We start from the raw sequence: 72,089 nt of genomic DNA, 5'->3' as shown, positions 1-72,089 counted from the left end.
GAATTCAGAAACGTACAGGTCGCTGGATTTGCGCAGATCCATGCGTGCGCGTGAATTCACGCGTGCGCGTCACTTATCTTCAGGGAAACTATGACAAATTATATATCATTTCGAAGCCCCAGATGTTAGCTTTCCAATGCAACTAAAACCGCCTCATTTGGATCTCTGTAGATCAATTTATGGTCAGTTAAGTACGAAGAGGTCAGGCTAGACAGCTTAGCAATTTCTTCAACTTCTTGTATTTCTTCCACTTTTGCATGTTTCCTTTCCATCCTCTAAGCCATTCCTGCCTTATAAATCCTGAAATCACTTAACACACATATCAAGGCATTGAATGGTAATAAGAGAGGATTAAAATTAGCAATTTAAAGGCCCAGGAAACATGTTTTCAATCATAGCACAAGATTAGGAAGAAAAATGTAAATCCATGCAATTAGTATGAATAAGTGTGCAAAGACTTGATAAAAACCACTCAATTGAGCACAAGATAAACCATAAAATAGTGGATTATCAACCTCCCCACACTTAAACATTAGCATGTCCTCATGCTAAGTTCAAGAGAAGCTATAAAGGAGTGAAGAGGAATGGTAGAATGTATGAAATGCAAGCTATCTATATGAATGCAACTATATGCTAAGATGTTTCTGCTTACTTGGTTAAAAGTAAACAAGTTCTCCAAGAAAAACATAAATCCGATTTCACTAATTCAAATCATACAATCAAAGACAAGTAAACTTGTAAGAAGCTAGCTCATGAAAGCAGGGAACATAGAATCGAGCATTGAACCCTCACTGATGGTGTATATGCATTCTAGTCACTCAAGTGTATAGGGTAATTACTCTACTCTTCTCTAGTCATGCTTTCTAAACTTTTTTCTTCACCTAACCAATCAACAAATATTTAATGTACCAATAAAAACATCATGAGGTCTTTTCAAGGTTGTAATGGGGCTAAGGTAAAGGTGAGGGTATATATATGGCTAAGTGAGCTATAAATTGAATTCTTGACTAACCTAAACTCTCACCTATACATACTCTATATTCTTCTTAAATCATGCCTAGCTACCCAAAATTTCCATTTTTGCATCTCATACTCATGCATCAACTTTTCTTTAATTTTATCACATATGCATTGATTTTTTCATTAACTTAACAGTGGGGTAATTTTGTCTCCTTATTTATTTATTTAATTTATTTATTTATATTGTATATATATAATTTTTTTTCTTTTTCCTTTTTTTTTTCCTTTTTTTTGTATTTTTTTATTGAAAATATAAAAGTAAACATAACATATCAATGCACATGAGTTTTTTATTTTTTTCTGGTCTCATATGAGTATGCACCCAAATTCCCAATACTTTTGTCACTAAACACAACACACTTTCATCAACCCAAGTTCTCACGGTTCCCCACACTTAGTTGATACACAATCTCTATCTTAAGCTAACCAAAGATTCAATTTGGGATATTTAATTGTTTTTCTGCTTAAGGCTAGTGATGTGGTAAAATATAGAATAATTGGGGATAAAAAGGCTTAAGGTGGCTAACAAAGGTGATTAAAAGGGTAGGCTATTTTGGATAAGTGAGCTAATAACAATTAATGATGGCCTCAATCATATGCATACATATAAATACACTAAACATTGGACATATAGAATGAAACAAAGCAAAGATTGCAGCCATAGAGAAGAAAACACACAAGAATAAAATATTCTGGTTAAATAATGTAACCATATAATTAAGCTCAAATTCTCACAAGTGTGTTCTTAGCTATAACCCATGTTCCAAATACAACTTCCAACAAGTTTAACAAAAAATTTTCAATTTAAATTAGTGAAATACTAAAAAAAAGGGTCTTGAAAAGAAGCTCATTACTTTAACCAAGCAAAACATACATGCAAGCAATTATTAACATGCAATCTATCCTAACTAACAAAAGAAAAACTAAAAATGTTGGTGTTAAAAGCTAGAGAAGTTACCTCCGGAAGTCAGGTACTGACCGACCTCCCCACACTTAAAGCTTGGCACCGTCCTCGGTGCCTGATAAACCACTATTTTATGGTTTATATTGTGTTTAATTGTGTGGTTTTATCAAATCTTTACCCACTTATTCATTAAATAAGAATGCATTTATAATTCCTTCCTAAAAATACTTTATGGTTGAAAACTTGCTTCCTAGAGACTTTTAATTTTGTATTTTAATTCTCCTTTATTCCATTCGATGCCGTGATCTGTGTGTTAAGTGTTCCAGGCTTTATAGGGCATGAATGACTTGGAGATTAGAAAGGAAGCTTGCAAAAATGGAAGGAACACAAGAAATTAAGGAGATGACCAACGAGAAGTGACGCGGGCGCATGACTCGCGACCACGCGATATAGCGGAAATTGCAGTGACGCGGACGCATGGCTCACGCGACCGCGCGGATTGAAAACTGCACCAGTGACGCGAAGGCGTGGACGACGTGCATGCGTGGCAAGACAAAACACTGGATGACGCGAACGTCTGGATGACGCGATTGCGTGACATGCGCGATCTGCAGAATTCGCTGGGGACGATTTTGGGCCCTGTTTTGACCCAATTTTCGGCCCAGAAAAGCATATTAGAGCCAGGGAACATGCAGAGACCAGAGAACAACATTCATTCCACATAATTTTAGTTTTAGATCTGATTTTACTCCTCCTCTATGTTTTCTCTCTACACATTCATAGTTCTTAGGATTTTGATTTATGGCTTTTTGGATTGGGATATTGAGAAGAGTTATTACCTCCGCTAAGATTTCGTCATTCTAGTTTGTTTCCTTACTTGTCTCTTACTCTTCCATGTCTTCAATTTACTCAGAATTACTATTGGATTATTTTTAGAATTCATTAATACAGGAACTATTTTTATTTTTAATTGATCTTTTAATTATTATTTATCATGTCTTTCTTTATTTCCCTTTCTTATGTTATGAAGTTTACATTCATAATGAGCGAGTAGTTCCATAACTTGATTGGGAGATGATTGAAAGGAAACCTTGAGTTGGATTACTCAAGAGAAAAATTGTAATTGGGTTTATTGTTGCATCGCCCTCTAGTCATTGACACTAGTCCTTCCCAAGAGAGAGGATTAAGACTTGTGACTAGAAATAGCTTTCCAACTTGCTTGACTTTCCTCTACCTAGTAAGGGATAACTAAGCAGAACAACCTTCAATCATCAATTAATCTTGAGAGTACTCCAGCAAGAATAGGGCTTCCAACTAATCTACTCCCAGTCAAGGTTTTTATTTAAATTGCATAAATTCTCTAACTTAATTTCCCGTTTATCAACTCAAACCATTTTAGAAAACATCTGATTAATAAAATAGCACACCTTTCTGCAACTCGTTGGGAGACGACCTGGGATTTATACTCCCAGTATTTTAATTCTACTTTTTGTGACAACCCCTTCTAAATTGATACACGGAATTTCGGTTGGTTAAGAACTGTACTTGCAACGTATCTCTTATAATAATTTCTTAACTCGCCAATTTCTGCCACGTCAATTTTTGGCGCCATTGCCGGGGAGTTGCAATAGAGTGCTAAGTTATTGATTGGAATTTATTTATTTGCATTTTATTTTATTTTTGCTACTATGAGCTGCATATTTCTTTTGTTAAATGACGCATTCACTTCCTGATCCAAGCTTGCCAGTATTTGATCCTGAGATTGAAAGAACTATCTCACGAATAAGGCAAGCTCGGCGTCGGTTAGTCCTCTCTGAGGGCAAATCTGAAATGTCACTTGAGGAAGAAACAAGCTCCCTTTCTGCTGATTCGGTTGATTTACGTGTAGGTGACATGGCAGCACCTAGGAGAATTACTATCCAGGAGGCTAGAGCCCCTGATTTTACAATGCAACCGTTTCAAGCGCATCACTCAGCAGTGGCTACAGACTTTGAAATAAAGACTGCACTGCTCAACTTGATGCCTAAGTTTTATGGCTTACCTGCTCAAGAGCCTATCAAGCACCTGAGAGATTTCCAAGCAGCCTATTCTACTGTCAGGCATGATGGTGCAGATGAAACTTCTATTCTGTTAAAAGCTTTCCCGTTCTCTCTTGAGGGAAAGGCGAGAGAGTGGTACTACACTCAACCTGCAGCAACTGTTTCTGACTGGGATACGCTCAAAAGAGAATTTTTGGAAAAATTCTTCCCAGCTGAAGTTACTGACAAACTAAGGAAAGACATTTCCATGATTGTTCAGGACGAATCCGAGACTCTCTATGAATACTGGGAGTGCTTCAACAACCTTCTGGAAGCATGCCCCCACCATATGATTGACAAGATAGTGTTGCTCGGCTACGTCACACAGGGCATGAGGCCCCAAGATAAGACCACATTGGAAAGTGCTAGCAATGGGTCTATGAAAAATTACAAGACCACTGATGAGGCATGGCAATTGATCAGCGACTTAGCTGAATCTACTCGGAATCACAGGGAGAAACAAGGCCATTCAAAAGCTGTTGCAGAAGTATCCTCTAGCAGAGAGACTGCTGTTCTAACTCAGAGTATCTGTGAAATGACCAACTTACTGAAGCAGATGCAATTGAATCAACAACAAGTTTAGCAAGCTCAACCTTCTCCCCCACAACAAAGCCAACAGTTAATCCCATAGAGAGTGTGCAGAATCTGTGCTGATTATAGCCATTATACTGATGAATGTCCGCAGTTCCAGCAAGAAGACAACACTGTGGCAGTGATGAGCGGATAATTTATACGCTTTTTGACATTGTTTTTAGTATGTTTTTAGTAGGATCTAGTTACTTTTAGGGATGTTTTCATTAGCTTTTATGTTAAATTCACATTTCTGGACTTTACTATGAGTTTGTGTATTTTTCTATGATTTCAGGTATTTTCTGGCTGAAATTGAGGGACTTGAGCAAAAATCAGATTCAGAGGTTGAAGAAGGACTCCTGATGCTGTTGGATTCTGACCTCCCTGCACTTAAAGTAGATTTTCTGGAGCTACAAAACTCGAAATGGCGCGCTTCCAATTGCGTTGGAAAGTAGACATCCAGGGCTTTCCCGCAATGTATAATAGTCCATACTTTTTCAAAGTTTAGAGGACGCAAACTGGCGTTCGACGCCAGCTCTCTGCCCAATTCTGGCGTCCAGCGCCAGAAACAAGTTGCAAAGTGGAGTTCAACGCCCAAAATGGCACAAAAGCTGGCGTTCAACTCCAGAAAGAGCCTCTGCATGTGTAACATTCAAGCTCAGCCCAAGCACACACCAAGTGGGCCCCGGAAGTGGATTTATGCATCAATTACTTACTTTTGTAAACCCTAGTGGCTAGTTTATTATAAATAGGACTTTTTACTATTGTATTAGATCATCTTTGGACGCCTGGTTCTTAGATCAGAGGGGCTGGCCATTCGGCCATGTTTGGACCTTTCACTTATGTATTTTTAACGGTAGAGTTTTTACACTCCATAGATTAAGGTGTGGAGCTCTGCTGTTCCTCAAAGATTAATGCAAAGTACTACTGTTTTCTATTCAATTCACTTGTTCCGCTTCTAAGATATTCATTCGCACCTCAACCTGAACGTGATGAACGTGACAATCATCATCATTCCCTATGAATGCATGCCTGACAACCACTTCCGTTCTACATTAGATTGAATGAGTATCTCTTAGATCTCTTAATCAGAATCTTCGTGGTATAAGCTAGATTGATGGCGGCATTCATGAGGGTCCGGAAAGTCTAAACCTTTTCTGTGGTATTCCGAGTAGGACTTTGGGATTGAATGACTGTGACGAACTCCAAACTCGTGAGTGCTGGGCGTAGTGACAGACGCAAAAGGATAGTAAATCCTATTCCAGTATGATCGAGAACCTCCAAGATGATTAGCCATGCAGTGACAGCGCATCGGACCATTTTCAGAGAGAGGAATAGGATGCAACCAATGACAAGGGTGATGCCTCCAGACGATTAGTCGTGCTGTGACAGAGCATTTAGACCATTTTCCCGAGAGAGATCGAAAGTAGCCATTGGCACCGGTGACATCCTTACATAAAGCCAGCCATAGAAAGGAGTAAGATTGATTGGATGAAGACAGCAGGAAAGCAGAGGTTCAGAGGAACGAATGCATCTCCATACGCTTATTTGAAATTCTCACCAATGAGTTACATAAGTATTTCTATCCTTATTTTATTAATTAATTTCAAAAACCCCATTACTATTTTATATCCGCCTGACTGAGATTTACAAGGTGACCATAGCTTCCTTCATACCAACAATCTCCGTGGGATTCGACCCTTACTCACGTAAGGTATTACTTGGACGACCCAGTGCACTTGCTGGTTAGTTGTGCAAAGTTGTGAACCATGGTATTGGCATCGCGTTTTTGGTGCCATTGCCAGGGAAAGAAAGAGCAATGAATTTTATATAATCAAAGTGTAATCACAATTTCTGCGCACCAAGTTTTTGGCGCCGTTGCCGGGGATTGTTCGAGTTTGGACAACTGACGGTTCATCTTGTTGCTCAGATTGGGTAACTTTCTTTTTGTTTTGTTTTCAAAAATTTTTCAAAAATCTTTCAAAAATTTCTCCTTTGTTTTCAAAAAAAAAATTTAGTAAAAAAAATATTTTCAAAAATATGTTTTTCTTCAGAATTTTTAAGAATGAATTCTAGTGTTTCATAAAGCATGTCTGGCTATAAAGCCATGACTGTAGGGCATGTTAGATGTGTCATGTCTGAGTTACATACTAAAGCTTGGCTGGCTATTAAGCCATGCCTGACCCTTTTGATTGGAGCTTTAGAGCATAAGATTCCTGGAATTCATATTAAAAATTTTGAATCCTTATTTTTCTTTTTCAAAATGACTTTCGAAAAAATTTAAAAGAAAATACAAAAAAAATTCATAAAATCATAAAAATAAAAAATATTTCATGTTTCTTGTTTGAGTCTTGAGTCATGTTATAAGTTTGGTGTCAATTGCATGTGCATCTTGCATTTTTCGAAAATATTCATGCATTCATAGTGTTCTTTATGATCTTCAAGTTGTTCTTGGTAAGTCTTCTTGTTTGATCTTTGTATTTGCATGTTTTGTGTCTTTTCTTGTTTTTCATATGCATTCTTGAATTCTTAGTGTCTAAGCATTAAAGAATTCTAAGTTTGGTGTCTTGCATGTTTTCTTTGCATTAAAAAATTTTTCAAAAAATATGTTCTTGGTGTTCATCATGATCTTCATAGTGTTCTTGGTGTTCATCTTGACATTCATAGCATTCTTGCATGCATCACATGTTTTGATCTAAAATTCTCATGCATTGCATCATTTTTCTTGTTTTCTCTCTCATCATAAAAATTCCAAAAATCAAAAAAATATCTTTCCCTTTTTCTCTCTTAAAATTTCGAAAATTAGATTTGACTGTTTCAAAAATTTTTAAAATCTAGTTGTTTTCATGAGTCAAGTCAAATTTTCAATTTAAAAATCTTATCTTTTTCAAAATCTTTTTCAAAAATCAAATCTTTTTCATTTTTCTTAGTTATTTTCGAAAATTCCAAAAATATTTTTCAAAAATCTTTTTCTTATTTTTTTATATCAAATTTTCGAAAATAACAATAACAATTAATGTTTTGATTCAAAAATTTCAAGTTTGTTACTTACTTGTTAAGAAAGATTCAAACTTTGAGTTCTAAAATCATATCTTGTGATTTCTTGTGAATCAAGTCATTAATTGTGATTTTAAAAATCAAATCTTTTTCAAAAACTTGATTTCAAAATATCTTCTCTAACTTCCTAACTCCTTATCTTTTCAAAATTTGTTTCAACTAACTAACTAACTTTTTGTTTGTTTCTTATCTTTTTCAAAACCACCTAACTAACTCTCTATCTCTAATTTTCGAAAATATCTCCCTCTTTTTCAAAATTTCCTTTTAATTAACTAATTATTTCAAATTTTAAATCTTAATTTTCGAAAATTACTAATATTTTTCAAAAACTATTTTCGAAAATCACTAACACTTTTTCAAAAATAAATTTCGAAAATTCACCTTCTTCCTCATCTCCTTCTATTTATTTATTCATCTACTAACACTTCTCTTCATCTCACATCTCTGCTATCCTTACCCTTGTGTTTGGATTCTTCATTTTTCTTCACCCCTATTCCTTTTCTTCTTCTACTAACAATAAGGAACCTCTTTACTGTGACATAGAGGATTCCTCTTCTTTTCTTTTTCTCTTCTCTTTCTTATGAGCAGGGACAGAGAAAAAGGCATTCTTGTTGAAGCTGATCTAGAACCTGAAAGGACTCTGAAGAGAAAACTAAGAGAAGCTAAATTACAACAATCCAGAGACAACCTTATTGAAAATTTCGAACAAGTAAAGGAGATGGCAGCCGAACCCAACAACAATAATGCAAGGAGAATGCTTGGTGACTTTACTGCACCTAATTCCAATTTACATGGAAGAAGCATCTCCATTCCTACCATTGGAGCAAACAATTTTGAGCTGAAACCTCAGCTAGTTTCTCTGATGCAGCAGAACTGCAAGTTTCATGGACTTCCATCTGAAGATCCTTTTCAGTTCTTAACTGAATTCTTGCAGATCTGTGATACTGTTAAGACTAATGGAGTAGATCCTGAAGTCTACAGGCTCATGCTTTTCCCTTTTGCTGTAAGAGACAGAGCTAGAGTGTGGTTGGACTCTCAACCCAAAGATAGCCTGAACTCTTGGGATAAGCTGGTCACGGCTTTCTTAGCCAAGTTCTTTCCTCCTCAAAAGCTGAGCAAGCTTAGAGCTGATGTTCAAACCTTCAGATAGAAAGAAGGTGAATCCCTCTATGAAGCTTGGAAAAGATACAAGCAGTTGACCAAAAAGTGTCCTTCTGACATGCTTTTAGAATGGACCATCCTGGATATATTCTATGATGGTTTATCTGAGCTATCAAAGATGTCATTGGATACTTCTACAGGTGGATCCATTCACCTAAAGAAAACCTCTGCAGAAGCTCAAGAACTCATTGACATGGTTGCTAATAACCAGTTCATGTACACTTCTGAGAGGAATCCTGTGAGTAATGGGACGCCTATGAAGAAGGGAGTTCTTGAAGTTGATACTCTGAATGCCATATTGGCTCAGAACAAAATATTGACTCAGCAAGTCAATATGATTTCTCAGAGTCTAAATGGAATGCAAGCTACATCCAACAGTACTCAAGAGGCTTCTTATGGAGAAGAAGCTTATGATCCTGAAAACCCTGCAATAGCAGAGGTGAATTACTTAGGTGAACCTTATGGAAACACCTATAACCCATCATGGAGAAATCATCCAAATCTCTCATGGAAGGATCAAAGGCTTCAACAAGGCTTTAATAATGGTGGAAGAAACAGGTTAAACAATAATAAACCTTTTCCATCATCCACTCAGCAACAGACAGAGAACTCTGAACAAAATACTTCTAATTTAGCAAACTTAGTTTCTGATCTATCCAAGGCCACTATAAGTTTCATGAATGAAACAAGGTCTTCCATTAGAAATTTGGAAGTACAAGTGGGCCAGCTGAGTAAAAGGATCACTGAAATCCCTCCTAGTACTCTCCCAAGCAATACAGAAGAGAATCCAAAAGAAGAGTGCAAGGCCATTGACATAAGCACCATGGCCGAACCTGTAAGGGAAGGAGAGGACGTGAATCCCAAGGGGGAAGACCTCCTAGGACGTCCAGTGATCAATAAGGAGTTTTCCTCTGAGGAACCAAAGGAATATGAGACTCATCTAGAGACCATAGAGATTCCATTGAACCTCCTTATGCCATTCATGAGCTCTGATGAGTATTCCTCTTCTGAAGAGAATGAGGATGTCACTGAAGAGCAAACCGCCAAGTTTCTTGGTGCAATCATGAAGCTGAATGCCAAATTATTTGGTATTGAAACTTGGGAAGATGAACGTCCCTTGTTCACCAATGAACTAAGTGATCTGGATCAACTGACATTGCCTCAGAAGAGACAGGATCCTGGAAAGTTCATAATACCTTGTACCATAGGCACCATGATCTTTAAGGCTCTGTGTGACCTTGGTTCAGGAATAAACCTCATGCCCCTCTCTGTAATAGAGAAACTGGGAATCTTTGGGGTGCAAGCTGCTAGAATCTCATTAGAGATGGCAGATAATTCAAGAAAACAAGCTTATGGACAAGTAGAGGACGTGTTAGTAAAGATTGAAGGCCTTTACATCCCTGCTGATTTCATAGTCCTGGATACTGGAAAGGAAGAGGATGAATCCATCATCCTAGGAAGACCTTTCCTAGCCACAGCAAGAGCTGTGATTGATGTGGACAGAGGAGAATTGATCCTTCAATTAAATAAGGACAACCTTGTGTTTACAACTCAAGGATCTCTCTCTGCATCCATGGAGAGGAAGCAGAAAAAGCTTCTCTCAAAGCAGAGTCAACCAAAGCCCCCACAGTCAGACTCTAAGTTTGGTGTTGGGAGGCCACAACCAAACTCTAAGTTTGGTGTTGAACTCCCATGTCCAAACTCTAAGTTTTGTGTTGGGGGAGTCTCAACAATGCTCTGAACATCTGTGAGGCTCCATGAGAGCCCACTGTCAAGCTATTGACATTAAAGAAGCGCTTGTTGGGAGGCAACCCAATTTCTATTTATCTAACTATATTTTTCTTAGTTATATGTCTTTATAGGTTCATGATCATGAGAAGTCACAAAATAAATATAAAAATTGAAAACGGAATCAAAAACAGCAGAAGAAAAATCACACCCTGGAGGAAGCATCTGCCTGGCGTTAAACGCCAGAACAGAGCATGGTTCTGGCGCTGAACGCCCAAAATGGGCAGTATCTGGGCGCTGAACGCCCAAAATGGGCATCATCTGGGCGCTGAATGCCAGAATTGCACCCTGGAGAGGAGCTGGCACTGAACGCTCAGAACAAGCATGGTTCTGGCGTTCAACGCCAGAAATGGGCAACAAATGGGCGTTGAACGCCCAAAATGGGCACCAATCTGGCGCTGAACGCCCAGAGTTGTGTGCAAGGTCATTTTACATGCCTAATTTGGTGCAAGGTTGTAAATCCTTGAACACCTCAGGATCTGTGGACCCCATAGGATCATCTCAGGATCTGTGGACCCATAGGATCACCTCAGGATCTGTGGACCCCACAGATTCCCACCTACCTCCACTCACTTCTTCTCACCCCTCACCACTCTCTTTCACAAAATCCCATAAACACTCTTCCCCAAAACCCTTCACCAATCACCTCAATCTCTCTTCCTCATCACCTCCTCACCACTCACATCCATCCACTCATCCCCATAAACCTACCTCATAAACTCCACCTACCTTCAAAATTCAAAATCAATTTCCCACCCAAACCCACCCTAAATGGTCGAAACTCCACCCCCTCCCATCCCTATATATAACCCTCCATTCTTCCTCATTTTCACACAACACTACCCTCTCTTCTCTTCTTGGCCGAAACAAAACCCCTTCTCCCTCTCCTCCATTTCTTCTTTTTCTTCATCTATTCTTTCTTCTCTTGCTCGAGGGCGAGCAAAATTCTAAGTTTGGTGTGGTAAAAGCATAAGCTTTTTGTTTTTCCATTACCATTGATGGCACCTAAGACCGGAGAATCCTCTAGAAAAGGAAAAGGGAAGACAAAAGCTTCCACCTCCGAGTCATGGGAGATGGAAAGGTTCATCTCCAAAGCCCATCAAGACCACTTCTATGATGTTGTGGCCAAGAAGAAGGTGATCCCCGAGGTCCCTTTCAAACTCAAAAGAAATGAGTATCTGGAGATCCGACATGAAATTCAAAGAAGAGGTTAGGAAGTTCTAACAAATCCCATCCAACAAGTCGGCATCCTAATGGTTCAAGAGTTCTATGCCAATGCATGGATCACCAAGAACCATGATCAAAGTAAGAACCCGGATCCAAAGAACTATGTTACAATGGTTCGGGGGAAATACTTAGATTTTGGTTCGGAAAATGTGAGGTTGGCGTTCAACTTTCCAAACATGGAAGAGAACGCACGCCCCTATACAAGGAGAGTCAACTTTGATCAAAGGTTGGACCAAGTCCTTATGGACATATGTGTAGAAGGAGCTAAATGGAAAATTGACTCAAAAGGCAAACCGGTTCAACTAAGAAGACGGGACCTTAAGCCTGTAGCTAGAGGATGGTTGGAGTTCATTCAATGCTCAATCATTCCCACTAGCAACCGGTCTGAAGTTACTATAGACCGAGCCATCATGATCCATAGCATCATGATTGGAGAAGAGGTGGAAGTTCATGAGATTATACCTCAAGAACTCTACAAGGTGGCTGACAAGTCCTTCACTATGGCAAGGTTAGCCTTTCCTCACCTCATTTGCCACCTATGCAATTCGGCTGGGGTTGACATAGAGGGAGATATCCTCATTAAAGAGGACAAGCCCATCACTAAGAAAAAAGATGGAGTAAGCAAGAGAACCCATTCATGGAGCTCAAGAGGCGTATGAAGCTCATCACCATGAGATCCCGGAGATGCCTCAAATGCATTTTCCTCCACAAAACTATTGGGAGCAAATCAACACCTCCCTAGGAGAATTGAGTTCCAATATGGGACAACTAAGGGTGGAACATCAAGAGCACTCCATCATCCTTCATGAAATAAGAGAAGATCAAAAAGCAATGAGGGAGGAGCAACAAAGACAAGGAAGAGACATAGAAGAGCTCAAAGACATCATTGGTTCCTCAAGAAGGAAACGCCACCATCACTAAGGTGGATTCATTCCTTGTTCTTATTTCTTCTGTTTTTCGTTTTCTATGTTATGTGGTTATCTATGTTTGTGTCTTCACTACATGATCATTAGTAGTTAGTAACTTTGTCTTAAAGTTATGAATGTTCTATGAATCCATCACCTCTCTTAAATGAAAAATGTTTTAATTCAAAAGAACAAGAAGTACATGAGTTTCGAATTTATCCTTGAACTTAGTTTAATTATATTGATGTGGTGACAATGCTTCTTGTTTTCTGAATGAATGCTTGAACAGTGCATATGTCTTTTGAAGTTGTTGTTTATGAATGTTAAATATGTTGGCTCTTGAAAGAATGATGACAAGGAGACATGTTATTTGATAATCTGAAAAATCATAAAAATGATTCTTGAAGCAAGAAAAAGCAGCAAAGAACAAAGCTTGCAGAAAAAAAAAGAAAAAAAAATAGGCGAAAAAAAAATAATAGAAAGAAAAAGCAAGCAGAAAAAGCCAAAAACTCTTAAAACCAAGAGGCAAGAGCAAAAAGCCAATAACCCTTAAAACCAAAAGGCAAGAGCAAATAAAAAAGATCCCAAGGCTTTGAGCATCAGTGGATAGGAGGGCCTAAAGGAATAAAATCCTGGTCTAAGCGACTAAACCAAGCTGTCCCTAACCATGTGCTTGTGGCGTGTAGGTGTCAAGTGAAAACTTGAGACTGAGCGGTTAAAGTCAAAGTCCAAAGCAAAAAAAGAGTGTGCTTAAGAACCCTGGACACCTCTAATTGGGGACTTTAGCAAAGCTGAGTCACAATCTGAAAAGGTTCACCCAATTATGTGTCTGTGGCATTTATGTATCCGGTGGTAATATTGGAAAACAAAGTGCTTAGGGCCACGGCCAAGACTCATAAAATAGTTGTGTTCAAAAATCATCATACTGAACTAGGAGAATCAATAACACTATCTGAACTCTGAGTTCCTATAGATGCCAATCATTCTGAACTTCAATGGATAAAGTGAGATGCCAAAACTATTCAAGAGGCAAAAAGCTATAAGTCCCGCTCATTTAATTGGAGCTATGTTTCATTGATAGTTTGGAATTTATAGTATATTCTCTTCTTTTTATCCTATTTGATTTTCAGTTGCTTGGGGACAAGCAACAATTTAAGTTTGGTGTTGTGATGAGCGGATAATTTATACACTTTTTGACATTGTTTTTAGTATGTTTTTAGTAGGATCTAGTTACTTTTAGGGATGTTTTCATTAGTTTTTATGTTAAATTCACATTTCTAGACTTTACTATGAGTTTGTGTGTTTTTCTGTGATTTCAGGTATTTTCTGGCTGAAATTGAGGGACTTGAGCAAAAATCAGATTCAGAGGTTGAAGAAGGACTGCTGATGCTGTTGGATTCTGATCTCCCTGCACTCAAAGTCGATTTTCTAGAGCTACAGAACTCGAAATGGCGCGCTTCTAATTGCGTTGGAAATTAGACATCCAGGGCTTTCCAGCAATGTATAATAGTCCATACTTTGCCCAAGTTTAGACAACGCAAACTGGCGTTCAACGCCAGCTCTCTGCCCAATTCTGGCGTCCAGCGCCAGAAACAAGTTGCAAAGTGGAGTTCAATGCCCAAAATGGCACAAAAGCTGGCGTTCAACTCCAGAAAAAGCCTCTGCACGTGTAACATTCAAGCTCAGCCCAAGAACACACCAAGTGGGCTCCGGAAGTGGATTTATGCATCAATGACTTACTTTTGTAAACCCTAGTGGCTAGTTTATTATAAATAGGACTTTTTACTATTGTATTAGATCATCTTTGGACGCCTGGTTCTTAGATCAGAGGGGCTGGCCATTCGGCCATGCCTGGACCTTTCACTTATGTATTTTTAATGGTAGAGTTTCTACACTCCATAGATTAAGGTGTGGAGCTCTGCTGTTCCTCAAAGATTAATGCAAAGTACTACTGTTTTCTATTCAATTCACTTGTTCCGCTTCTAAGATATTCATTCGCACCTCAACCTGAACGTGATGAACGTGACAATCATCATCATTCCCTATGAACGCGTGCCTGACAACCACTTCTGTTCTACATTAGATTGAATGAGTATCTCTTAGATCTCTTAATCAGAATCTTCGTGGTATAAGCTAGATTGATGGCGGCATTCATGAGGGTCCGGAAAGTCTAAACCTTGTCTGTGGTATTTCGAGTAGGACTCTGGGATTGAATGACTGTGACGAACTCCAAACTCGCGAGTGCTGGGCGTAGTGACAGACGCAAAAGGATAGTAAATCCTATTCCAATATGATCGAGAACCTCCAAGATGATTAGCCATGCAGTGACAGCGCATCGAACCATTTTCACAGAGAGGAATAGGATGCAACCAATGACAAGGGTGATGCCTCCAGACGATTAGCCGTGCTGTGACAGAGCATTTGGACCATTTTCTCGAGAGAGATCGAAAGTAGCCATTGGCACCGGTGACATCCTTACATAAAGCCAGCCATAGAAAGGAGTAAGATTGATTGGATGAAGACAGCAGGAAAGCAGAGGTTCAGAGGAACGAATGCATCTCCATACGCTTATCTGAAATTCTCACCAATGAGTTACATAAGTATTTCTATCCTTATTTTATTAATTAATTTCGAAAACCCCATTACTATTTTATATCCGCCTGACTGAGATTTACAAGGTGACCATAGCTTACTTCATACCAACAATCTCCGTGGGATTCGACCCTTACTCACGTAAGGTATTACTTGGACAACCCAGTGCACTTGCTGGTTAGTTATGTGAAGTTGTGAACCATGGTATTGGCATCGCGTTTTTGGTGCCATTGCCAGGGAAAGAAAGAGCAATGAATTTTACATAATCAAAGTGTAATCACAATTTCTGCGCACCAGGCAGCCACTCATAACTTCTATGACCGTCCCAATCAAGGATACAATCAAGGTTGCAACTACAACCATGGATGGCAGGACAATTCAAACCAAGGTTGGAGAGATAATTCTAACCAGAGCTGGAGGGACAACAATAACAGAGGAGGCAGAGACAATCAGGGAAATCAGAGGTGGAATAATAACAACAACAGGCAGCAGAACCAGAACCAACCTTACAGAGCACCTCACCTGAGGCAATTCCAAGGATCACATCATAACCAACAACAGACCTCTCAGATCACTTGTCCTTCTTCATCTTCTAATGATGAGTTACTACAATATATTGATCGGAGACAACAGGCCATGGAAAACAACCTTACTTCTACTTTAAATGGTCTGAACTCTACCTTGCAAGCTCTTGTCTCACAGATTGGATCAATGAATAACTCCAATAACCAGCCTTTGAGCTCCAGTGGAATCCCCTCTCAACCATTACCCAATCCAAAGGGTGGCATTAATGCCATCACCCTAAGGTCCGGAACCACATTGCAAGAGAGAAATCAGGAGGAGCTAAGCCCACCAGAACACGCCTCAGCTGAGGAGGTAGTGGAAATAGAAGATGTTGAGGAGGAAGAGGATATACAGGACATGGCTGAAGAAGAAGAAGCTCAATCACAGGAAGAACCACCAAAGGGCGCAGACACTGCAGAAAATGCCATTCCTATTCCATTTCCACAACTTGCAAGGAAGCCCAGGAAGCAGTTGGAACCTGATCCCAAAATGGTAGAAATATTCAAAAAGGTTGAGGTAGCTGTTCCCTTTTTTGATGTTATTCAACAGGTACCTAAATACGCAAAGTTTTTAAAAGATTTATGTATACATAAAGACAAAATTAATGAATTAGAAACTATTCCTTTAGGTAGTTCTATATCTGCTTTAATGGGAGGTATACCTGAAAAGTGTAGTGATCCAGGTCCATGTATGGTTAATTGTACTATTGGTGGTGTGGTGTTTTCTGACTACATGTGTGATTTAGGAGCATGTGTGAGTATAATGCCTTTGTCTATATATGATATTTTGAGGCTCCCTCCCTTAAAAAGGTCGGCAGCTCATTTTGTGTTAGCAGATAAAAGCATTATTACAGTGGTTGGAGTTGCTGAAGATGTATTAGTGGGCATTAAGGGGCTCACATTCCCCATTGATTTTTATATCCTGGAGATGCCCCAAAATGACTCAGAGAAGCCATCATCAATTCTACTCGGAAGACCATTCCTGAAGACCTCAAAGTTCAAATTGGATACTTTTTCAGGAACATACTCTTTTGAAATAGACGGCCGAGTAGTAAGCTTCAATCTGAATGGAGTTATGAAGCACCCTCCAGAAGATTATTCTATCCTCCAGTGTGACATCATAGATGAAACCGTAGTTGAAATTCACCAGCAGGAGTTAGAAGAGAAGTACATAGGACAAGGTCCGAGTGTGGAGACACTTTCTGAGGACAATGAAAGTACTTTACCATTGTCACCAGTTCCAGATAATCCAGAGCCTGACCATGAGCAGAAGCTAGAATTAAAACCCCTCCCTCCACACCTCAAATATGCTTATCTTGAGGACAAGCAGAAGTTTCCAGTTATCATTGCACGGAAACTCACTTCTCAACAAGAAGAGCAGTTACTTAGTGTGCTGAGGAGGCACAAGAAGGCAATTGGGTGGAGTTTGGCAGACATAGTAGGCATCAACCCTCAAGTTTGTGAGCACAGAATATTTTTAGAAGAGGGAGCTAGGCCTGTTCGTCAACCCCAGAGAAGATTGAATCTCACTATCTTAGAGGTTGTCAAAAAGGAAGTGACCAGACTACTAGAGGCAGATATCATCTACCCCATCTCAGACAGTGAATGGGTAAGCCCAGTACAAGTGGTGCCCAAGAAGTATGGAGTCACTACAGTGAAGAATGAGTATGGAGAGCTCATAGCAACCAGAGTACAGAACGCCTGGAGGGTCTGCATTGATTACAGGCGCCTAAACCAGGCCACCCGTAAGGATCACTATCCTCTTCCATTCATTGATCAAATGCTGGATCGCCTGTCAGGTAAATCGCATTATTGCTTTTTAGATGGTTACACAAGTTATTTCCAGATTCATATAGCACTTGAAGATCAGGAAAAGACTACTTTTACATGTCCTTTTGGGACTTATGCTTATAAGAGAATGCCCTTTGCCTTGTGCAATGCACCAGCTACTTTCCAAAGGTGCATGATGAGTCTTTTCTCTAACCTCATTGAGGACTGTATGGAGGTTTTTATGGATGATTTTAGTGTTTATGGTGATTCTTTTAGCCTTTGCTTAGATAGTTTATCTAGAGTATTAGATAGATGTGTCAGTACAAACCTTGTATTGAATTTTAAAAAATGTCACTTTATGGTTAAACAAGGTATTGTACTCGGACAAGTTGTGCCTAATACTGGCATTTCTGTAGATCCAGCAAAGGTGGATGTTATTTCTAGTTTGCCTTACCCCTCCTCTGTGAGGGAAGTCCGTTTGTTCCTTGGCGATGCAGGTTTTTACCGGAGATTCATTAAGGACTTTAGTAAGGTAGCACTTTCCTTATCCAGATTACTGCAGAAAGATATTGAGTTCGAGTTCAGTGAGGATTGCAAACAAGCGTTTGATAAACTGAAGACTGCACTGACTCAAGCTCCAATTGTGAGAGGACCAGACTGGAGCCAGCCATTTGAAATCATGTGCGATGCTTCCAACCATGTAGTAGGAGCAGCGCTGGCTCAACGTGAAGGTAAGGACCTCTTTGTAATTGCTTATGCGTCTAAGACTTTAGACGCCGCTCAGTCTAATTACACTACTACTGAGAAAGAGCTTCTTGCTATTGTTTTTGCTCTGGATAAATTCCGAGCCTATTTACTTGGTACTAAAGTAGTAGTGTATTCAGACCATGCAGCTCTAAAGTATTTATTAGCTAAAAAGGAATCCAAACCAAGGCTTATACGTTGGATACTGCTACTACAAGAATTTGATTTAGAAATAAAGGATAGGAGTGGAAACCAGAATTTAGCGGTAGACCACTTGAGTTGCCTTGAGCACATTAAGGATGACTCCACTCCTATAGCTGATAATTTCCCTTTTGATAACCTGCAAGCAGTATCTGAGGTAGTCCCTTGGTATGCACCTGTAGCTAATTATCTAGTTAGCCGCACTTTTCCTCCAAACTTTACTAAGTATCAAAGAGACAAGCTGAAAAGCGAGTCTAAATATTATATATGGGATGACCCATATTTATGGAGATGTGGTGCTGACCAGGTAATTAGAAGGTGTGTGCCTCAATCAGAATTCCAGTCTATTTTAGAGGCCTGCCACTCATCTGAAAGTGGAGGACATTTTGGCCCTCAAAGAACAGCTAGAAAAATCTTAGATTGTGGATTCTGGTGGCCTACTTTTTTTAGAAATGCTGCTGAATTTTGTAAATCTTGTTTTCCATGCCAAAAATTTGGTAATATATCCAAGAGGGATGAGATGCCTCAACAAATTATGCTTTTCTGTGAAATTTTTTATGTTTGGGGTATTGACTTCATGGATCCATTTCCAAATTCTAATGGTTTATTTTATATATTGTTAGTGGTGGATTACGTTTCTAAATGGGTGGAAGCAATTCCTACCCGCACTGATGATGCTAACACTGTTGTTTCCTTTGTTAAAAACCATATTATTTGTCACTTTGGATCACCGCGAGCAATCGTGAGCGATCAAGGCACCCATTTTTGTAGCAGGAGACTAACAGGATTACTGAAGAAGCATGGGATAATTCATAAAGTAGCAATAGCCTACCATCCTCAGACTAATGGGCAAGTCGAGGTGTCTAACAGAGAGATAAAGCGCATATTACAGAAGATAGTCAAACCTCATAGAAGAGACTGGAGCACCAGACTGCAAGATGCACTTTGGGCATACAGAACAGCATACAAGACACCCATTGGGATGAGTCCCTTTCGCTTAGTTTATGGAAAAGCCTGTCATCTCCCAGTTGAAGTAGAGCACAAAGCCTTTTGGGTAGTAAAGGAGTGCAACATGGGATTTGAGAAAGCTGGAGCTGAAAGGAAGTTGCAACTGCAAGAATTGGAAAGCCTTCGCCTGGAAGCTTATGAGAACTCAAGGCTGTACAAGGAAAATATGAAGGCTATACATGATCAGCACATCAAGAGGAAAGAGTTCCAACCTGGGGACTTAGTCCTCCTTTACAAATCTAGCCTGAGGCTCATGCCAGGCAAGTTGAGATCAAGATGGGAAGGTCCATATAGAGTAGAGAAGGCTGAGCCATACGGAGTTTTTCACCTAAGTCATCCTTCAAGCTCTGAACTCATCAAAGTTAATGAACATCGTTTGAAGCTATATCATGGTGAGAAGGTGACGAAAAATAAGGAGTTAGATATCTTCCTCTTGGTGGATCTACTCACAGCAGAAGACTGAGCAAATGGAGCATCCAACTTAAGGACATTAAAGGAAAGTGCTAGGTGGGAGACAACCTACCATGGTATGATCGTTCCTTTCTTTATTCTTAGTTTTCTTTTTCAATAACTCTTCTCATTATTAGCACATTTAGTTTGCATCTGCATTTACATATTTTTATTTCAAAAAAAAAAAAGAGGGAGAGCCGCGACGCGACAGCGTCATTGACGCGTCCGCATCGCAGGTAGCTCAGAGAGAATAAGAAATCGAACAGAAAGTCACGCGGGAGCGTGGCTGGAGGCGTGCCTTTTGCACAAATCACCCCATACGACCGCATCACCCATGCGGACGCGTGACCTGAAAATCGATGTAAGAAAGGGTGCACGACCAAAAGTTGTGCTAGAGTGGTGCTGGATTGGTACTGAACGCACAAGCCTAACCATGCGGACGCATGGCTCACGCGTCCGCGTCTTATCCCAATGATGGCCACTCACGCGATCGTGTCAACCACGTGACCGCATCACCCTGGATTTTGGCAATACTAAGTTTTGAACAGAGAGTTGTGCGAGCGCGAGGCTGCCCTCGCGCCAGTCGCACAAAACGCGCCACGCGTCCGCGTGACCGACGCGACCGCGTCGATTAATTTAAGTGCAAGTCGCGCGAACGCGTCCCCACCCGTCCGTGTCGCTTGCACCGCACAACTTATCCTAATTTGCCAAATATCTTATCTTTCCCTTCCCCAAATCCTACTTTTTCTTTTCCCCTTCATTATTTTCTTCCCCTTTCTTCCTCCTTCCTTCTTTCTCACTTTCTATTCTCTCTCTCATCACCATTAACAAGGTTTTTCTTTTCTTCTTCCCTCTTTACTTTTCTATTCTTCTTCTCAATTTATGTTTTCTTCTCCTTTTCTTTTTCTTTTTACTTCCATTATCCATGTTTTCTTTTTCTTTCTTTTTCTTTTAATTGGTGTTAAAAATTTATTTGAGTTATTGTTTCTTATTATATGCTTGTGGATTGTTGCAAAAAATGTTTGGCAATTATATATTAATTTTTAAGGGTTGCTTGCATGTTCAATTTAATAATTTCAATAGCTTATTCTTCATGCATGCTATGTGTTTGTGAAAACGCCCGTATGGCATTGTGCACTATTTTTGGATTTCTTTTAATCTACCACTTTATATGCCTGTTTTTCACAAAATCTTTTTTTATATTTTATTATTTAAATATAATTGTCTTTACAAACAAATTATCAGTTTGAAAGGCTTGCTAATCTAACTTGGACATTGAATGCTTGATCTATGCTACTCATGCCTTTGCCTGCATGCCAATAAATACCTTGCATTTAATTGTCATCATATGCACTTCCTATATTCCTCATGGTAATTTTTCACATGCAGTCATGACCATGTGTTAACTTCATTCATCTTTAATGTGCATTAATTACCACCCATACCATCATCTTCCTTGCTCTACCCCTTGACATTTTGACATACTTTCTCTTTTCTCCCTTTCAGGATGGCCACCAAGAAAGGCAAGGAGAAAGCTGCTCCCAAATCAACAGCAAGGAGAGGAACAAAACGAGCATTAGTGGCAGAGCCTTCTTTGACTGCAGTTAAACCCTCAACAAAAAGAATTAAGAGGATTATAAAGGTTGATGATAAAGAGAAAGCCTTCCCAGCAAAGGACACTGCGCGATTTACCAATCGCTACTGTGAGCAGATGTTCCCCATCTTGGCAGAAAGGAGTTACAACAACGAATACCTTCTTATCCTCCCAAACCATATTGCTACATTTGTTGAGCCACAAATTACGCAAAGACAATGGGGCTTCCTACAGAGACAGCTACGGCAGGTCAATCTTTTCTGGGTTGTCGAGTTCTACTCCAACTTCCACCTGCCGACCCTGCAGTCTGTCTATGTCCGTCAGAAGCAAATCCCTATCACAGAAGAGGCCATTCAACGAGCTTTAGATCTTCCCCCTACTCCAGAAGGACTGGACGTATTTCAAGAAGCCGCACTCAAGCGCCAGATGTACCAATTTGACTGGGACGCTATTCTCAGAGTTATCACACTACCTGGCAGCAGATGGATCTACGGTTACCATCGTTCCCGTCCTAAGGGAATATCGGCTTCTGCACTCACCTTAGAGGCTCGAGTATGGGCACAGATTATGTCCCATTACGTCTTTCTGAGCACCCACGAGTCCTCCTTCACTGCAGACATGGCCGTTCTACTATGGTGCATCCTTACAGACCAGCCTCTGAACCTACCAAGACACATCCGGAATGCCATGGGACACGTACAAATTGCGGGCAACTTACCTTTTCCCGCCTTGGTTTCAGATCTCGTCTCAGCAGCCGGAGTCTCCTACAGAGCTGGAGACACCAAAGCCATGCTTCCACGGGATGATCAGTACGTCCCTAACGGGAAATATATCAAACCTCCAGCAGCCACTACAAGCCAGCCTACTGAACCGGCTGAAGACATTCCTCCTTCAACACCACAAGCACCTACAATAAATCAACTGCTCCATCAGATACTTGAAAGGTTGGATCGGCAGGAACACAAAGTGAAGCTACGAGAGCGCCTTAATAAGCGCCGATTCACATATCTCAAGGAGCTGAATATGGGAAAATTCAAGGACTCGGACACCCGGACTCCACTTTCTTTACCAGCACAAGGAGCCATGACGATCCCGACTGTGGAGATACTGCTACCAGCCCACCTTTGTTCCTGACAGATGACACCGAGGACGGTGCAAAGCCTTAAGTGTGGGGAGGTCGGTCAGTACCTGACTTCCGGAGGTAAAATCTCTTCCCTAACACCAATAAAATAGGATATTTAGTTAGTTTTTCTTTTGTAGAATAGGATAAATTGCATAGTAATAGATTAGTTGCATGCATGTTCTACTTGATTGAAAAGACAATAAGTTTCTTCTAAGACCCTATTTTTAGAACAAAATTTCACTAATTTTAATTTAAACTTTTGTGTTAAATTTGCTTGAAGTTATATTTGGAACATGGTTTTTGAGCTAAAGAACACACAACCTGTGAGATTTGAGCCTTTATACATGGTTACATTATTTAACCATAATTATTTTATTCTTGTGTGTTTACTTCTCTATGATTGTAATTTATATTTTGTTTCATCCTATATGTCCAATGTTTAATATATTTATATGCTTGCATATGATTGAGGCCATTATTTTTTTAGCTCACTTATCCAAATTAAGCCTACCCTTGCAATTACCTTTGTTAGCCACTTTGAGCCTTTAAATCCCATTTGTTCTTTATTTTACTACATTACTAGCCTTAAGCGGAAAACAATTTTATATCCCAATTGAATCTTTGGTTAGCTTAAGATAGAATTGTGTGTTAATTAAGTATGGAAAAATTGTGGGAACAAAAGATAATAAGGGAATGTGTCATGATGATATAATGGGAATTTGGGTACCTACTCATGTGAAACTATAAGAATCAAAAATCTATGTGCATTGATAAGTTATGTTTATTTTTATATTTATGTTCAAAAAAATTCCAAAAATCCAAAAATATTCAATAATTAAAGGGGACAAAATTACCCCAATGTTAAGTTACGAATTCAAAGATCAATGCACATATGATAAAATTAAAATGAAATTTGATACATGAGTATGGAATGTGAAAGAGAAATTTTGGGTAGCTAGGTATAAAATTTAAGTTATATAGAATTTATATATGTGTGTTAGGGAAAGCTTGGGTTAATTAAAGATTCAATTTATAAGCTTACTTAACTATATATGTATCCTTACCCTTACCTTGGCCCCATTACAACCTTGAAAAGACCTCATGATGTTTGCATTGGTATATTAAATGTTGTTGATTAGTTAGGTGAAGAACAAAAATTAGAAAGCATGATTAGAGAAGGATAGAGTGATTACCCTATACACTGGAGAGATTAGAGAATACATACATCATCAGTGAGGGTTCAATGCTTAAATTCTATGTTCCCTGCTTTCATGAGCTACCTTCTTGCATTTTTATCTGTTCTTACTGTATAAGAATTGAATTAGTGGAATTTGATTTGTGATTGTCTTGAAGAGCTTATTTACTTTTAACCAGGTAGACAAGAATCATATAGTTGCATTCATATATATAGGTTGCATTGCATTGCATGAGTTTTACATGTTCCTACTCATTTATTTTATCTCCTTCAACTAAGCATGAGGACATGCTAATAACTAAGTGTGGGGAGGTTGATAAAACACTATTTTATGGTTTATATTGTGTTTAATTGTGTGGTTTTATTAAATCTTTACCCACTTATTCATTAAATAAGCATGCATTTATAATTCCTTCCTAAAAATACTTTATGGTTGAAAACTTGTTTCCTAGAGACTTTTAATTTTGTATTTTAATTCTCCTTTATTCCATTCGATGCCGTGATCTGTGTGTTAAGTGTTTCAGGCTTTATAGGGTATGAATGACTTGGAGATTAGAAAGGAAGCTTGCAAAAATGGAAGGAACACAAGAAATTAAGGAGATGACCAGCGAGAAGTGACGCGGGCGCATGGCTCACACATCGCGCGATATAGTGGAAATTGCAGTGACGTGGACGCATGGCTCACGCGACCACGCGGATTGGAAACTGCACCAGTGACGCGAAGGCGTGGACGACGCGCACGCGTGGCAAGGCAAAATGCTGGATGACATGAACGCCTGGATGACGCGATCGCGTGACATGCGCGATCTGCAAAATCTGCAGAATTTGCTGGGCGATTTTGGGCCCTGTTTTGACCCAATTTTTGGCCCAGAAAAGCATATTAGAGCCAGGAAACATGCAGAGACCAGAGAACAACATTCATTCCATATAATTTTAGTTTTAGATATGATTTTACTCCTCCTCTAGGTTTTCTCTCTACACATTCATAGTTCTTAGGATTTTGATTTATTGCTTTTTGGATTGGGATATTGAGAAGAGTTATTACCTCCGCCAAGATTTCGTCATTCTAGTTTGTTTCTTACTTGTCTCTTACTCTTCTATGTCTTCAATTTACTCAGAATTACTATTGGATTATTTTTAGAATTCATTAATACAGGAACTATTTTTATTTTTAATTGATCTTTTAATTATTATTTATCATGTCTTTCTTTATTTCCCTTTCTTATGTTATGAAGTTTACATTCATAATGAGCGAGTAGTTCCATAACTTGATTGGGAGATGATTGAAAGGAAACCTTGAGTTGGATTACTCAAGAGAAAAATTGTAATTGGGTTTATTGTTGCATCGCCCTCTAGTCATTGACACTAGTCCTTCCCAAGAGAGAGGATTAGGACTTGTGACTAGAAATAGCTTTCCAACTTGCTTGACTTTCCTCTACCTAGTAAGGGATAACTAAGCAGAACAACCTTAATTAATCAATTAATCTTGAGAGTACTCCAGCAAGAATAGGGCTTCCAACTAATCTACTCCCAGTCAAGATTTTTATTTAAATTACATAAATTCTCTAATTTAATTTCCCGTTTATCAACTCAAACCATTTTAGAAAACATCTGATTAATAAAATAGCACACCTTTCTGCAATTCGTTGGGAGACGACCTAGGATTCATACTCCCAGTATTTTAATTCTAATTTTTGTGACAACCCCTTCTAAATTGATACACGGAATTTCGGTTGGTTAAGAACTGTACTTGCAACGTATCTCTTATAATAATTTCTTAACTCGCCAATTTTTGCCATGTCAGTGCCATCAGTCAAGAGCAAAGGGGGGCTGGTAACAGCATCTCCACAGTCGGGGTCGATGTGTTTCCCGGTGTTGGTAGGTGAGGTGGAGTCCGGAGTTTCTGGATCTTTCTTAGGTGGGTGGTTGCCAACAATCAGTTCCTTGAGGTATGTAAGTCGGCGCTTGTTACGGTGCTCCATTCGCTTTGCCTGCCGGTCTAGCCAGTCCAACCTCTGAAGTATCTGAGGAAGCAGCTGATTTGTTAAAGGTGCTTGTGCTTTTTCGTTCCTCTCCTCGCTGGTGGCTTGTTAGAGGCTCTCTCTGCACCCTTCCTGGTGGCCATCCTGAAAAGGGAGAAGATAAAGGGACATGAATTCAAAGGGATAGAGCAAGGAAGAGGGCAGTACGAGTGATAATCATGCCAAGGTAAAGAAGAATATCGTTAACACATGGTTGCGACTCCATGTAATTAGGACATCAATGGAAATATAGCATGATATATTTGAGCCAATTAAATGCAAGATGTTTATTGGCATGATGGCAAAGGCATGAGTAGCATAGATCAAGCATTAAAAGCAAAAATGTATTATCAGTCGTAACAAACTAACATTAACGTTTGTATTGATAATTATATTTAATTAATAAAATTTTGGAAGGGTTTTGTGAAAAACAGGCATTAGAGTGAAAGGATAGAATAATTAAGAATTCACAATGCCATACGGGCTTTTCACAAACACTTGGTATGCATGTAAAATATGTTAAGGAAAGTAAGAACTCTAACATGCATGCAATCCAAAAATTAATATTAATTGTCAAATCACTCTTGATGATATCCACAGGCTCAAGTATAATAATATAATACCCAAACAAAGTCCCACACCAACATAAAAATGCATGAAGAAAAAGAAAAGAATGAAAAAGAAACCATAAATAACTAAGCATGAGAGAAAAAAAAATTTTTGAAGAAAGAAAAGTAATTAAATGCAGTAAGAAGAATCAAGGAAGAAAGGAGAAAGGAATGAAAAGTCGGGACGCGACACGCGTGCGCAAGGCCCGCGTGCGCGTGAAAACTGTATTCGCCATGCGACGCATACGTGTCACCCACGCGTACGCGTGGGTGGTCTGAAAGCGAAAGGACGCGCACGCATCAGGGACACGTACGCGTGGATGACCTTGTGCCTCTAACATAAGTGCTTGACGCGTACGCGTGGATTTCCCTTGTGGCAGATGACGCGCATGCGTCATAGACGCGTACGCGTGGGTTGAATTGTGCGCAGAGCACACCTGCCGCACGATTCCATCACAACTTTCTATTCGTTGGATGGGGGAGCGAGATTGCTATCGATGCCCACGCGTGGCCTGCGCACACGCGTGGTTTGCCCCCTTTTTTTTAATGCAGTATGCAGCATGTAAAATGGGGATGCTGATGTAGATGTTATGAGTGACACTTGGAGAAAATAGGATAAAATAAAACCAAGAATAAAATAAAACAAAATAAAACTAAGATTGAAAAAGAACGATTATACCATGGTGGGTTGTCTCCCACCTAGCACTTTTGGTTAAAGTCCTTAAGTTGGACATTTGGTGAGCTCCTTGTCATGGTGGCTTGTGCTTGAACTCGTCTTGAAACTTCCACCAATGCTTGGACTTCCAATAAGCTCTATTAATACCAAGTAAATTTTTCAAGCTTTGATGGGGTTCTTCACAAGCTTTGAGCTCCCAAAATTGATTCTCATATATTCTCGGATCCCAAATCTTGTTTCTACACCCGGTTTCAAGTGGATTGTGATGATTCCATCCGGGTGGAAAGTAATCCGAATTCTCACTAAGGCATCCAAACAGCTTCCTGGACCCATTCATTCGAGCTCTATACCAACCCTTGCATTTAGACTTTGGGCTCCCAACTACAACGAACCTAGGATTGTGTTGCCAACTACTAACCATCTCCCTCTTACTCTTAAAGCCACAAAGAGCTCCAAGCTGACCATCTGTCTCAAGTAGCCCATATTTAAGAGGGAAGGTAAAGGTTAAGGATAAGTGTTTTACCCACTTGAATGTTGTATTGGATGGTGATGGCTTTGGGGGAGAGGTCTCCAACAACTTTGGCAAGGTGATTTCCAGCTCCATTCCCTTGAGCTCTTCCTTGACAACTTCCACCTCTTTGCAAGCTTCTTCAATTTTAACCTCTTCCTCTTGGTAGCTTTCTTCCAATTCAATCTCTTCTTCATTACTTACCAAGGGCATGGGAGGTTGTGCTTCTTCTTCTTTAATCTCCATGTCTAGTCCAATGGGAGAGGATTCAATTGTAGGTAAGGCTTTATCAATGCTCGAATCTATCTCTTAATCAACCTCTTCAAAGTCTTCAACCATGATATGCCTTGGAGGTTGTACACCCTCCTCAACATCAACATCAAACACCTTGGAAGGAGGCTCTATGACTTGAGGTTCAAATGGAGGTTCCGCATCTCCTAAATCTTCAACCACTTCCTCTTCTTTAGTAATTTTGGCTTTCTCCACTTGCTCTAGTACAAAATCAGACTCCTCCTTGATGTCTTCCTTTCTATGACAACTTCTTTCAACTATTCTTTCATCTTCAAGGGTCTCTCCTACCGCTACCTTTAGGGCCTCTTCTAACTTCTTATGAAGTATGGATTCGCGAAGATGATTCCTTCTCTGTTGTTCCATGTCAATAGCATAACTGGGATCATCTTGCTCTTGGATTGATGGATATGGGCATTCTTGCACGGAGGGTGGTGGTGTGCTAAAGCTTGAGGGTTGAATATTGTAGGTAGAGGGTTAGTTCATGCGGGATATAAGAATTTGGCAGGTTGGGGTAGATAGGAGGGTTCATTTTTTGGGAGAAAGGGCTCATAATACGGAGATGGTTCTTCTTGATAAGGATATGGAGATGGTGAATATTGAGGTGGTGGTTCTGGGTGTGGTTCATATGGAGGTGAATGGTGGAAAGGGGCTTGTGAGTGTGGTGGTTCAAAGGTATGTTGGGGAGGTGGTTCATAAGCATATGGTGGGGCTTGTTGGTAACTACAAGGGGGTCCACCATATTCATTATCTTGGTATGCTTCCTGAAATGGCTCTTGACCATAGTAGTTTGGTAGAGGTTGGTTGTCACGAAAGGGTCCACCATAACTATTGTCTTGGTATGCATCATAGAATGGTTGTTGGTTATAGCGCATTGGAGGGGGTTGTTGCCAAGAGGGTTGATCAAATCCTTGTGCCTCCTCCCATCTTTGATTCTTTCAACCTTGATGCCTATTCTCATTATAGCTTCCATTCCTTACAACAACATTGGAACCAAACTTGAAACCAGAGGGGTGAGAATTCATAGTAGCTAAAGAAATAAAACTAATAAAAATTAATGAAAATAAACTCCTAAAACTAGAAACACTAACAAAGAAACGAAAAAGCAAATATTTACAATAACCAATAATAAGGCACACATTTGCAATTCCCCAGCAACGGTGCCATTTTGACGAACTGGATTTTCTGTCAGTAAAGAATTTTACAGATAAAGTCTCGTTGAAAGTATAGTTTCTAAACCAACAGAGAATCCTTTCGTACAAAAGTTTTGGTTGTCACAAGTAACAATCCCCTAATAAAATTGATAACCGAAGTATTTAAACCTCGAGTCGTCTCTCAAAGAATTGTAGGGAGGTGTATTTATTATTGGTTATGGAAGATTATCTTTTTGGGGTTTTTGAATAATGAACAGGAAAAGTAAATTGCAAGAATTAAACTAATAACTAATAAAGCTCTTAGCAAGATATGAGAACTGGAAATTTCATCCTAGTTATCCTTATCAATTGTGATGAGAATTGTTCATTACTCCCATTTAGTTAACCCTTACTAAATAAAAGAAAGTCAAGTGGACTAATCAATTTGATTCCTCAAGTCCTAGTCAACTCCTAAGGAAAGACTAGCTTTAGAGGGATCCAAATCAACCAACAAATTCCAATTATCAATCAACAAAGGAGTTTGATAACTCAAGTGTCACCAATTACTCAATTCAAGCTAAGAATGTAAAAAGCTAAATTAAAATCATAAATCTGAAATACCTCAAATTGCATTAAATAGAAAATCAAAGTAAAACATGAGAATTCATAAACCAAGTAGTAACATAAAGTAATCAATAAGGGAAATATACAAACTAGAACACTAAGACAAATAAAAGTAGAAGAGAAACTAAATTAAAGGAATATTGAACCTGGAATTGGGATGAAATAAACCTAAAACTAAGGGAAATCCTAATCCTAAAACCTAGAGAGAGGAGAGAGCCTCTCTCTCTAGAAACTACATCTAAAACCTAAAATTGTGAATTATGAAAGTTGTTTTTTTTTAATGAATGGATTTTCCCATTTTATAGCCTGTAATATGTGTTTTCTGGGCCGAAAACTAGGTCAAAAACAGCCCAGAAATCGCTGCGGGCGAATTCAAAAACGTACAGGTCGCTGGATTTACGCAGATCCACGCATGTGCGTGGATTCACGTATGCGCGTCACTTATCTTTAGAGCAACTATGGCAAATTATATATCATTTTGAAGCCCCGAATGTTAGCTTTCTAGCGCAACTGAAACCGTCTCATTTGGACCTCTGTAGCTCAAGTTATGGTTAGTTAAGTACGAAGAGGTCAGGCTGGACAACTTAGCAATTTCTTCAATTTCTTGTATTCCTTCCACTTTTGCATGCTTCCTTTCCATCCTCTAAGTCATTCCTGCCTTATAAATCCTGAAATCACTTAACACACATATCAAGTCATCGAATGGTAATAAGAGAGGATTAAAATTAGCAATTTAAAGGTCCAGGAAACATGTTTTCGATCATAGCACATGATTAGGAAGGAAACTGTAAAAACCATGCAATTAGTATGAATAAGCACTACAAGAAAAAAACACCCATTCATGTACACTTGAAAAGTGTAGCCAAAAGTGAAAAAAAATGATGCCTTAGGCTACGGCTATGCTTTTTGGGCTACGGCTACGCTTTTTGGGGTGATTCCTATTCGCCCGTTGCCTATTCTCAAAGGCTACGCTTTTCTGTACCAAGGGCTACGCTTTTGGCGTTTGGAAATAGGCTACGCTTTTCAAGTGATGCTGTCCAGGACCAAAGGCTACGCTTTTCAGCTTTCATTCTTCCAGAATAGGCTACGCTTTTCAACGCTACTGCACCACTTGTAAAGCGTAGCCACATTGTATACCATAGCTACTTTTTATAAGCGTAGCCTTAGGTCCCTCTTTTTTTTTTATATACTATAGCTACTGTATAAGTGTAGCCTTAGGTCTCGTTTTTTTTTTTTTTTTTGTATACTATACCTACTGTATATGATTACATGTATAAATGAGTTGAATATTACAAAATAAAAATAAATACATAATTATACTAAATAATTTCTTTATATAATAAAAATTATCTCTAACCAAAATATATTTATAACATTGATCCAAAAGTACTAGAATGAAATTAATTATAAAAATTCATACATCTCAAACTAAAGTAAGCATAGCCATATCAAAACCATAATATCACTTAGCCAATAAAAGTATCTTCTAATAAAAATCATTAGTCAACCATACATGTAAAGATTCTAAATAGCACTCTATCTTAGCCAATAAACCACAATAATAGTCAGCGTAATTTTCATTATTGCTTAATCTTCATTGTTACCCTGCATAATTATATAGAAAAGTAGTTAAAAAATATTCATAATGACATTCGTAATTATAAAAATTAAATGGAACACGTAGACATAGTAAACCAAGAAAGCATGTACTAAAAAAATAACATGGTCACGGCAGAAGAGGTGAATTCAAGGAATTATGTATTATCTTGTTTCATTCAAACCATGAAAATCTACAGGTGTTTCTTTCTTCCATTTCCTTTAACACAATCCTGATATGTCCCTATAGCATTTTTCATGCACTAATTAACCAGACTTTCACACTTAAATTAGATATAGGGACAAATTCATATGTACCAAGTGCATAAAATCAAAAATACAACAACCAGAATTACACAAACAAATTTCAGCCATAGCAATACAATTTCAGTGTTAATAAAATTGGAAAAAACACCAGAAATATCTTCACTTGAGGTGATTTAAGTGGGGAAAATTAAAAAACAAAGGTTTACCAGAATGAGCAAGTTTATTGAGACGGGTGTGACTACTCAAACGCTGCATTTTTTGTTGAGATCAAAGAGCCAGAGAGAGTGTGATCACAACAATCTAAAGCTCATGGCAGCCACCAAATTTTGCTCCTGAAAAGGAAATACAATTTCGGACGAAGAAAATTATTAATCCTCAACATGCATTTGGATTTAGTATTAATGAATAAGCTACTGAAAAAACCAACCATGAACAAAAGGAGAAATGATACATATTGATATTCCTAGATATTGTAGTATAAAAAAACCTAAAAACAATCGAATTTCAATAAACTAAGTTGGCAAAGTATTGGCAAAGTATAGGGAAATGTTAAAAGAAAGCAGTTGACTTATGAATGATGGAATAACTCGCCCATCATTACTCAAAAAGCAAAACAAGTACAAAAGTAGCAGTAGCAGTTAACAAAAACGAAAGAGAAGATGAAGATTAATGTGGTTTTTCATTTTGGAGTTTAGGATTTTATATTGGAGGGATGAAATTGAGCCTTGTAAAGGATAGTAGTGTAGAGAATGGTTAGTTAGCTTGTGACTTAATAAAACTGTTAAGGCAATTAAGAATCTCATAGATTTTTCATATCAGGCAAAGCTGTTAGTTACTCATATTATTAATGTATAAATAGGAGTGCAAGTCTTGTATGTAAAACACAATCAATAATATTACTACTTGATGTATTTTTCATTTCATTCATGTAATGGCAGTGAAACAATTAACAACATGAAATCAGTAAACTACTCTAGAAAAATGAATAATAGTCCCCATTAGTACTTGATTTTTGTTTATTGGAACATTACCATTTACCACTACAAAGTAAACAGTGTTGATTAAGAAAGCAACAATCATTCACAGATCCAAGAATCAAACAGCTGACTGGTCAATAAATACATTATGTAGCCTAACTTATTTGAGCATAAGCATACTCAATGGAAAGGTTACTTAGATATAAAACTACTTCTTCCATTTAATCAAAGGATAAACACAATAAGTTGTAGCAACCAAAGTTTAGAGAAATTCAAGAGCATGAGATCTAGAAATATAGCTAAGTACAAGATTTAAAATAATATCATAGTGCAGAAACATATTCTAACAAAAATATACCTCTTTAATCCCAAAACTATAAATACTAATTTTGTGTATGTGTGTGTGTATGTGTGTGTGTGTGGGTGAGAGAGAGAGAGAGAAATCAATCCTCAATTGCACCTTCAGAAAGGGAACTACACCTGCCCAATTGTCTTATATAATTTTAGCCCCCAGTTCCCTCAAATTGTTATCCAGAATCAGTGGATCCTTACTCCTTAGAAACCCCATGGCATAAGCAGTGAAACTTCTAATGTGGAACACATGTATTACATGTAAAGTTAAAGACTCCCATTTTGAAAAAATAAACCTTTTTATGCCTTCCAAGCCAATAAATTTAAAAATGTCTTCATTTTTACTAAGTGTAATTGAAAGACAAAACAAATATACGCAAAATCAGGAACAAACACAATGTTCTGGTCTTCTTTTAAATCAAATTTCTATTATGATTAGAAGAAAGAGACAAAACACACATACCTGCAAGGCTGTAGCTGTCTCCAATGCAACAGTGGGGTTGATTGCCTTACTTCATTTAACAAACTCTAAGACAAGATCAATACTCTCTGTCAAAACCTGCGAGTAACAAAAATTCCAAAGATAAAACAATGAAAACAATAATTTTCTGCATTGGAAAGTTTGATTTCTGTTGATCTAGCATTTCATAGTTCAAGGTTTATTTTATTTGTTAAAAATGGAAGTCCATACCCTGTCTCTTTTCAAGAATTTGTTTCTTTAGAAGATTTTATGAGAATACTTGTTTCAGATTCCTTTAAAATCCTTTTGTTTTTTATATAAAAAGAGTAATCATCTCAAACAATTTCCCTACTTGGTTTTCATAATTTATTAGTAGGCAAGACAATTTTAACAGAAGAATGGTTTGTGCATAAAAGCAAAAAATATAATAACACAGCTTCTGCTATGGACACTCTACACATCCAGTTCAATCTTTGTTTTAGTCACTTCAATTTAGACAATAAATGTTAACAGCTCTAATTATTTTGCACCAAAAATCATACAGAAGCAAACCTCCGTAAGTGGACCTTCAAGAGCAGACAAACCATAAAATTTTAGCAACAAGTCACAGTAAATCCTGCGGTGCAACACTAACAGAATGAAACCCCCCAAATCTACTAGTTCTACTGCACCGCAACATTAGCATGCATGTTCATCAATTCACGATTTCACAGGATTTTATACCAAACCCCCAAATTGCAACCCTAAAATCAGAATCCTACCCTCTCAGATTTTAGAAACCAAATTAAGGTGAATACATACCTTCTTGACGATGGTGAGTGACTGATGAGAGGCTTTCAGTTAAGGCAGAGTCTTCCTAATGTGAGCGCGCAGCAAAGAGAAGCAACAATGAAGATGAGTGACGGCGTGGTGAGTGGTGAGTGGTGAGTGATGAAGATGAGTGAGTGGTGGCGACAGTGAGGGTTGTGCGCGACATGGGTTGGCGAAGGTGAGAAGCGCAGAGATGACGATGGTAAGGGCGAACATGAGTGACTTTCTTGTAGTGAGTGGTGATGAGTACGGGTTTCTTCGCGATGGTGCAGTGAGAGGGTTTCTGCGCGATGGGGGGTGGTCAATGGCGATGGTGAGTGTGGTGAGAGGGTTTCTTCACGGGTCAGTGCAGGGATAAAGGGGCTTTGGAGAGGAGTGATGACCTAGGAGGGAATTGACAAAATTTTCGCTAAGTGTAGGTTTCCTTTCGCGTAAAAGAGGAAAAAAAGTTACCAAGTGATAAGTATTTTGCTCTGGATACATTAGGCATCACTTTTTAAGTGCACCCAAAACTTAAAAAATAGGCTACCCTTTAAAAGCGTCTCCTTTGATACGAAAAGTGAACCTATAGATATCAACCTACGGCTACGCTTTATAAGTGATTTCTATAATACCTAAGGCTACGCTTTTTAAATGATGCCGCATTTCTGTATCCTTTTCTCTTATAAAAAGGCAACACGGAGAAAAGTGTATGAATAGGCTACGCTTTTCAAATGTAGCTTAAAAAGTGTGGCTGAATGGGTATTTTTCTTGTAGTGAAGTGTGCAAAGACTTGATAAAAACCACTCAATTAAGCACAAGATAAACCATAAAATAGTGGGTTATCAATGAATAAACGCTGCGCTCACTTTGAGAACACAACGTTCCCCTGGAAGTAGCAACCAAGTGCCATTTTGATCCACTTCTTCATAGGCCAAAAAGCCCACTCCAAGTACTGGATGACAGAATTAGAAAGTGTATAAATAAAGAAGAATTTGATTTCATTGCAGAGCTCTCTCTCTTAATTTTCCTTTTAGAATTTTAGAATTGGGGATCAAATCTGAATTTTTCCTTTCTGAATTTTAGAGCTCTCTCTCTTTCTGTTGAAATTCTTTATCTGGAAGTCATTTTTTACTTTTCCTTTTTATAATTCTGAGAATTTGAGATCTGATATTAGTTTTCTTTCTGTTTTGCTTTCCTCTACAATTTTTTCTTTTCTGTTTTGTTAAGAGAGCAATTGAGATATTAGTTTTCTTGCTGTTTCAATATTCTGCTGCCATTGTTTATTTCTCTTTTAAGATTTTAGAGTTAATCTAAGTTTTTATTCTGCTTTGATTCTTCTGCTTCCATTTCTGTTTTGGAAGTAAAATCCCAACTGATCTATTTTCTAAATTCCTTCATCTGAGAATTCACTGCTCTACTGCAATTTACTTTTTCTAGTTCTGTTTTGATTCCCAATACCCAACTCCCTTTATCATTCATGCAATTTAAGTTTTTCAGCAGTTTAGATTCAGCAATTTACATTACTTGCACTTTAAGTTTCAGTTATTTACTTTTCTTGCAATTTAAGTTTCAGCTCTTTTAATTTTTTGCACTTTAAGTTTTTGCAATTTTACTTCTTCTGCATTTAAGATTCTACAAATTTTCATTCTGCTCTTTAGCTTAGCTGCAATTTATATTTTGTTAATCAAATTTCACCAAATTCATCAAATATTCGCTTAACTAAATTTATCACCATACTAAAGTTGCTCGATCCATCAATCCCTGTGGGATCGACCTCACTCCTGTGAGTTATTACTACTTGATGTGACCCGGTACACTTGCGGTGAGTTTGTGTGAAATCGTTTTTCCCTCATCAAGTTTTTGGCGCCGTTGCCGGGGATTAATTTGCATTGACAATGATTAAGTAGGTGATAATCTAGATTAAGCATTTTTTTTGTTTTTGTTAAGCATTTTTACTATTTGAGACATTGTTTAAACTAACCTTAACCACACTCTAGCAGTAGAGTATTTTATTTTAGTTTTCTGGTTTTGTTTGTGATGTATGCCAGGCGGAAGAAGAGGTGCATCCACCTCTTTTGATTCTGAACCAGAAAGAACACTTCTGAGATTGAGAAGAGAAGCAAACGGAAAGGGAGTTATTGGGGAAGAAGAATAAGAAGACGAGGATCGGGAGATGGAGGATAACATCCCAAATCCACCTGAGGATGTGGCTAACAACAATGGCCAGCCTCAGAGAAGAGTTTTAGCCTCTTACACTATCCCCAACCCAAGGAATTGTGGGAGCAGTATCCTAACCCCCAATGTCCATGCTAATAACTTTGAACTCAAGCATCAATTGATTACCCTGGTTCATTATAATTGTCAATATGGAGGGAGTGCTGCTGAAGATCTAAACCAACACCTCTCTGTGTTTTTGAGAATTTGTGACACTGTCAAAACCAATGGAGTTCATCCTGACATCTACAAACTCTTTTATTCCCATTTTCACTGAGAGACAAAGCCACACATTGGTTAGAAACCTTCCCTAAAGAAAGCATCACCAATTGGGATAATCTGGTTTGCAAATTTCTAACCAAATTCTATCTACCCCAAAGAGTTATTAAGCTAAAAACTGATGTGTAAACCTTCAGATAGTTAGAAGGAGAATCAATATATGAAGCATGGGAGAGGTATAAAGCCTTGATCAGAAGGTGTCTAGAAGGAATGTTCAGTGAATGGGTGGAGCTGCAGAATTTCTATGAAGGCTTGTCCTTGCCTTCAAGGAAAGCTTTGGATTATTCTTCAGGAGGATCCTTGCAAATGATGAAAACTGCTCAAAAGGCACATGATCTTATAGACATGGTGGCCAACAATGAGTACTTCTACTCTTCTGAAAGGCAAGCAGCTCCAAAGAAAGGTGTATTTGAACTTGAAGGAGTTGATACAATATTAGCTCAGAATAAACTCATGCACCAGCAGCTTCAACAGCAGATTGAGATGATGTCAAAGAGGATGGATGGATTACAACTTGCAGTAATGAGCACAACTAACCAACCACCAGTGGTGTGGGGACAGCAGGAAGAAAGTTTCGAAGAATAGCAGCCTGAACAAGTGCAGTACATGCACAATTAAGGTTCTGGACCAAATGATTTCCATGGAGTCACTTACAACTTATCTTGGAGAAACCACCCCAATCTGAAATGTGGAGAGAACCAGAACCAGCAACCTTGGCAAAGGAACTCCAACCAAAATAACTTTCGTAACACAAACCACCAAAACCATCAAAACACTAACCAAAATCTATACAGAAAATCACAAAACAATCAACCCCAACCCAATTTCTATCCACCCAATAACCCATCAACCAACCAAAATAACTTTCATCCCCCATCTACATCCCATACTTAGCCACAACCACCCTAAGAATCTCAAAGAATCTCCAACCTGGAGATAATAATGGAGAAAATGATCAAGCATCAAGAATTGGCCAACAAGAACCATGAAGCTTCACTGAGAAACCTGGAAAGACAAATTGGACAATTGTCTAAGCAAACAGTAGCTGAAAGACCAACCAATACACTACCAAGTGACACTATTCCTAACCCTAAGGAAGAATGTAAAGCAATTCAACTTAGGAGTGGAAAGACATTGGAGAACAACAAAGAAGCTAACAAGAAGCCAGCAAAGGATGATAAAGCTAACAGCAGGGAAGAAGTGACAATTAAAGAGAAGGATCAGGAAGAGCTCAGAAAGAAGGATGAAGAGTCACAAGTTTTAAAGAAGGGAAAACTAGTCATGATAGAGCATCCACGAGAACAGAGGAATGAAGCTAAACATTACATCCCTCATCTGCCATACCCTCAAAGATTGCAAAGAGAGCTCAAGGATCAATAGTTTCCCAAATTTCTGGAAGTTTTTAAGAAGCTGGAAATCAATATCCCACTTGCTGAAGCATTAGAGCAAATGTCCCTATATGCTAAATTCCTCAAGGAGCTCATCAACAAAAAAAGAAGCTGGAACGAGAAGGAGACAATGATCTTAACACAAGAGTGCAGTGCAGTAATCCAAAAAGGCCTCCCACCAAAACTCAAAGATTCTGGGAGTTTCTTTCTGCCCAGCACCATTGGCAATATAGTCATTGATAAGGTATTGTGTGATTTAGGATCAAGTATCAATCTGATGCCCTTATCTATGATGAGGAAGTTGTCCATAGAAGAAGTGAAACCTATAAGGATGACCTTGCAACTTGCTGACAGATCAATGGTGATCCCTAATGGAGTGGTTGAGAACCTTTTGGTCAAGGTGGATAAGTTCATATTTCCAGCAGATTTTGTGATCTTAGATCTGGATGAAGAGGGAGGTGATTCCATCATATTGGGAAGACTTTTCCTAGCCATAGCGAGAGCCATCATTGATGTAGAAAAGGGAGAAATGACTCTGAGAGCACATGATGAGAAGATCACTCTGAATATCTTTAAGAAAATCCAGCATACTACTGAAGAGAAAAGCTACATGAGAATTGAAGAGGAAGACTTGAATTGGAAGGAAAAGCCCAAGGAGGCACTCATCAGATCACCTTTAAAGCAAAAGACAAACAATGAAGAAGAACAAAAGAGTAATGAAGATGAGAAGGATGGAAAAGGATTGCAACTAGAGGCCATAGGATCAATCATTGAGAAAAAAATTCTAGACAAAAAAACTGCTGCCAAGAAGGAAGGGTCACTGAAGAAAGAAAAGAAGAGCAAGAAAAAGATTCCAAAATGGTGGAAAAATAAGAAAATACCAACTGAGGGATTCTCAGAAGGAGACAAAGTGAAACTGATCTACCAGCAGTTGGAGACAGGCCCACAAACTGATGATTTTTACACTGTCAATAGGATACTCTCGTTAGAGCATATAGAGATTGTTCATCAAAGCACAGGAAGAAGGCTCACAGTGAGAGGGGACAAGCTGAGGCACCACAGTCATCATCCACCCTAACAAGGAAGATGTCAAGCTACGAATGATAAACAAGCGCTTGTTGGGAGGCAACCCAACCAAAGGTAGTTTTTTTTCTCAACTATTTCAATAAAAGGGTTAAGTAGATTTATTTGTATTGCAAGGAGCTAAGTTTGGAGTTGCACACCAAAACAATTTAAGGGTGAATGAAGGATGCTGAGTTTGGTGTCCCACCAAAAATTTCAATTAAAAACACATTTCAACCCTCTGCATAAATGGTTATTAGCTCTAAACAATCAGGAAAACTACTCGACCATTGTCTGCTTTCTAGTTTTTAGTTTTGTTCCCTTTTAGCAAAGGTACAAGGTTTTATATATATGGTTGATTTGTTGCATAAGAGGTAATGGTAAGGGACTAAGTTTGGTGTTCACATGCCAAAGTAAGTTCAAAAGCCTACAAACATTCATGCATAGTAACCATTTTTCAAGTACTTGGGAGACAAGAAACTTTTACTACCAGTGCAGAAAACTATTCAACTTTTTGGAAAAACTATACATCATTAGCAAGAAAAGCTTAAAAGCTAAGAAGGAGGATGAAAGACTAAGCAAGAAGATACCAAAAGGTTGTATTGTTACTCAACTGCTTATATCTACTGTGCTTTAGCTGAAAGTTTAATTGTTCTCCTTTCTGATAAGTTTACCCTTATCTGCACTCTGCTGGTTTACTGTCCTGTTATCATTCAAATAAGTGATCTAGTATAAATGTCTGCATCATTTTCATCCTACTTGAATATATGTCTTGTTTCCTTTGCATGAATACGAGAAAATGTCGAAACAGGAAGTGAATGTCTAATGTGGTAGGAATGATAATAAAGTTCAGTGGTGGTATGTATGTTTGATTGTTAAAGTAAGCTCATTAATAAAGGACAAAGGTTAGGATGATCCCTTATAGTGTAAGTCTAGTTGCTGTTGTAAAGCCTTCAATTAATAATTATCCTTGGGAAAAGAAAGAGCAAGAAAGAGAAGAAAGAAAAGCCAAGAATTGGCAAGAAACAAATAAAAAGGCTAGACACCAATAGCTTGGACCTTAGGACATATACCTGTGATGCTATTGTATTAGGATCTGCTTGGATTATTAGGTTCTGAGGAGTATTTAAAACTTGGTAACTTGGATTAACTAATCCGGGATTACCAACCGAAAATCCACCATCAAGAGCAACCTAATTACAAAGCATTTAGTAACCCAAAGAGGTGCTGGGCATCAATGTCTTAGGATGAATTGTGAGCCAAGTGTCTGTGGTGGAGATGTGTTGACTGGAAAACAAAGTTTAAAAGCTCTTGCAACACATAACACTTAGCCTTAAATGAAAATATAAGCTTCTCAATGTGAAAGACAAAAGAAAATCAAAACACCAAGGATGGATGAATAACAAGACTCACAGCAGCAACTTTGGTTATCATTTAAAGGGACATTTCAATCTTAAAATCTGGTAAAAGAAGAGCTTCAATTGCATCTGCATAGAACCCCATGAACCAAATTCAATTACCTGCCAAATAAGGATATATATGCTTCTCTTATTTCTTTCATCTCTTCTCATGTTTTAGTGCTTGCTTGGGGACAAGCAAGATTTAAGTTTAGTGTTGTGATGACAAGTCATCTTATGCTAGTTTCACAAGCATTTTTCATTTGTTTCATTAGGTTTTATGCACTTTCTTGTACAATAAGTAAGTGGTTGGAGTGGAATTTTGTGTTTATTTTGATTCAATCAAACATCATTTATTTTATACAAAATCATGAGATTTATGCAAGAACTAAGTGATTATTATGAATGATGCAAATTCTTATGATTTTGGTGAGACTTTGATTGCTTGTTTGGTTGATTTTAGGTGAGAAAATGAAGAAAAGCAGAAGCACTGCAGAATAACGTTGCGTTCAAATGAAGAACGCCACACTTACTTGACGATGTGCACGCGTACAGGACGCTTACGCATCAGAGGCAAGATTCGAAGACCCACGCGTACGTGTGCATGACGCGTACACGTGGAAGTGGTTGGCGCTCATTTTTAAGGAGAGCGCTACATTCAGTTACTTAGCGTTTTCGGGCAGATTTAAATTTGGAGCTGATGTTTTGAAATCGACGCCCACGCGTGCATGACGCGTCACGCGTCGATGGAGCACCTGGGAGGAACCACGCGAATGCGTGAGTGATGCTGAAGCGTGGAATTGGTATTTTGCTACCCACGCGCACGCGCAGAGGATGTGCACGCATGGGCAGTGTTCATTAACCCAACGTAGCGCTCACTAAGTGAACGCTATGGAAGCACGCGTACGTGACACGTATGCGTCAATGAGCAAAAAGGCAAAAGGACGCGCACGCGTCAAAGACGCGTACGCGTGGATGAATGAACGTTGCGCTCACTTTGAGAACGCAACGTTCCCCTGGAAGCAGCAACCAAGTGCCATTTTGATCCGCTTCTTCACAGGCCAAAAAGCCCACTCCAAGTACTGGATGACAGAATTAGAAAGTGTATAGATAGAGAAGAATTTGATTTCGTTGCAGAGCTCTCTCTCTTAATTTTCCTTTTAGAATTTTAGAATTGGGGATTAGATCTGAATTTTTCCTTTCTGTTTTGTTTTCTCTTCTGCAACTTTTATTTTCTGTTTTGGGTTTTGGGGATTGAAGAATTCTGCTGAAATTCTTCATCTAGAAGTCATCTTTTACTTTTTCTTTTTATAATTCTGAGAATTTGAGATCTGATCTTAGTTTTCTTTCTGTTTTGCTTTCCTTTACAATTTCTTCTTTTCTGTTTTGTTAAGAGGGGAATTGAGATCTTAGTTTTCTTGCTGTTTCAATATTCTGCTGCCATTGTTTATTTCTCATTTAATATTTTAGAGTTAACCTAAGTTTTCATTCTGCTTTGATTCTTCTGCTTCCATTTCTGTTTTGGAACTAAAATCCCAATTGATCTATTTTCTGAATTTCTTCATCCGAGAATTCACTGCTCTACTACAATTTACTTTTTCCAGTTCTGTTTTGATTCCTAATACCCAACTCCCTTTATCATTCATGCAATTTAAGTTTTCCAGCAGTTTAGATTCAGCAATTTACATTACTTTCTCTTTAAGTTTCAGTTATTTACTTTTCTTACAATTTAAGTTTCAGCTCTTTTAATTTCTTGCACTTTAAGTTTCTGCAATTTTACTTCTTCTGTATTTAAGATTCTGCAAATTTTCATTCTGCTCTTTAGCTTAGCTGCAATTTATATTTTGTTAATCAAATTTCACCAAATTCATCAAAAATTTGCTTAACTAAATTTATCATCGTACTAAAGTTGCTCGATCCATCAATTCCTGTGGGATCGACCTCACTCCTGTGAGTTATTACTACTTGATGCGACCCGGTACACTTGCCGGTGAGTTTGTGTGGAATCGATTTTCCCTCATCAAGTTACAGAGGCAACCCAACCATGGTTAGTATTTTCTTTTTTTTCATTCTTTTTCTTTGTTTAAGAGGCTAAAGTCGTCGTCATCATTCTCTTCTTCTTCTTTCACCTCTTTAGCATACATATTTTTTCTCTTTTTTTTTGATTTATGAAAAAAAAAATATATTTCTGGGTTGAACGCCAGACGTTCAAAACACACGCCGGGTGTCTATGAATAATTAAAGCTACATGCCCGATGGTCATGATCACACGCCTGGTGCATGGGCTAGGCAGGATCCTCTGGGAGCACACATTTAAGGACACTAAGCCTCCTTAAGTAATGCCGAGTGTTTTCAATCCAGACATCCCTTTTAATTTAAAACCACATTGTTTATGGTTGATCTTATTCCTTTTTTCTTCATGCATGTATGCTTCTTTATATGCACGCACATTTATTACTAATCCTCTGTCAAACTCTAAGTTTGGTGTAAACCCTTAAATTTGGTGTTGGAAACACCATGGATCATAAATAACCTACACAAAAAATAGTAGTGATGACTGAATACTCTTGGGTAAACCCTCTCTACTGGTGGTTAGTTATTTCTTTCTCCTTTATTTCTGTTCATCCCTTCTGTTTTTAGTTTTCTTTTCATTGTTCTTCTCTTTTATTTACTTTCCTTTGTTTATTTCTTCCTTGCATATATTGCATGTTCTATCCTTTTCTCTATCTATCTTTTCTGTAAAAACTTCAAACTTAAATACTTGTTTCTCCAGTAACCATTTGATAGAGGATATCTTAATGAAAAAAAAGAAATTGAATCATAAAAATCAAAACAAACAGTGGAGGTGCTTAAGAATATGTGGTTGCACTTGAAGAATCTAAAATGTTTGAATGTTGAGGAAATAGAAAAAGAATCTTCAAGAACAGAAATTTAAAGAAGTATTATGAGATTTCGATCATCAATTCCTTGGAGTAGTGAAAAAAAAGTGAAAAGATCAAAGAAATCAAAAGTTATAAAGCTCTGAGCACCAATAATTAGGGTCTAGTTATATGCTTGTAATGTTTCTGTTTTAGGGATAGACTTGGACTAGTAAATTCGAAGGGTGCTTTATCACCCGATAACTTGGACCAACTGGACCGGGATTATCGATTGAAAGTTTACTTAAAGAGTTGCCTTAAAACAAAAGATCAAGAAGTCCAAAGAGGCTCTGGGCATCGATGTCTGGGTCAAAACCCGAGTTATGTGCTTGTGGTGCGGTTGTGTCAAGGAAATTTAGTGAAAAGTTAGAAGAAAAAAAGAAAAGCGTCCATTGTCTAATGGATAGGACAGAGGTCTTCTAAACCTTTGGTAGGCTTGGGTAATTAGATATGAAGGATGACATATAATTCGACCTAAGGACTACTTTTAAATCTTGTTAGGAACTAAATTAGTTTTTGTGCTTAACCTCTTTAATTAATTAACTGTTGACTAGATAATTATAGAGAAACTGAGGAACCAAGGAATTGGAAATCAGTTACAAAAGATTTGTCGTGAAAGATATTTGCATACTTCAAAATAAGTAAACAAGGTTTGGTTTTTCCAAGAGCACAAACATCTCTGAAGCTCTTGACTCTCACCAACATTGTCTTCTCTCAATCAACATCCAAGTTCACTATCTCTCAGGCACTCAAGCACTTAATATTCTAAGCAAGATACAGGTTTTGCCCTCATCAATCTAGGTTATTTTAATCTAATTAGGTATTTAATCTGATATTTGCTTGCTCAATCCTTTAATCCTCATGAGAAAGATATCCACTCACCATGGTATTACTTGAACGATCCGGTGCACTTGCCGGTATCCGTGAGCTTTAATTTTTGCTCACCAATCATCGACATTGGCAAAGTCACGTTTGGCGGCACTATTGCAGACTCGCTTCCTAGCCTTAATGTCCTAATGACCCAATGAGAACTTGGCCCTTAGTCCTAAAATCCCCCTCTTGACCCCTCGATCTTGGACAACTCAGCACAGATCGCTAATCGAGATTTGACTTCAAATACAAATCAAATCTTGCCTAATTTAAAAGGTCAAAGGAAGGAAAAAATGCATATATAAAGGGAGTCTTGGACTCCCTCCAAGTTATGACATACAAAATCCTAAAATCCTATCTCTAAGATCCATTCTAACTTGAGTGTCGGTGTGTCTTTCTAGGTCACCTCCTGCTCACTCCAAAAGCTGGAAGCCGTAAAGCTCGTCAACTTCGTTGGATTTTCCTATCGTTCTAAGTAACTCATGAACAACATGTCACGAGAGATAAGTTAGTTTAGAAAGATGAATTTTAAAATTTGAAAATGATAGTGGTATTGGCACAGCGTTTGCTCCCTCTGTCTCGGAGGATGTCCAAGAAGAGATAAACCTAATTGATCCTAGTTTTCATAAGGGCACGATCCTGCCTGGCTTTGGGATGATTCAACCTCCGCAGAACACTGTCTGAGGAAGTCCACTAAAGCGAAACAAGTGTGGTTACACCTTGTTAATAATCCTTTAATGAGTAATACTAGAATGTATATTTTACAATTGGATCAGAGTAAATCTTCAAAAAAATGAATATCTCTTTTTAAGGGCTTTGTGTTGGATTTGGTGTGATAGGAATAATGATCTTTTTAATATAGAGAAAACTTGGAGCAGATACAAAGTTGTGGTGCTTTCCCATCATATGGCTCACGATTTTTCCTTTTATCAAGCAAAGCTAAAATCTATCATGAGTACTAGCTTAATCTTATCTTGGGAACCTCCTCCTCTTTCTTCTTTCAAGGTAAACTGTGATTCAAGCCTCTTTCTAAATGCTTACAATACGAATTTTGGCTGTTTAGTTCAAGATAGCAATGGAAAGTGGGTGAAAGGTTGCACTGGAAGTCTGCCACTGATGAACATTTCTTGCTATGAATTGTTTGCAATTTGGTGTGGTCTGATTCTTGCTTGGGAGTATGGCTGTAAAGATGTGATTTGTAAAATGGATTGTCTTGAAATATATTGCTTGATTTCTCTAGGATCAGCCTCAAAAGATAGAGAAGGCAATGATTTACTTATGAAAATAAAAGAAATTCTTCATTGCAATTGGTTTGCAAAGAATTCTATCATTCAGCTACGCTAATGAAGCAGCTGATCACATGGCCAAGCATGTTGTAAGAAGCACAACCTCTTACAGTGAATGGCTCGAATCTTGGGAGAGTTTATATTTGACTATTTCTAGGGAGAAATCATAACCATTTAGCTTTTTTTTTTGTGTTATCTTTTTTTTTTTCCGTAGTCACAAGAAAAAATTACTAAAATCATATCGAAAAGTTCAAGTCATTGATAAAAAGAATTTCAAAAAATGTTAACGACAAATAAGCCCTCGAAGGATTTAAAAACGCGACAAAAAAAATTAAATATTAAATATATATGCTAAAAATAGACTTTAGAAATTAACTGTGATGTAAATTAATGCAATTATTATTAGAAGAATGAGAAATATTTATCTTTAAAATTTGATATATGTGAAATAAATTTTTTAAAATTTTTTTAGTGTGAATGACCATATTTTTTGAAAATTAAAAAAAAATTATAAATCAAATTTTCATTTAAATTATTGTGAACCTTCTAAATATTTATTTAGATATTATAAAAAAAATTCAAATAAAATAAATAAATTATTTATTAAATACAATAATTTTTTTATCACTTGTAAAAAATATAATATTTATTTATTATTTTTATTATATTTTTAAATTATTTAAAAATTATTTTATTAATAACATTTTTTAGGAATTTTTTGTTAACTACTAATCTTTCAAATTTCAAATTAATAATTAACCTAATTTTTATTTTTTTTTTATGACACCTCACAAAAGATAAGTTAGTTTAAAAGGATGAATTTTAAAATTTGGAAATTTAATTTTAAATAATAAAAATATATAACCATTGATGTGTCACAATTTGTTCTTTTCTTAGAGCATTTAGGAACTTTTTTTTTGGGAAAAAAGAAAAACGGAAAAAGCTAGGCCAAAAAAGAACGCGTCACCACGTGTCATTTATGTCCACTCTCTTCGATCCCATTGGCTGAGTGACAACATGAGAGATTTAGGAAGTTTGCGCGACTTTTCCATTGCTTAGTCACCAAGACTCACAAACAACTCGAGGCTTCGTAAAATATCGTCGAGTCGTTTATTCGTTTCCTCGTAGGAATTGACGGTTCCGTCATGGAAGGTCTAGCACTAGGAGAAGACCCACTTAGCGACTTCGATTGTGACGCCTTTCTTGAACAATTACTAGATCCTCACGTTGACGATATCTTCCATGAGAAGGAGGTTCCTTCTGCCGTAGCAGGTGGCGGTGTTTTATCAGAGATCGAGAACTTGTTGATGGCCGATGATGAAGACGACGGCGCTGTCATTCCCGCTACTCCGTCGTTGGAATCTGACTACGACAAGCTTCTTGCTGAAATACTCGTCGAGCCGCACGGTGACTCCGACGACGGTTCCACTCCTTCTATCGAAGATCCCGATAAGGTCAGGGCTGATGCAGCGGGCCCCAAGGAGGTTGGCATTGAACCCGTTTCGAAGAAGCTATTAAGGTAAAAGAAACAGAGAAGGAGGTTAAGAGTTCGTTTTATTCATTACTTTTGCTTTGGTTTTGTGGTGTTATGTTTTAAATTTTGTGACTTATTCTGGAGATTTAAACAATTTATTTTCTGATTTACATAATTTTGATGTTTGAAGGAGTCATTGTGTTTAAATTTTTTAAATAACTTTTCAATTATATGTTATAGTTGATAGTTGATATTAGGATTTAATACAGGAATGCAGTAACTAGTAAGTAGTGCCCTGTCTAAATTTAGAGGAACTCTTGTTGCTTTTTCTTCTGCATTGATAGTTATGAGAAAATCTTTTGCTATATTTTATTTCTTGGATATTATAGGATAATTTCTCGTTGTTTGAGCTAGTTTGATGTTTCTTTTTGGATATAATAAAAGTGTGTACATACATTGATGGTTTCTCCTTGAGCTTGAATATGGTGTTCAAAGTTTGGATTCTGAACAAGAACTAGGTAGGGCACTCTTATATAGAAGAACCAAGGATTGAAGATGGATAAAGAATGATGTCTTTAACACTTGAGGAAGAAGAAAAATATTGATGAGATCTGCTGGGGCTCTAGTTAGACCTTAATCAAATAAGGCTCCATTGTTGTTTCATTTGTTCTGTGATGCCTACGATGCTACCTTTTATGATGACTATGGTGTTGTAACTTGTAAAAGATAAAAGATTGTGTTCAATGTCTGCCTTTCAGGAAAATGAGGAACAGAGATGCTGCTGCGAGATCAAGAGAGAGGAAGACGAAGTATGTAAAGGACCTTGAGATGAAAAGTAGGTATTATGAAGGGGAATGCCGTAGACTGGGGCATTTGCTCCAGTGCTGCTATGCTGAGAACCATGCTTTGCGTCTTTGCTTACAGGCACGAGGTGCATTGAATGCTTCCATGACCAAGCAGGAGTCTGCTGTGCTCTTGTTGGGTAAGCCCTACAGTAACACATTGACTCAACCACTTTCTTAATGTTTGTTTTGTTTCGTGTGTTGTTATTCAATCATAGTCAGTAGCATCCTTGTTTTATTAAATTGGTTTCTTGATTTCAAACTCTGGGTGTTTGGATTGATTATTTCGTTGCTTTCCTGAATGAATCTTGTGCATATTCTTTACAATTTCATCTGTTTGATTTTGATATACAACCTTATTTCGAGTTGCCAAAGTTGTTTAGAATATATCGATTCTAACATTATAATAAATTTCCAGTGTGGATTGTTGGATCATTAAGGAATAGTAGCTTTCTTTTCCTTCAAGTTGAGAACTATGTTTATTGGGGATCTTATATAGTTTATGTGGTTTCTTAGTTGTTCGTATACCAGATCTTTCACATTGTCTTCAGATGTGTAAGCTTTATGGACTCATGGAGATTTTTATATTAAATGAAAGAATCCAAAATTACTTTTTGGCTTTGTTACAACACTAGTCTACTTCCTATTTCGAAAATGTAGATTCCAGTATTATACTGACATCAGTAGTATCAATTAAGAATCCAAAATACAGAACATGGTAAAATGAAGAAGGTACAATTAAGGGTTGTTTGTGAGTTTAGTTTGGAGGTAAAGGGAGGAGAAAGGGAGGCTTGTAGTAGAACTTATGTTCTACAAGCCCTCCATTTTCCCTTAGTTCCGCTCCAAAACTCATAAACAACCCTAAACAGAAAGGAATCTTGAGATTTCGGTAAAGAATCTGCAAGTCCCATCCATTATGTTGACCTAGTGAAGTTGGTATTAGATTCTTGTTTGTTATTTATTGAATAGATATTGATATTGACCATGTTCATGATCCAGAATCCCTGCTGTTGGGTTCCCTGCTGTTGTTCATGGGTGTCATGTGCCAATTCAGTCTACGACTGACAGCCTGGTTAACGGTACTACTTCCAAGAGAAAACAAGGAGCAGAGAAACGCAAGAAGGGTAGCTCGAAAAGGACCCGAAAGTGATATATCTGAGTGTTTCCGGGTGCAATCCTCTACAAAGAGTAGAAGTTGTCGGGCTTCAAGGAGAAAGATGAAATTCTTTATTTCTTCTATATTGTGCAGATGGAGTGATTACTATAATAAAAAAACTGAAAGAATTGTTTAAGCTATTATAGTAGGAGTATTGTTTCTGTTCTGTGCAGTAAGACCTCATCGAAACTTACAGTGGGCTCATGCCTTGCATGCTTGCTCTTAATAGGTTAGGTTTGTTATATAGTTAATTGACCTAAGTCTTACTTGTAGTATTTTTAGGGGTCGCAACGGGCGCAGGTAGGGGCGGGTTTTTGCTCTACCCGACCCCGTCCCGCCGTACAACAACCCGCATAGAATCTGTCCCGCTTCTACTCACGGGTAATAAAACGTTGAACTCTAACCCGTCCTACTTCTACCCGCCTCTATAATTATTAAAATCCAATAAATAAAATTAAATTTCAAAATTTATATAACTATTATCACATACATAACATAAAATAAAATAAAAATTTAAATATGATACAATATTATTAATCATTTATTAATTATTTTACATATATTATACATATTATATTTTAAAATTATATATATATTATATATATAGCAGGGCGGGTAGGGGTGGGTATTATCTAAATCCGACTCCGTCCCGCCCCTCCTAAGAATTCGCCCCGCTAAAAATCCGCCTCGGTGCGGGACGGGTAATTATCCGCCCCGAATGGATAGGGGCGGGATGGATACCTGCGAGTTTGGATGGTATTACCATTCCTAAGTATGTTTTAGATTTTTTTTTTCAAGTATTAAACTTAGTTTATTACAAAGCTTGGCTTGGCCTTTAAAAGATGTGACAATTTTTGTTTTTACGAAATAAAAAAATAAAAATATTATTTATAAAAATTATGTTTTAATAAAAGTTATTTATATGTAATATAATATAATATATCAAATTTAATGTTCACAAAAATTTTTAAATTTTAAAATATTTAAAATATAAAAAAAGTATTTATAATAAATTTAAAATATTTAATAATTTTATTAATGATAAAAATATTTACATATTTATTTATGTTCTGATAAGTTAAGCTAGATTTAATAGACTAATAAAATTAATTAGTGAATTTGGATTTAGTTTATTAAGATATTAAAATTTTTAATAGTCTGAGTTGGGGTTTATTTTGCAATATGCCAGACTAGGACTAGGTCAACTATAGGTTAGGTTGTAGGTGACATATCGCCTAGCCTATTTTCACCTCTTGTGCCAAGTCTATTTTTACCTCTAGGTGCCATCTTTGATTCGGTTTCTTTTTAATTCAATGCGCTTCGTTTTTTTTTTTTTTTTTTTGGTTTTTTCCTCCGTGGATCAAGAAAGTTGCATAACAAGTTTTTATGTAGATATGTGGCGATGAGTCCTGAGTCCAAGATAGGTTGTTCATTATGTGGTCGTATTTTTTATCTCATTTTGACTCTTCACAATTTTTTTTTGAAAGACAATGAGATTTTTAATAATTTTTTTTTTTAAGTTTTTAATCTTTAATTTCGTGAGATTAGTTAGTTTTTTTGTTAATGATTTTTCTCTTAAGTTAACGGAATGTGCTTATATGGCACTTTCATCAGTAGATCTGCTGTTAAGTATTAGTTAAGATTGACAGATTTTTTTGTTGGAGTCTCATTGCCTTTTAGGGTAATTGTCAAAGACTGTTTAAGAAATTTTTTTTTTATTTTGTTACTTTTACCGGATATATTGGCAGGGACGGACATACGGGGGGCGAGTGGAGGCCTCGGCCCCCAACTTTTTTAAAAAAAGATTAATAGTAATAAATTATTAAGTATGCTTTATTTTTTTTAAATTTATTTAGTATTTAATCTAATACAAATAAAAGTCCAGTTTAACCTAAATATTAATGACTTTTAATATCTAAAAAAATAATTAACAATATTAAAAAAAATCTTAAAAGATATTATTACTAATATTTTTTAATTAAATAAAATTTTTTAAATCTCATAAAGTGGATTTTTTTTTCTTGTGAGCATTGTCTTTCTTGATTCATTTGGTATTAATTCTCTTTGTTTCAACTATTACAACTGAGAGATCTTTTTCAGCGATGAATATTGTGAAGAATAACTCATAAACAAAATGAAAGGTTAATTTCTTGCTAATTGTCTTTTAATTATATTGAAAAGAAAATTGATGAAAAATTTGACACAGATTCTATTATCGATAAATTTTATGATACGAAAAAGCGACCAATTCATTAATAAAAAGTACATACATATTTTTTGTACTTTAAAATATATTCTCTATCGATATATTTTTGTAATACATTTTACATTATATAATTTTTTGTATAATTTTTTAATATTATATATGTTATTGGCCCCTCCAGAATAATATTTCTGGATCCGTCCCTGTATATTGGATAAATTTATTGTATAATAATTGAGAAATATTAGTATTTTAAAATTTTTTTTAATAAAAATTGAATAAAGGATATTGTTTCGAGGATTACTTGAAACGTTGAGGCAGCATGAGGCCCAGACTCCTTCTAAGGCAGCATCCGACTTATTCTAGCGTCGAGGTGCCGCCGTCTGAGTTCCTCATGAGAAGATGTGGGTGGTACCTGTAAGAGACTCAATGATTAAGTCAGCAAGGGTTTTAGACAGGCTTTAGTAGATTAAAACGTGAATATACCTAAAGAATGTCAGTGTATTTATAGTAGAGTTGTTAACCACTTTTGTTGAAGTAGTTCCATCTTTATTGATGGATAATCGTTCCCCTTATCTGTGGAGTTTGTTAGGATCTATCTTTAAGAGAAGATAGAGATAGTTTGAGAGATTCACGAAGGCAGTTACTTGCATGGGTAAGTAGAGCTGGGCTCCTTTGCGGTGTCCAACCTCTTTAAAGAGGTTGGGCATATGGTAGAGACTTCCACTTTGGGTCAAACCTTTCATCCTTATTGGGCTTGGCTTTTGTGTTGGGCCAGGTATGAAAATAAAATATAACTAGTACTAAATGCTAAATCCACTAGAGATGCTCCAAGAGTGGGCCTTTCATATATCGAATTCAGCTTGCTGGTGTTAAACGCATATTGGGCAAACTCTATTGGCGCTAAACGCTGGCTGGGCGTTTAGTGCCCTGAGGGGATGCCAGCTCTTCTGTTTTTAGCTCCAAATTCTGCCAAACTGCTCCAAATTTCTCTTGGAATCATAAAAATACTAAAACAACTCAAAGTAGCATCCAAATAGATTTTTGCACTAAAATCAAATAAATCTAAATAAAATCTAATTAAAAACAACTAGAAAATGATAAGAAAAAGGGTACAAGATGCTTACGCATCAGTTAAGAGAAGTGAGGAGGATAGAGAGATGTAGTTGGGAGGTGGAAGGTGAAAATAGAGGTGGTATTTATAGGAGGGGGTAAGGAAATTAATTTGGGAAGATAGATTTGTTGAGGATTTGAAAAGATATGATAGGAAAATAGGTTGGGGTAGGGAGTATGGGGAATTGAAGGAGATGATTTGGGGGTAAAGATATGATTTGATGTTGGAAGGAGGAGAGAGAAGGTAGAACGGTCAAAAAGGAAGAGGTTGGGGGTAGGGTGACCGTTGTAACGGTCAAAATCCATCTGAAAATTCAAATTTTTTATGTTGCTGGCACTAAACGCTAGTTAGGAGTTTAGCGCCACAACGCTATGAAGCCCTATACCCCTCGTGTTTAACGCCATAATAGGACACCTCTCTTTCTTTTTTTTTTTTTTGCTACTGGTGTTGGCGCTAAACATCCAGCTGGCGTTTAGTGCCCTGTGAGGCATGGATTTCTTTAAAAATTAGATCCCCTCATTGGCGTTAAACACCCATCTGGCATTTAACGCCAGCTCCTTGATGCCATCCAGGGCGCTAAACGCCCACCTGGCATTTAACGCCATCCCTCAGCTTGCCAATTCCGGAGCTAAATGCCCACCTTGGCATTTAGCGCCAGAGCACTTCGAGTTGATTTTGCTCCAGGGTGTTCTGTTCTTCTTCCTGATTTCTCCTGTTCCTTGTCCTAAATACTATGCATGATCACAGACAAAATTAAACCAAGAAAAATTATAAATAAAATTGAAAAGAAATGAAAATCAACTGAAAGAAAAACCAAAGGATACTTAGGGTTGGGTTTTCTCCCAACAAGCGCTTCTTTACCGTCACTAGCTTGACGGCTAGTTCTGCTAAGTCAGCAGATGAGTGGATCTCTGGCGATCAATCTCGCCTCCAAGGTAGTGCTTTACCCTCTGGCCATTGACTATGAATCTTTTATCTAAGTTTTCTTCTTGAAGTTCCACATGACCATAAGGTGACACTCCAATGACCACGAAAGGTCCTGACCACCGGGACTTGAGCTTCTCTGGAAAGAGTTTGAGCTGAGAGTTCAATAGGAGAACCCTCTGGCCTAGTTCAAAAATCTTGTGGCTATCCTTTTATCATGCCACTTTTTCTTCTTTTCCTTATAGAGCTTGGCATTTTCATAGGCAGAATTTCTGAACTCATTAAGCTTATTCAGCTGGAGCAGCCTCTTCTCTCTTACGGCATTGGCATTAAAGTTCAGAAACTTTGTTGCCCAATATGCTGTGTGCTCCAAAAACCAGCTGGTACGGAGACATTCCAATAGGGGTCTTGAAAGCAGTCCGATATGCCCAGAGAGCATCATCGAGTCTCCTTGCCCAGTCCTTCCTTGAAGTACTTATAGTCCCTCTTGAGTTCCTTACTGGAGACTTCAGCCTGTCAACTTGTTTGAGGGTGATAAGGGATTGCCATTTTAAGACGGATTCTATATCTCTGTAGGAGTGAATCCATCTATTTATTGCAGAAGTGGCTCCCTCTATCACTAATCAGTACTAGGGACACCAAACCGGCTGAAAATATATCTTTGCAAGAAGCTCAACACGACTCCGACATCATTGGTGGGTAGAGCTATTGCTTCTACCCACTTGGACACATAATCTACTGCCACCAAGATGTAAGTGTTTGAGTATGAGGGAGGAAAAGGTCCCATGAAGTCAATGCCCCATACATCAAACAACTCAATCGCTAGAATTCCTTGTTGTGGCATCTCATGATTGTAGGGAAGGTTTCCAGCTCTCTTACATTTGTCACAGTTTCTGACAAATTTTCGTGAGTCTCGGAAGAGAGTCGGCCAATAAGAACCACTCTGAAGGACCTTGGTAGCTATCCTTTTGCCACCAAAGTGACCTCCATACTCAGAACCGTGGCAATGCTAGAGGATCTACTGTGATTCCTCATTTGAGACACAACGCCGGATCATACCATCTGAACATCTCTTAAAAAGATAAGGTTCTTCTCAGAAGTAGTACTTGGCATCGTTTAACAGCTTTCTTACTTGCTGTTTAGTGTACTCCTTGGGGATGACCTCATGGCCTTGTAGTTCACAATATCTGCAAATCACGGAGCCCTCTGAATCATGAAGAGTTGCTCATCCGGGAAGATTTTAGTCACAGCAATGAGGGGTGGTGTTCCTTCTTCAGGTTCGACCCTGGATAGATGATCAGCTACTTGATTTTCTGTCTCTTTCATGTCTCTAATCTCAATGTCAAATTCCTGAAGAAGCAGTACCCACCTGATCAATCTTGGTTTAGAATCCTACTTGGTTAGAAGGTACTTAAGAGCGGTATGTTCAGTATAAATAATAACCTTTGAACCTATTAAATAGGATCTAAACTTATCAAATGCATAAACTATAGCCAGTAATTCTTTCTCTGTAGTGGTGTAATTTTTTTGCACGTCATTTAATACACGACTGGCGTAGTAAATGATGTGCATAAGCTTGTCTTGCCTTTGCCCTAAGACAACCCCTATAGCATAGTCACTAGCATCACACATTAGCTCAAATAGTAAATCCTAGTTAGGAGGGGCTAAGATGGGTGCAGAAACAAGCTTCGATTTTAGAGTTTCAAAGGCATGCAAACAGTCATCATCAAAAGTAAAAGGAGTGTCTGCAACCAAGAGATTGCTCAATAGTTTAGTAATTTTGGAAAAATCTTTTATGAACCTCCTCTAAAACCTAGCATGTCCTAAGAAGCTCCTTATTGCCTTACCATTGGTAGCAGGTGGTAATTTTTCAATTACCTCCACCTTAGCTTCGTCAACCTCTATCACTTTGCTTGAAATATCGTGACCAAGAACAATGCCTTCAGTTATCATAAAGTGGCATTTTTCCTAATTTAAAATGAGGTTTGTCTCTTGACACCGTTTCAAGACTAAGGATAGATGCTTAAGACAAGAATTAAAAGAATCACCAAAAACAAAGAAGTCATCCATAAATATCTTAATGAACTTTTCAACCATGTCTGAGAAAATAGAAATCATACACTTCTGAAAAGTCAATGGGCATTAGAGAGTCTAAACGGCATCCTCCGGTAAGCAAATACTCCAAAAGGACAAGTGAACACCGTCTTCTCCTGATCTTAAGGGTCTACAGCAATCTGATTATAACTAGAGTATCCATCCAGAAAATAGTAGAAAGCATGGTCGGTCAACCTCTCAAGCATCCGATCAATGAAAGGTAGGAGAAAGTGATCCTTGCGTGTAACATTATTGAGCCTTCTATAGTCAATACACATGCGCCACCCTGTGACAGTTCTTGTGGGAATGAGCTCATTTCTTTCATTCTTAATCACTGTCATCCCTCCTTTCTTGGAAACTACTTGTACAGGACTTACCCATTGGCTGTTAGAAATAGGGTAAATGATCCCGGCTTCCCAAACCTTCATTACTTCTTTTTGAACCACTTCTTTCATGGTTGGATTTAGTCGCCTCTGTGGTTGCACAACTGGTTTAGTGTCCTCTACTAGTAAAATCTTGTGCATACACTTGGTTGGACTAATCCCCTTTAAATCACTAATGGTCCATCCAAGAGCATTTTTGTGACTCTTGAGCACCTGAATTAGCACCTCCCCCTCCTCATGTTTTAAAGAGGAGCTAATAATTACTGGATAAGTGTCTATGTCTCCTGGAAAGGTATACTTCAAAGTTGGAGGTAGAGGCTTCAACTCAAGCTTTGGGGCTCCTTCTCCTGTGCTAGGCATGTGAGACTTTTCCTTTAGAGGTGGTCAATCATCAAGTTCAAGAAATGCATCCTCACAGGGGGACTTCAGAATGTCATCAAGTTTCTCAGCTTCAAACACCTCTTTAATCAGAGGTTCAATCATATCAAATCTCATGCACCCTTCGGAGTCATTAGGGGGTTGCATGGCTTCTAGCACATTGAGGACAATTTCCTCTTCATTGACTCTCAGAACCAATTCGCCCTTTTCCACATCGATCAGAGCTCTTGTTGTGGCTAAAAAGGGTTTTCTAAGGACCATAGAAGTATTTATGTCTTCTTCCATATCCAATATCACAAAATTAGCAAGAAAGATAAAAGGTCATACTTTCACAATCAGATCCTCAACAACTTCAAGGGGATACTTGATGGAATGGTCTGCAAGTTGAAGAGAGATGCGATTGGGTTTTACCTCATCGATTTGAAGCTTTTTCATTAGTGAAGGGAGCATAAGGCTGATGCTTGCTCCAAGATCACATAAGGCCTTCTGAATAATGGTCTCTCCAATGGCACAAGGTATTAGAAAACTCTTGGGATCCCGCAGCTTCTTGATAAACCACTATTTTATGGTTTATCTTGTGCTGATTTGAGTGACTTTTATCAAGTCTTTGCACACTTAATCATACTATTTGCATGATTTTACAATTCCTTCCTATGTTTTGTCCTATGATTGAAAACTTGCTTCCTAAGCCTTTAATTTGTGTATTTTAATTCTCCTTTTATACCATTCGATGCCGTGATCCATGTGTTAAGTGTTTCAGGCTTTATAGGATAGGAATGGCTTAGAGGATGGAGAGGAAGCTTGCAAAAATGGAAGGAACACAAGAAACTAAGGAGATAACCAGCGAGCATCGACGCGCACGTATGCCTCACGCGTGCACGCGATTCGGAGAAATTTACAGCGATACGTGCACGCACCTGACGTGTACGCATGGATTGGAGTTTGCACGGAGACGCGTGTGCGTGCTTGACGTGTACGTGTGACACGCGAAGATGACCAGCGACGCGTACGCGTGACTGACGCGTACGCATGACTGACGCGTACGCGTGACATGCGCGATCTGCAGGAGTTGCAGAAAATGCTGGGGGTGATTTTGGGCCGAGTTTGGACCCAGTTTCCGGCCCAGAAACACAAACTAGAGCCAGGGGACAGCAGAGACTCAAGGCACATTCTCATTAGCATAGTTTTAGTTTAGTTTTGAATCCGAGAGAAAAACTACTCTTCCTCTAGGTTTTCTTTTACATTCATATATTTCTAGTTTTATATTTTTGCTTTGGATATTGAGAAGAGTCATTACCTCTGTTGAAGTTGCTATTATTCTAGTTTGTTTTCTTGTTCCCTTACTCTTCCATATCCTTAATATTTGTTCAGAGTTACAATTGGATTGTTTTTAAAATTTATTAATGCGAAGAACCATTTTTACTTTTAATTAAATTTTAGTTATTGTTTATCATGTCTTCCTTTTATTCCCTTTTTAATTCTATGCAAGTAATTTCCATGTCAATGGAGTAGTTTCCTAACTTGATTGGGAGTTGATTAAGAGGAGAACCTTGAGTTGGAATACTCAAGTGTTAATCTTAATTGGAAGTTGTTGGCTGACTCTCTAGTCTCTGACTCTAATCCTCCCTTAGGAGAGGATTAGGACTTGGGTGATAGAATTGGTTAGTTAGTTACTTGACTTTCCCTTATTAAGTAAGGGATGACTAAGTAGAACAACAACCTTTTATTATTACACTTGGGAAAATTCAACAAGGATAGAACTTCCAATTAATCTTCTCCCGGTCAAGGCTTTTATTTGAATTATATAAATTCTCTCGTTAATTTCCATTGCTTAAATTTACAATTATTTATTTTTTCTGTTCTCCAAACTCAAAATTTCTTGGAAAACCTCTGACCAATAAGCTGCACTCTTTTGTCAACTCGTTGGAGGACGACTTGGGATTTCTACTCCCAGTATTTTTATTCTAAAAATTGTGACACTCTTTCTAAATTGATAAGCGGATTTTTGCTGGTTAAGAACTGTACTTGCAACGTATTTCTCATACTAATTTCTTAATCGGTTAATTTTTGCCACGTCAATTTTTGGCACCGTTGCCGGGGAGTTGCAATAGTGTGCTAATTTATTGGTTGGAATTTATTTTTTTGTATTTTATTTTATTTTATTACCATGAGCTGTATGTTTCTTTCGTTGAATGACGCATTCACTACCTGATCCGAGCTTAGCCGCATTTGATCCTGAAATCGAAAGAACTCTTTCACGTATTAGGCGAGCTCGGCGTCGGTTAGCCTCTGAGGGTGGTGAAGTGGTTATTGCCAATTCACCAGTCTTATCTGAGAGCAAATCTGAAGCGGCATTTGAGGAAGAAACAAGCTCCTCTACTATTGATTCAGTTGATTTACGTGCAAGTAATATGGCAGAGCCTAGGAGGATTACTCTCCAGGAAGCTGGAGCTCCAGACTTTACACTGCAACCGTACAAGCGTGTCACCCAAATCTGGCTACAGATTTTGAACTGAAGACGTCGCTAATCAACTTGATGCCTAAGTTTCATGGCTTACCTGCTCAGAAGCCTATAAAGTACCTCAGGGATTTTCAGACAGCCTGTTCTACTGTTAGACATCATGGTGCATATGAGACTACTATTTTGCTGATCGCCTTCCCATTTTCTCTTGAGGAAAAGGCGAGGGAGTGGTACTACACTCAACCTGAGGCAGTTGTCACCAACTAGGATACGCTCAGAAGAGAGTTCCTAGACAAATACTTCCTGACTGAAGTTACAGATAGATTGAGGAAAGAGATCTCGTGCATTATCCAAGGAGAGTTAGAAACCCTTTTATGAGTACTGGGAATGCTTCAGGAACCTCTTAAATTCATGTCCCCACCACAAGATTGATGAGATGGTGTTGATCAGCTACTTCACACAAGGCATGAAGCCTCAGGACAAGACCACACTAGATGCTGCAAGTAATGACTCTCTGAAGAAGTACAAGACGGCAACAGAAGCATGGCAGCTGATTGCCGATCTAGCTGAGTCCACTCGGAATGCTAGACACAGGAACCACCATCCCAAAAGCTGTTGCAGAAGTCTCCTCTAGCAGTGAGACTACTGCTTTCACACAGGCTGTGTGTGAGATGACCAACCTACTGAAGCAGATACATCTGAATCAACAACAATCTCAACCCTTCTCACCATAACATAGTCAACAACTGGTTTCTCAGAGAGTATGCGGAATATGTACTGATTATAGTCATTACACTGATGAGTGTCCACAGCTCCAACAAGAGGACAACACCTTGGCAGCTACTCACAATTTTTATGATTGCCCAAATCAAGGCTCCTATCAATAAGGCGGCAACTACAACCAAGGTGGGAACTATAACCAAGGTTGGCAAGACAACTCCAACCAGGGCTGGAGAGATAATTCCAACCAGGGCTGGAGAGATAATTCCAACCATGGCTGGAGGGAAAACTATAACAGAGGAGGAAGAGACAACCAGAGAAATCAAAGGTGGAATAACAATAACAATCAGCAGAACTGAAATCAGCAGAACCATTCCTATCAACAACAGAATCAGAACCAGCCTTACAGAGCACCCCACCTAAGGCAGTCCCAAGGACCTCAGCACAACCAACAGCAGATCCCTCGGATCACTTATCCCCCTTCCTCTTCTAACGACGAGGTACTTCGTTCTCTTGCACAAGGACAACAAGACATTCATACTACACTGAACTCTACCATAAATGGTCTGAATGCCACTTTACAAGCTCTCATCTCCAGGATGGATTCATTCTCCGCTCCCAACAACCAGCCTCCAAGCTCCAGTGGAATTCCTTCAAAACCCTTACCCAACCTTAAAGGTGGCATCAATGCCATCACTTTGAGATCCGGAACCACACTGCAAGAGAGGAATCATGAGGAGCCAAGCCCACAAGAACACGCCCCAGTTGAAGACATGGTAGAAATGGAGGATGTTAAAGAGGAAAATGAAGTACAAGACATGGTTGTAGAAGAAGCAGCTCAACCAAGGAATGGATAACCAAAGGAAGCTGAAGCTATAAGAGACGCCATTCCTATCCCATTTCCACACCTTGCAAGGAAGCCTAGAAAGCAGATGAAACTCGATCCCAAAATGGTAGAAATCTTCAAAAAAGTTGAGGTAAATGTTCTCCTTTTTTATGTTATTCAGCAAGTACCTAAATATGCGAAGTTTCTAAAGGATTTGTGCATGCATAAGGATAAGATTAATGAATTAGAAACTATTCCTTTAGGTAGTTCCATATCTGCTTTAATGGGGGATATACCTGAAAAATGTAGTGACCCAGGGCCATGCATGGTTAACTGTACTATTGGGGGTGTAATATTTTCTGATTGCATGTGTGACTTAGGAGCGTGCGTGAGTATTATGCCTTTGTCTATATATGATACTTTGAGGCTCCCTCCCTTAAAAAGGTCGACAGCTCGTTTTGTGTTAACAGATAAAAGCATTATTACAGTGGTTGGAATTGCTGAGGACGTTCTAGCGAGCATTAAGGGGCTCACATTTTCCATTGACTTCTATATCTTGGAGATGCCCCAAAATGACTCAGGAAGACTGTCCTCCATCTTGCTCGAAAGACCATTCCTGAAGACCTCAAAGTTCAAGCTGGATGCATTCTCAGGAACTTATTCTTTTGAGATAGACGGCCGAGCAGTGAGCTTCAACCTGAATGAAGCTATGAAGCATCCTCCGGAAGACCATTCCATCTTCCAGTACGACATCATTGATGAGACCGTAGCTGCAGTTCACTAAGAGGAAGTAGAAGAGATGCACATGGAGCAAGGTCCAAGTGTGGGAAAACCCTCTGAACACAATGGGGACACCTTGCCATCATCACTAGCTCCAGAAGACCCAGTGCCCAGTCAGGAGCAGAAATTAGAGTTGAAGCCCCTTCCACCCCACCTCAAGTATACTTACCTTGAGAATAATCAGAAGCTCCCAGTTATCATTGCAAAGGACCTCACATCCCAATAAGAGGAGCAGTTGCTTACTATGCTGAGAAGACACAAGAAAGTAATTGGGTGGAGCTTGGCGGATATAGTAGGCATAAGCCCTCAAGTTTATGAGTACATGATATTTTTAGAAGAGGGAGCAAGGCCTATCCGTCAACCTCAAAGGCGGCTGAACCCCACCATCTTGGAAGTTGTCAAGAAGGAAGTGACCATATTACTTGAGGCAGATATCATCTACTCCATCTCAGACAGTGAATGGGTCAGCCCAGTACAAGTGGTGCCCAAGAAGTCTGGAGTCACTACCGTGAAGAATGAGCATGGAGAGCTCATAACAACTAGAGTGCAGAATTCCTGGAGGGTGTGCATTGATTACAGGCACCTCAACCAGGCTACTCGTAAAGATCACTACCCCCTGCCATTCATTGATCAAATGCTGGATCACCTGTCAGGTAAATCGTATTACTGCTTTTTAGATGGTTACACAGGCTATTTTCAGATTTATATAGCTCCTGAAGATCAGGAAAAGACTACTTTTACATGTCCCTTTGGAACTTATGCTTACAAGAGAATTCCTTTTGGCTTATGCAATGCACCGGCTACTTTCCAAAGGTGCATGATGAGTCTTTTCTCTGATCTTATTGAGAGCTGCATGGAAGTTTTCATGGATGATTTTAGCGTATACGGTGATTCCTTTAGCCTTTGCTTGGATAGTTTATCTAGAGTAATAGACAGGTGTGTTAGTTTAAACCTTGTTTTGAATTTTGAAAAGTGTCATTTTATGGTTAAACAAGGCATTGTTCTAGGACACGTTATTTCTAACACTGGTATTTCTGTAGATCTAGCTAAGGTAAATGTCATTTCTAGTCTACCTTACCCCTCCTCCGTGAGGGAAGTTCGTTCATTCCTTGGACATGCAGGTTTCTACCGGAGATTTATCAAGGACTTTAGTAAGGTAGCACTGCCTTTATCCAGACTGCTTCAGAAGGATGTTAAATTCGAGCTGAGCGAGGACTGTATGGAAGCGTTTGATAAGCTGAAGATCGCCTTGACTCAAGCTCCAATTGTGAGAGGACCAAACTGGAGCCAGCCCTTTGAGATTATGCGTGATGCCTCCAACCATGCAGTAGGAGCAGCGCTGGCTCAGCGCATAGGTAAGGATCCTTTTGTAATTGCATATGCTTCAAAAACCTTAGATGCTGCTCAGTCTAATTACACTACTACTAAAAAAGAGCTTCTGGCTATTGTTTTTGCTCTGGATAAATTCTGAGCCTATTTACTTGGTACTAAGGTGGTAGTGTACTCAGACCATGCAGCTCTAAAATATTTATTAGCTAAAAAAGAGTCCAAACCAAGGCTAATACATTGGATACTGCTGCTGCAAGAATTTGATTTAGAAATTAAGGATAGGAGTGGGTCTCAGAATTTAGCGGTGGACCACTTGAGTCGCCTTGAGCACATTAAGGATGAATCAACTCCTATCAATGATGCTTTTCCATTTGATAGCTCGCATGCAGTATCTGAAGTAGTTCCTTGGTATGCACCTGTAGCTAATTATCTAGTTAGTCATACCTTCCCTCCCAATTTTACTAAGCATCAGAAGGACAAGCTAAAAAGTGAGTCCAAATATTATATATGGGATGATCCATATTTATGGAGGTATGGTGCTGACTAGATAATTAGAAGGTGTGTGCCTCAATCAGAATTCCAGTCCATTTTAGAGGCCTGCCACTCCTCTGAGAGTGGTGGACATTTTGGCCCTCAAAGAACAGCTAGAAAAATTTTAGATTGTGGATTCTGGTGGCCCACTCTTTTTAAAGATGCTACTGCCTTCTGTAAATCTTGTTCCCGATGCCAGAGGTTTGGCAATATATCCAAGAGGGATGAGATGCCCCAACAAATTATGTTGTTCTGTGAGATTTTTGATATTTGGGGCATTGACTTCATAGGTCCGTTTCCAAACTCTAGCGGTTTCTTATATATATTGTTAGCTGTAGATTATGTTTCTAAATGGATGGAAGCAATTCCTACCCATACTGATGATGCTAACATTGTTGTCTCTTTTGTTAGAAACCATATTATCTGTCGCTTTGGGTCACCACGAGAAATTGTGAGTGATCAAGGCACCTATTTTTGTAACAAGAGATTGACCGCTCTATTGAAGAAGCATGTCGTTATTCATAAGGTAGCTACTACTTACCACCCACAGACTAATGGGCAAGCAGAGGTGTCTAACAGAGAAATAAAGCGTATCCTGAAAAAGATAGTCAAGCCTCATAGGAAGGACTGGAGCACCAGGTTGCAAGATGCGCTTTGGGCATACCGGACAGTATACAAGACACCTATAGGGTTGAGCCCCTTCTGCCTAGTTTATAGAAAGGCGTGTCACCTCCCAGTAGAGGTAGAACATAAAGCATTCTGGGCGGTAAGAGAGATCAACATGGGATTTGAGAAAGCTGGTGCTGAAAGGAAGCTGCAACTGGCAGAACTGGAGACCCTTCGACTGGAAGCATATGACAACTCCAGGCTATACAAAGAGAAGATGAAGGCTGTGCATGACAAGCATATCAAGAGAAGAGAGTTCAGACCTGGAGATCTGGTTTTCCTTTACAACTCCAAGCTGAGACTCATGCCAGGAAAGCTGAGATCCAGATGGGAAGGTCCCTCCAGAGTAGAGAAGGCAGAGCCATACGGAGTCTTTCACCTGATTCATCCTTTAAACTCCAAATTCATCAAGGTTAATGGACATCGCTTAAAGCTATATCATAGTGAGAAGATGAAGAAAAATAAGGAGCTGGAGATCTTACTCTTGGAAGATCCACCAACAGAAGCAGATTGAGCTTGTGGACCGTCCAACTTAAGGACGTAAAAGCAAAGTGCTAGGTGGGAGACAACCCACCATGGTATGATCGTTTCTTCTCATTCTTAGTCTATTTTATTTTAATTTTCTTAGTAGTCATTCATAGTTTCTGCATATACATATCCATGCTGCATTTTGTATTCTGCATAAAAAAATGTAAAAAAGGGGGGGGGGGGGCACGACGCGCAAGCGTTGCTGACGCGTACGCATCATACGTGCGTGTGAGATAAAGTGGAATTGAACAGAGAGTTGCGCGGGAGTGGTGCAGGAAGTGTGCATTGTGAACAAACATGCTCACGTGTACGCGTCCATGACGCGTGCGCGTCATTTGAATTTTTGGCACTCCACGCGTACGCGTCCAGCACGCGCACGCGTGGATGATGAAATTGGCGTAAATGAGTATTTGGGCAGAGAGTTGTGATGGTGTAGGGCTGAAACTTTGCTAGAGGTACAAACTTGATCACGCGTACGCGTCTCTGACGCGTGCGCGTCGTTGTCCCCACATGGCCTTCCACGCGTGCGCGTACGTGACGCTCACGCGTCATATGAGATTTTGGTTCCCAAGCCATGCGAACAGAGAGTTGCGCGTGCGCGCGGCTGCCTTCGCGCGATTCGCACAAACCAGGGCACGCGCACACGTGCCTGACGCTTACATGTGATAATGAAAATCGCGCGCACCATGCGTACGCGTCGCATATGTGATGAGCGGATAATTTATACGCCTTTTGGCATTGTTTTTAGTATGTTTTTAGTAGGATCTAGTTACTTTTAGGGATGTTTTTATTAGTTTTTATCTTAAATTCACATTTCTGGACTTTACTATGAGTTTGTGTGTTTTTCTATGATTTCAGGTATTTTCTGGCTGAAATTGAGGGACTTGAGCAAAAATCAGATTCAGAGGTTGAAGAAGGACTGCTGATGCTGTTGGATTCTGACCTCCCTGCACTCAAAGTGGATTTTCTGGAGCTATAAAACTCAAAATGACGCGCTTACAATTGCGTTGGAAAGTATACATCCAGGGCTTTCCAGCAATATATAATTGTCCATACTTTGTCCGAGTTTAGACGACACAAAAGGGCGTTGAACACCAGTTCTACGCTGCAGTCTAGAGTTAAACGCCAGAAACACGTCATGAACCAGAGTTGAACGCCAAAAACATGTTACAACTTGGCGTTCAACTCCAGAAGAAGTCTCTGCACGTGTAAACTTCAAGCTCAGCCCAAGCACACATCAAGTGGGCCCCGGAAGTGGATTTATGCATCAATTACTTACTTTTGTAAACCCTAGTAGCTAGTTTAGTATAAATAGAACTTTTTACTATTGTATTAGACATCTTATGATTTTTAGTTCAACTTTGGATCATATTGATCACGTATGGGGGCTGGCCATTCGGCCATGCCTGAACCTTTCACTTATGTATTTTTCAACGGTAGAGTTTCTACACTACATAGATTAAGGTGTGGAGCTCTGTTGGTCCTCATGATTTAATGCAAAGTACTACTGTTTTCTATTCAATTCAACTTATTCCACTTCTAAGATATCTATTCGCACCAAAGAACATGATGAATGTGATGATTATGTGACGCTCATCATCATTCTCACTTATGAACGCATGCCTGACAAACACTTACGTTCTACATGCAAACAAGCTAGAATGAGTATCTCTTAGATATCTAATACAGGGGACCGAGTCCGAGTTATTAGTATCTTCGTGGTATAAGTTAGAACCCATGGATGGCCATTCCTGAGATCCGGAAAGTCTAAACCTTGTCCGTGGTATTCCGAGTATGATCTGGGAAGGGATGGCTGTGACGATCTTCAGACTCGCGAGTGCTGGGCGTAGTGACAGACGCAAAAGGATAGTAAATCCTATTCTAGTATGATCGAGAACCTCCAGATGATTAGCCATGCAGTGACAGCGCATTGGACCATTTTCACAAGAGAGGATGGGAAGTAGCCATTGACAACGGTGATGCCCTACAGAAAGCTTGCCATGGAAAGGAGTAGGATTGATTGGATGAAGATAGCAGGAAAGCAGAGGTTCAGAGGAACGAAAGCATCTCTATACGCTTATCTGAAATTCTCACTAATGAATTACATAAGTATTTCTATCTTTATTTTCTATTTATTTATTATTTATTTTCAAAAACTCCATAATCAATTATTATCCGCCTGACTGAGATTTACAAGATGCCCATAGCTTGCTTCATACCAACAATCTCCGTGGGATCGACCCTTACTCACGTAAGGTTTTATTACTTGGACGACCCAGTGCACTTGCTGGTTAGTTGTATCGAAGTTGTGACAAATTATGAATTAAGATTAGAGCACCAAGTTTTTGGAGCCATTATCAGGGATCACAATTTCGTGCACCAAGCTTTTGGCGCCGTTGTCGGGGATTGTTCGAGTTTGGACAACTGACGGTTCATCTTGTTGCTCAGATTAGGTAATTTTATTTTAATTTTAAAGCTTTTTATTTTCGAAAATTTTTCAAAAAAAAAAAATTTTAATTTATGTTCTTCAGAATTTTTAAGAAAGAATTCTAGAGTTTCATGAAGCATGTTGAATCCTGGTTGGCTGTAAAGCCATGTCTAAATTCTTTTGGACTGAGGCTTCCAAACCATCAGCATAGAGGCAAGTTAATTTGATGACTTAGCTGTTAAATGTCTGATTTACATGCTGAAGCTTGGCTGGCCATTAGCCATGTCTAGTGTTTTGGACCGAAGCTTTCACTGAAAGCTTGGCTGGCTAGTAAGCCATGTCTAATTCCTGGACTGGAGCTTTAGACTAACAGTGCAAGATTCTTGGAATTCTCATTAAAAATTTTGGAATCCTTATTTTCCTTTTTCAAATTAATTTTCGAAAAATCCAAAAAAATTATAAAATCATAAAAATAAAAAATATTTTGTGTTTCTTGTTTGAGTCTTGAGTCAATTTCAAGTTTGGTGTCAATTGCATTTTTTCTAAAAATTTATGCATTTTTTGAAAATTCATGCATTCATAATGTTCTTCATGATCTTCAAGTTGTTCTTGGTAAGTCTTCTTGTTTGATCTTTAAATTTTCTTGTTTTTGTGTCTTTTCTTGTTTTTCATATGCATTTTTCGTTTGTTAGAGTCCAAGCATTAAAGAATTCTAAGTTTGGTGTCTTACATATTTTCTTTGCATAAAAAATTTTTCAAAAATATGTTCTTGATGTTCATCATGATCTTCAAAGAGTTCTTGGTGTTCATCTTGACATTCATAGTGTTCTTGCATGCATTCATTGTTAGGATCTAAAAATTCTCATTCATTGAGTCTTTTTCATGTTTTTCTCTTTCTTCATTAAAAATTCAAAAATCAAAAAAATATCTTTCCCTTTTTCACTCATAAATTTTCGAAAATTTGAGTTGACTTTTTCAAAACTTTTTAAAATTTAGTTGTTTCTTATGAGTCAAATCAAATTTTCAATTTAAAAATCTTATTTTTTTCAAAATCTTTTTCAAAAATTATATCTTTTTCATTTTTCTTAATTATTTTCGAAAATTAAAAAAAAATATTTTTCAAAAATATTTTTCTTAATTGTATATCATATTTTTGAAAATATCATCAACAATTAATATTTTTGTTCAAAAATTTCAAGTTTGTTACTTACTTGTTAAGAAAGATTCAAACTTTAAGTTCTAGAATCATATCTTGTGATTTCTTGTGAATCAAGTCATTAATTATGATTTTAAAAATCAAATCTCTTTCAAAACTAATTTTAATCATATCTTTCTATTATATCTTTTCAAAATTCTATCTTTTTCAAAAATTTGATTTTAAAATATCTCTTCTAACTTCTTATTTTCTTATCTTTTAAAAATTGATTTTCAAAATTTATTTCAACTAACTAATTAACTTTTTGTTTGTTTCTTATCTCTTTCAAAACTACCTAACTAACTATCCCTCTCTAATTTTCAAAAATACCTCCCTCTTTTTCAAAAATTCTTTTTAATTAATTTATTGTTTCAATTTTTAATTTTAATTTTAATTTTATCTTAATTTTCGAAAATCATTAACTCTTTTTCAAAAATTATTTTCGAAAACTTCTCTCTCTCATCTTCTTCTATTTATTTATTTATTTACTAACACTTCTCTTCATCTCAAATCACTGCTCCTATCCTCACCCCTGTGTTTGGATTATCCATTCTTCTTCACCTTTATTCCCTTTCTTCTTCTACTAACAACAAGAGAACCTCTATACTGTGGCAAAAAGGATCCCTATTATTATTTTCTGTTCTCTCCTTTTTCATATGAGCAGGAGCAAGGACAAGAACATTCTTGTTGAAGCAGATCCTGAACCTGAAAGGACTCTGAAAAGGAAACTAAAAGAAGCTAAAATACAATAATCCAGAGACAACCTTACAGGAATTTTCGAATAGGAAGAGGAGATGGAAGCCGAAAATAATAATAATGCAAGGAGGATGCTTGGTGACTTTACTACACCAAATTCCAATTTACATGGAAGAAGCATCTCCATCCCTACCATTGGAGCAAACAATTTTGAGCTGAAACCTCAATTAGTTTTTCTGATGCAGCAGAACTGCAAATTTCATGGACTTCCATCTGAAGATCCTTTTTAGTTCTTAACTAGATTTTTGCAGATCTGTGATACTGTTAAGACTAATGGAGTAGATCCTGAAGTCTACAGGCTCATGCTTTTCCCGTTTGCTGTAAGAGACAGAGCTAGAATATGGTTGGACTCTCAACCTAAGGATAGCCTGAACTCTTGGGATAAGCTGGTCAAGGCTTTCTTAGCCAAGTTCTTTCCTCCTCAAAAGCTGAGTAAGCTTAGAGTGGATGTTCAAACCTTCAGACAGAAAGAAGGTGAATCCCTCTATGAAGCTTGGGAGAGATACAAAGAACTGACCAAAAAGTGTCCTTCTGACATGCTTTCAGAATGGACCATCCTAGATATATTCTATGATGGTCTGTCTGAATTAGCTAAGATGTCATTGGATACTTCTGCAGGTGGATCCATTCATCTAAAGAAAATGCCTGCAGAAGCTCAAGAACTTATTGACATGGTTGCTAACAACCAGTTTATGTACACTTCTGAGAGGAATCCTGTGAGTAATGGGACGCCTCAGAAGAAGGGAGTTCTTGAAATTGATACTCTGAATGCCATATTGGCCCAGAATAAAATATTGACTCAGCAAGTCAATATGATTTCTCAGAGTCTGAATGGAATGCAAGCTGCATCCAACAGTACTCAAGAGGCATCTTCTGAAGAAGAAGCTTATGATCCTGAAAACCCTGCAATAGCAGAGGTAAATTACATGGGTGAACTATATGGAAACACATATAATCCCTCATGGAGAAATCACCCAAATCTCTCATGGAAGGATCAAAAGCCTCAACAAGGCTTTAATAATGGTGGAAGAAACAGGTTTAACAATAGCAAGCCTTTTCCATCATCCACTCAGCAACAGACAGAGAACTCTGAACAAAATACCTCTAATTTAGCAAATTTAGTCTCTGATTTATCTAAGGCCACTCTGAGTTTCATGAACGAAACAAGGTCCTCCATTAGAAATTTGGAGGCACAAGTGGGCCAGTTGAGTAAGAAGATCACTGAAACCCCTCCTAGTGCTCTCCCAAGCAATACAGAAGAAAATCCAAAAGGAGAGTGCAAGGCCATTGATATCATCATCATGGCCGAATCCAAGGAGGAAGGGGAGGACGTGAATTCCAAGGAGGAAGACCTCCTCGGACATCCAGTGATCAATAAGGAGTTTTCCTCTGAGGAACCAAAGGAATCTGAGGCTCATCTAGAGACCATAGAGATTCCATTAAACCTCCTTATGCCATTCATGAACTCGAGGAGTATTTTTCTTCTGAAGAGAATGAGGATGTTACTGAAGAGCAAGTTGCCAAGTACCTTGGTGCAATCATGAAGCTGAATGCCAATTTATTTGGTAATAAGACTTGGGGAGATGAACCTCCCCTGTTCACCAATGAACTAAATGCATTGGATCAACTGAGATTGCCTCAGAAGAAACAGGATCCTGGAAAGTTCCTAATACCTTGTACCATAGGCACCATAACCTTTGAGAAGGCTCTATGTGACCTTGGGTCAGGGATAAACCTCATGCCACTCTCTGTAATGGAGAAACTGGGAATCTTTGAGGTACAAGCTGCTAAAATCTCATTAGAGATGGCAGACAATTCCAGAAAATAGGCTTATGAACAAGTAGAGGACATGTTAGTAAAGGTTGAAGACCTTTACATCCCTACTGATTTCATAATCCTAGATACTGGGAAGGATGAGGATGAATCCATCATCCTTGGAAGACCCTTCCTAGCCACAGCAAGGGCTGTGATTGATGTTGACAGAGGTGAACTAGTCCTTCAATTGAATGAGGACTCCCTTGTGTTTAAAACTCAAGGTCATCCTTTTGTAAACATGGAAAAGAGGCACAGTAAGCTTCTCTCAAAACAGAGTCATACAGAGCCCCCACAATCAAACTCTAAGTTTGGTGTTGGGAGGCCACAACCAAACTCTAAGTTTGGTGTTGAACTCCCATATTCAAACTCTAAGTTTAGTGTTGGGAAGTCTCAACAATGCTTTGAACATCTGTGAGGCTCCATGAGAGCCCACTGTCAAGCTATTGACATTAAAGAAGTGCTTGTTGGGAGGCAACCCAATTTTTATTTATCTAATTTTATTTTCATTCTTATTGTTCTTTCATGTTTTATTAGGTTCATGATCATGTGGAGTCACAAAATAAATAGAAAAATTAAAAATAGAATAAAAAACAGCAGATGAAAAATCACACCCTGGAGGAAGGGCTTACTGGCGTTTAAACGCCAGTAAGGAGCATCTGGCTGGCGTTCAACGCCAGAACAGAGCATGGATCTGGCGTTGAACGCCAAAAACAAGCAGCATCCTGGCATTCAGACGCCAGAAATGCACACTGAGAAAAGCTGGCGCTGAACGCCAGAAACAAGCATAGAACTGGCGTTCAACGCCAGAAACATACTGCATCTGGGCATTGAACGCCCAGAACAAGCATCAATTCGGCGTTTAAACGCCAGAATTGCATGCAAAGGCGTTTTACATGCCTAATTGGTGCAGGGATGTAAATCCTTGACACCTCAGGATCTGTGGACACCACAGGATCCCCACATACCTCCACTCACCTTACCTCCTCATAATCCTAGATCTCTCTTCCCCATCACCTCTTCACCACTCACATCCATATCTTCTTCTTCTTCTTCTTCTATTCTTTCTTCTTTTGCTCCAGGGCGAGCAACATTCTAAGTCTGGTGTGGTAAAAGCATAGTTCTTTTTTTATTTTTCCATAACCATTGATGGCACCTAAGGCCAGAGAAACCTCTAGAAAAAGGAAAGGGAAGACAAAAGCTTCCATCAAGGGTCTATAGCTCAGTGGTAGAACATTTGACTGCAAATCAAGAGATCCCTGAGATACCTCAGGGGATACATCTTCCTCCACATAATTATTGGGAGCAACTAAGGATAGGAGCACCAAGAGCACTCCATCATCCTCCATGAAATTAGAGAAGATCAAAGAGCAATGAGGGAAGAGCAACAAAGACAAGGAAGAGACATAGAAGAGCTCAAGGACATCATTGGTTCCTCAAGAAGAAAACACCACCATCACTAAGGTGGACTCATTCCTTGTTCTTACATTCTCTGTTTTTTTTCGTTTTCTTATGTTAAGTGCTTATCTATGTTTGTGTCTTCACTATATGATCATTAGTATTTAAGTGTCTATGCCTTAAAAGTTATGAATGTCCTATTAATCTATCACCTCTCTTAAATGAAAAATGTTTTAATTCAAAAGAACAAGAAGTACATGAGTTTCGAATTTATCCTTGAACTTAGTTTAATTATATTGATGTGGTGACAATACTTTTTGTTTTCTGAATGAATGCTTGAACAGTGCACATGTCTTTTGAAGTTGTTGTTTATGAATGTTAAATATGTTGGCTCTTGAAAGAATGATGACAAGGAGACATGTTATT

General features: G+C 38.3%; 2 protein-coding genes and 1 non-coding gene across 3 annotated transcripts; 2 read left to right on the top strand and 1 right to left on the bottom strand.

The window, feature by feature from the left end:
* Nucleotides 1-21,545: 21,545 nt before the first annotated feature.
* LOC148574118 (uncharacterized) lies at nucleotides 21,546-37,329 on the top strand. The gene is made up of 2 exons (XM_088505857.1): nucleotides 21,546-22,626; nucleotides 37,037-37,329. The coding sequence occupies exons 1-2, from the start codon at nucleotides 21,546-21,548 to the stop codon at nucleotides 37,327-37,329; spliced, it is 1,374 nt and encodes a 457-aa protein (XP_088361983.1).
* Nucleotides 37,330-46,674: 9,345 nt separating this feature from the next.
* BZIP60 (basic region/leucine zipper motif 60) lies at nucleotides 46,675-49,549 on the top strand. The gene is made up of 3 exons (XM_016327910.3): nucleotides 46,675-47,184; nucleotides 47,898-48,121; nucleotides 48,981-49,549. Exons 1-3 carry the CDS (start codon nucleotides 46,811-46,813, stop codon nucleotides 49,271-49,273), a joined length of 891 nt encoding a protein of 296 aa, XP_016183396.1. The 5' UTR covers nucleotides 46,675-46,810; the 3' UTR covers nucleotides 49,274-49,549.
* A 19,338-nt stretch (nucleotides 49,550-68,887) lies between these two features.
* Nucleotides 68,888-68,995, bottom strand: LOC148574117 (small nucleolar RNA R71). The gene has a single exon (XR_015906701.1). It is a non-coding gene; the product is annotated as a small nucleolar RNA R71 (small nucleolar RNA).
* Nucleotides 68,996-72,089: the final 3,094 nt, after the last annotated feature.

Source organism: Arachis ipaensis, chromosome B2 (assembly GCF_059453495.1).
Source record: "Arachis ipaensis isolate K30076 ecotype BB chromosome B2, ASM5945349v1, whole genome shotgun sequence".
Lineage (NCBI taxonomy): Eukaryota > Viridiplantae > Streptophyta > Magnoliopsida > Fabales > Fabaceae > Arachis > Arachis ipaensis.
The sequence above is the reverse complement of the archived record's forward strand: the minus strand, read 5'-3'. Positions and strand labels throughout refer to the sequence as shown.

Bases quoted from the DNA above. Each gene is read 5' to 3' on its own strand.
- BZIP60 (XM_016327910.3), top strand. From the start codon at position 46,811: ATGGAAGGTCTAGCACTAGGAGAAGACCCACTTAGCGACTTCGATTGT. The intron at 47,185-47,897 runs GTAAAAGAAACA...TCTGCCTTTCAG, and splicing joins GTTTCGAAGAAGCTATTAAG to GAAAATGAGGAACAGAGATG. The intron at 48,122-48,980 runs GTAAGCCCTACA...TTCATGATCCAG, and splicing joins GTCTGCTGTGCTCTTGTTGG to AATCCCTGCTGTTGGGTTCC.
- LOC148574118 (XM_088505857.1), top strand. From the start codon at position 21,546: ATGGCCACCAAGAAAGGCAAGGAGAAAGCTGCTCCCAAATCAACAGCA. The intron at 22,627-37,036 runs GCCGATTCACAT...ATTATTCTTCAG, and splicing joins ACGAGAGCGCCTTAATAAGC to GAGGATCCTTGCAAATGATG.